Source organism: Chroicocephalus ridibundus, chromosome 4, assembly GCF_963924245.1.
Source record: "Chroicocephalus ridibundus chromosome 4, bChrRid1.1, whole genome shotgun sequence".
Classification (NCBI taxonomy): Eukaryota; Metazoa; Chordata; class Aves; order Charadriiformes; family Laridae; genus Chroicocephalus; species Chroicocephalus ridibundus.
The window spans coordinates 13,916,305-13,988,393 of NC_086287.1; positions in this window are offsets into that span (position 1 = coordinate 13,916,305).

Genomic DNA, 72,089 nt, shown 5'->3' on the forward strand with positions numbered 1-72,089 from the left:
TAGCATGGATTCACCAAGGGCAAAACATGCTTGACAAACCTGATCACCTTCTATGACCAAGTAACCTGCTTGATTGATGTGGGCCGAGCAGTGGACATTGTCTACCTGGATTTCTCCAAGGCTTTTGATACAGTTCCCCACAGCCTTCTCCAGGAGACCGTTGTGTTAACAGTCTAAAGAAGTGGTCTGTGCGGTGGGTGGGGAACTGGTAGACAGGCTGCACCCAGAGGGTGGTAGTAAATAGCATTTTTCAAACTGGCAACCTGTCACAAGGGGGTCTCCCAGGAATCAATATTGGGCCCAGTGCTGTCTAATATCTTTGTAAGTGATCTGGATGATGGAATCAAGTGTAGCCTCATGAAGTTTGCTGATGATACAAAACTGGGTGGGGAAGTGGACACTTTGGAAGGGAAAGCCACCCTGCAGGAAGACCTGGATAGGCTGGAAGAGTGGGCTAACAAGAACCTTATGAAGTTCAACAAGGACAAGTGTAAGGTCTTGGACCAGGGAAAACATAATCCAGGAGTGGAGCACAGACAGGGACCTATCTATCTGGGGAGTAGCTCTCTGGAAAGGGACCTGAGGGTCCTGATGGACAACAAGCTCAATATATGCAAACAGCGTGCTGCAGTGGCAAAGCAAGCCAACAGGATGCTGGATTGCATCAACAAGGGCATCACCAGCGGAGATAAAGAAGTCATTATCCCACTCTACTCGGCACCTGTCAGTCCACACGCGGAATACTGTGTTCAGTTTTGTTCCACACTATACCTAAAAATATGTGGATAGGCTGGAGAGGGTCCAGAGAAGGGCCACAAAGATGATCAAAGGACCAGGAAGCCTGTGATATGAGGAAAGGCTGAGAGAATTGGGTTTGTTCAGCCTTGAGAAAAGAAGGCTTAGGGGAGACCTTATCACCACGTTCCGGTATTTAAAGGGTGGCTCCAAAGAAGGTGAAGACTCTCTTTTTACAAGGAGACACATGGAAAAGATGAGAGGTAATGGGTAGAAGCTACTCCTGGGGAGATTTTACACAGGAGGAAATTTTTTCACAATGAGAACAATCAGCCATTGGAAGAATCATAGAATGTGTTGGGTTGGAAGGGACCTTTAAAGGTCATCTAGTCCAACCCCCCTGCAGTAAGCAGGGACATCTTTAACTACATCAGATTGCTCAGAGCCTCATCAAGCCTGGCTTTGAATGTCTCCAGGGATGGGGCCTCCACCACCTCTCTGGGCAACCTGGGCCAGTGTCTCACCACCCTCATTGTAATGAACTTCTTAATGTCTAATCTAAACCTACCCTGCTCTAGTTTAAAGCCATTACCCCTCGTCCTATCGCTACATGCCCTTGCAAACAGCCCCTCCCCAGCTTTCTTGTAGGCCCCCGTCAGGTACTGAAAGGCCTCTATAAGGTCTCCCTGGAGCCTTCTCTTGTCCAAGCCGAACAACTCCAGCTCTCTCAGCCTGTCTTCATAGGAGAGGTGCTCCAGCACCCTGATCATCTTCGTGGCCCTCCTCTGGGCCCATCCTCCTTCCCCCCAGTGAAATGGTGGATTCCCCATATTTGGACACTTTTAAGATTCAGCTGGACAGGGTGCTGGGCCATCTTGTCTAGACCGTGCTTTTGCCAAGAAAGGTTGGACCATGTGATCCTTGAGGTCCCTTCCAACTTGGTATTCAATGATTCTATGAAATACATTTCCTCTTTGCTGTGTTTTAAGTGCTTCTAAATGCAAATGTAAGTAGAAATTATTTTGGAAACTTGGAACAGAATGCCATGAACAAGAGTTTCTTAAAGGGATAAAAAGCATATAATTTAATCTGTGTTTATGGCATTTAATCTTAAAAACCTGCAATCTTATGTACTTTATGTATTTATGTCCCTTGAGAAAAGCAGATAAGGGCATCCAGTGCTTCAGCAGCTCATGCCAGTTAAAATGAACCTGAAATGGAAAACGTGTTTGTAAATAAAATACAAATGGCCAGGACCCACTCTCATTGGCTAAGATGTGCCAGTGGCACTGTGAATATTTTAAGGAAGCCTTGCTGGAACTGGGATCAGCAAGGGTTTCCAGTCTCTCTGGTAACATTTCCTGGATGCCAGGACAACTTGGACCTTACCGACAGCTGGTGCATTCGAAAGTGTGATTTTTCTACCCTTGCACTGGTTCTGTGATTATAGGAAGAAGAGAAAAAGGCTTCTGGAATAGCTTTCCTGAACACATGGCCAGTCAGAGCCAGGTCCTCTGCCACTAACATAGTGTAAAAGATTGCTCAAGAGATTAACTGATGGTTGTCACACTGAAGAGACCGGCTTTGTGTTTTCCCTTGAAATAGTCCTCTGAGGCATTGTTGTGTGTAAAGGCTGATGAGGACAGGTTCCAGGCTCATGCATGTCCCGTTAAAGACACCCCACTGTCCAAGCAGGAAAAGAAAGCAAGAACAACTGTTAGTTCTGAATTACCACATAAGATTTATAAGGAGAGATGATAGCTCTTAAGTAACTGGGTCCCAGACCATTTAGGGCACTACAGACTTCAGTCAGTGCCTTGAAATGTACTTATAAGCAAATAGAGACAGCAATGTTTTGTGCTATTAGGCCAGTTCAGCAAATCACTTAAGATTTACTTAATACATGCCAAGTCCACTGCACCCAAGGCAAACTCTGGATATGATAAACTTTTTGTCCATAAAATGGCCCCCTCTGGATAATGTAGCACCACTTTATTGCTAAGGGTCATTTTGCTTCTGTCTGTCTCAACAGCAAAGAAACTGGCATTAGAACCACCATGCTCTACCTGTATGGTTTGTGTGATTGGTTTTCTAAGTACATAAATCTTAAGTGATAGAATTTTGTAATATACAGTATAACAATTGGCAAGTGTTGTACATTTATTTTCACAAGTGAGGGAGTGACCCATAACTCACATCCATCACAGTATATGAAAGCACAGCTCACTGTAGTATAGCAAGCAAGGGAATCATTCATACACGGGATGTTATTCACTTCAACCTTTCCCCTTTCCTGAACACAGTCAGGCTCTATATGTCTATTGCTGCATGCTCTGTGTGCTGGCATAGATGTATGATGGCATCACAAAAACTGGAAGGGGAATAAATGAGATAGGAACAGAAAGGGGTGTTGGTAAACGTTGTCTGAGCTGATAGAAATTTAAGTGGTCAGGCTTGTCAAGGAGAAGGAAAACTGCAAGGGCTGGAGAGTGACTGAGATTAGAACTGACTTTTGGAGAAATGGCAGTTGAGATAATACCTCTCAGTTCAAAAAACATGGGTGATGGCACAGGGTGAGCATGGGAGAACTGGAAATTAAAACGGTAAATAAAATGGAAATGTCTTTGGTGTAGGGAGCAACAAAGTACATTTCATCCTTTTAATTCTGCTCTGGTTCCTCTGTCATTGTTCCCAAATTTAATGCTGTACTTTTCAACAAGACCTCCATTCTGTAGCAATTTCTGTGAAAAATCTCCTTCACAAAATGGCCAAAGCAGCTGAGGAGAAACATTAGTTTGGGAACTTCATCAGTGCTTGGTACCTAGTTGCTTTCACCAGGCTTGCAGACCCCCTGTGTAGTCTGCGGAAAGTCTCTACGTTTTCCTCTGTACTGTGTGAATTGTGAAATCACCTTTAATTGGCTGTATACTGAACCACCAAGCTACCTAGAGAGATTGTGAGCAAGCACTTTGCTAGAAACTGTGCACAGCGAGAAGAACCCTGTCCCAAATTTCTGAACAAGCAGGAGAGACAAAGGAGGAGCTATGGTTATTTCCCACGTGGAGTGATTTCAGATTTGCCAAGGGACATACAGGAATAATGCGTTGAAAGGAAGAAATTAGTCTGGATCTCCCAAAACCTGGTTTAGCAGCATAACTATAAGATACACTTTCTTCATACTTGCATCTAGTTGTAGCAGGGTTGCCACTCCATGGGTTACACTTAGATAGAAGGTTTGGGAGATCCCCTGGGAGATGGAGGAGGAGGCTACAAGGATAGGCAACTCCAATAGGAAAGAAAAAGTTTCTTGGTAGACAAGGTGAGAAGTGCTGGCTTGCTTTTAAGAGTGTAATCAGTTTGAAACTTCTGACAGAGTTTAGTAGTAGGTTTTACTCTCCACTCAGGTCCTAGCCTGTAGCACACGTTACAGATAATAACCCAGCACAGCTCAGACAGGAGGGATCTCATGTGTGCCACGGGGAAGGAGAAGGTAGTGCGCAGGCATCTCTGACCTTGATGCTGAGGCAATCTCTTTCCTTCAGGAGCGATTTCCTTTGCGGTGACCATAACCCTTTTGTCATCTGCACCATGCTCCCCTTTGTCATTGCACTGCTGGACTCACATCCTTGAACTTAGAGCACAAAAAAACCCTCTGGTTTTTGAACTGATGCTTTGTTTGTTTTTCCTCTTTGGTCGATGCTGGGATCAGTGATGTCAACTTGTTCTATTTGCTTTGACAGGAAAATGTTTTCAGAGTTCATTAGGATGGCATCAATTCTAACATTTGGCACACAAACATTTGATGACCTTCATGTGTGGGAAGAAATATGTAGGCAAAACTTCCATTAGTTTGAAAAAATGCTTCCACTCAGCACCGTTCCGATTCCTGAACCGCGGCTTCAACCTGAAGTTTTGAGCAGTCCCTGTTTGTGATCCGTGAGAGAGCTCCAGGCATGGAGCTGCTACTGCAACTATTGGGTACTGCTGCATGCCAAGTCTGGGATGAGGTTACAGGTGGAGCCAACTCTCCACTTACCTGTAAGGAAGGTGTTGCCAGCAGCCAGTCTCCTCTTGAACACTGACCGTGCAGCTCCTTGTCCTGGTCAGCTGAGCTGGTAGAGTTGGTCCAGTGTAAACGCAATGGTAACTGCGTCCTATGCCTCCAAGTGCAGAAAATTCCTAATGTTTTCCTGGTAGCTCCCCTCGGTGAGACGATTTAATTTGGCAACTTTGGGCTCATTTTCATCAATTACAGGGCTCATTAAAAGAGCTGGACTGACGAGTTGCTAGCAGCTGAACCTCTGGGCTTATCCACAGAAAAGGAATAGCAGGTGTTGGCTTTTCCCTCATCAGAGCATCTGCCCTATGACAATAGAGTCACTGTCTCTCAAAGCCGGGGGGGAGCGAATGTTTGTGGCTTTCTATGGCCTCTAACAGTGAGGGGCCAAGTACGAGTGAGAGCTTTTGCAGTGAGCAAACCTCTTCAATTGTAGCTGGACTGAGCTCACCAAATCACTCTCACAGTGACCACCACATGAGTTGCTGACAGCCTCTGGTTACTGCTAGCCCATAGGATCAGCAAGGATAAGGTGAAAGTGAGAGTCCAGGTATTTGCCACCATTTGTCATTTGAGCCTTCCAGCTCCCTTTGCCCTAGAGCTGTGGAAGTACTGCCAAACCAGCCTGTTTTTCCTACTGCCTGTCTCCAGCCCTTTCTTCTGACCTACCTTAGCTCTTACTTTTCTTAGGATTCACCGTGTTTTTATGTTTTTCTCTCATGTCCTGTAATCAAGTGAAAGGTGTCTCTGTGGATAGAGGGGATTTGTACTCAGCCTTTGTTTGATGTTTGCTTTTTCCTATCGGTGCTGCCCGCTGTAAGAAAAGCCAAATGCTGCCCATATGTTGCCGTGCTCCCTTAAATTACGGAGGGTGAACATTTATGGCTGCTCTCGCTGTTGCTCTTTCTCCATGCTCTTCTAAATGATACGTTTTCGCAAGCAATTACTGAGATAGGGAGTCAGGACTGGTTTTTGAGGTGTGCCACTTAGTGGCCTACACATAAAAATGGGAGACAGAAGGAGGAGGATGGCAGAGGCTTAATACCATGCTTTGCTTAAGAGAATGTCCTTCAAGTGAGCGGAATTCGCCACCTTGTAAAAGTATGACTTTAATTTTGCCTTTCAAATACGAACTAAGCAGGGCTGTCAACACATACTGTGTTCTTCCTTGTCAAACCATTTCACTTATTCTGTCAGCTGTAAACAGCTTAAGAGGCATGTCATTCCGGCATTATTATAGCACTTTTAGATTTGTTTTTAGATTGGCTCTGTATCTGTTCCTGCAAAAGGTGTAGATACAGAGATGACATGGGTTATTTATTGTGTTACTGCAAAATGCTACTTGCTGTTTTGTGGTAAGCACAGAGTAACTCCATTTCAAATAATGGGCACTGCGGAGTAATAATCCTGTAGTACCATGGTAATACCATTGCCGTACTTTGTCAAATCAGTTGTGTCAGTAGAGCAGCGCACTTACTTCACTGTGGGTTTACATGGCCTCGCACTTCATGTGAAGTTTTCTTTCCCAGGAGATCAGGGAAGCAGAATTAAGATGTCTGGAGAAAGAACTCTGATCAACAGACTCTGTACTTCTGTTTTTTTCAATAAGTTGCTTTACATATTCAAATAAACAGTGTTTAAGCTGTTGATGACAGCTTAACTACTTCATCCCAGAACGTTTTGACAAGTGATTTTCAACGTTTTGGTTTCCCAGGATTTTGACAACCCCCAAAAAACATGAACTGATTTTATATGTCACATGTTTAATTTATTTGAGATGCATGTATTATGTTGCAGAAGCAACAAGGAGGGATTTAAAGGACAGGGTGATACACTCCATATTTATGATATCAGCTTTTTCATCGTGTCATTACAAGAGAAAAAAATGTTCAGAGATACGGAGTATGAAAAGCAGTCAAACTTTGGTTGCTGACTCGCTTGGACTGTGATTTATACCAATTGTTGGTGCGATTTCTCTAAGACTGCACTGAAATCCACAGAACTGAACCCATTCTCAGTGCAGGGAGCCCTAGCTGCCACCCTTGTACTTGGCTTCTGCTGTGCGTGTGTTGTCCCCACGTTGCTGGCTGCGTGGCTGTGCAGGGTGGCACAAAGGGGGTTTAATGTCGCGTGGGTTCTGAGCAAGGGTGAAGGAGAAAGGTAGATGTTTTCTCACTAGAAATGGGTGAATTTCTGTCTGTATATATTCCATAGAATTGTCATCAGAAATAACACAAATATGTAAACTGATCTTCACTTTAATCCCAAACTGAAATGGAGCCCGAAGTTTTTAAGGACAATTTTTCTATCTCAGTTTTGGGACTTTTCTTAGGTGTTCTCCAATTTTGAATTGCTTCTTTTTCTCTGTCTGCATTAAAGCAGAAAAAAGATGGGGTACACTCTGTACCTTTCCCGGGACCTTGAGCAAGAAGTGGGGAAAAATACAGGGAGAGAATTGCTTTTGCAAAGCTCCTAGGCTACGTTAGATATTGAGAAATGTGAATAATTTCACTCAAAAAAAAGTTCATATTTCTACATCATACCTTGAAACCTTCTGAATATTACTCAGTGTCTGTTTGTTGATACTTCTGTCATGAGTGCTTGATATGCCGGTGTATTAGAATAATTGAAAAGTTCTCATTTGTCCTCTTCAAAACTCAGGGTATCGCTATCCATTCTCTACACAGGAATGCCGCTTTATTGTGGAATAGAGTTGTTTCCGTCAGTACTAAGCAGCACGTGCTGTCCATGATTTTTAAAGTAGGAGGACCTATTTTATTTTAACTAATTATTGACATCAAGTTAAAACGTGTCAGTGTAAATTATTATTTTATAAAAATGCTGTGTGTGCACAAAGGAAAATTCATTCATTCTAAATAAAATTTGAAACTTTAACTTTCCCAAAGCTGATTTTTTTACCCTAAACAAGCACTATTTGGAGTTCTTTCACAAAACTTCTTTCAGCTTTGATCTAACTATTAATTTGTGCTTTTTAAATATCACCACAGTTTACCATAAATTGAAAAATCTAATTTCAGTTAATCGAAGTGCTAATGATTGACATCACAGGTGGCTTTTCAGACATCTTAGGGCCAAGGTACTGGGGCTGTTCAAGGTAGAAGTCTGGATATTTGAAGATAAAGCTCAGATAAATAACCTTCCCCAGAGACCCTGTGGGCAGTGCAGAGGACAGGTGTGATTTGCTTACTCTAGGGTTAGTTGCTGCAACTTTCTTCTGATACCTAGTAAGTAATGTCTTTCTGATAATTTGAGAGTTTTAGCAGCTATTTAGTATCCGACTAAATTGGCTGTGAATTAATTGCCTTGGCAGCCCACAGTGTTACCTGCAGTCTGCTCCTTTCGGGAGGTGGAAGAAGTGTGGATTTACAAGGGGAGGCAGTGCAGCCGTTTCAGGGGTACCAAGGCTTCATGGAGAAGGCAAAGGGAGAAGGAATCAGCCAGTGACCTCCGTTCATTCTTTAAGAAGTGGTCTTCTTTGTCAGATATCAGCGGTTAATATTTTCATTATCAGAGAGAAGCAGGGAGTTAGTGAGGAGCAAAATGAAGTTACATGCATAGCATAGCATGCTGGCTGTGTGAGAAGCTGTCACGGTGTCTGTTAGTGTGCATGTTGCCAACACCCCACTCCGGTAAGTGTAACCTTAATCGCAGTGTGGGACTGCCTGAGTAACCACTCCCCACAGGTCCCCGACACTGCAGCGTGGCATGACCTGCTATGCCTTCCAGGAATACAGGTGTCCGTGGTGTCTTGCTGGCAAGCCAAGAGCAGGCACGTTTTCTTTGGTTTTCCCTTAAGGGAGAGGGGAAAATGGAAGGCGACATGACAGCTCTTGACAGTGAGAGGGAGATAGAGTTGCCTGCATCAGGAAAAAATTTGCCTCTTTTGCAAGACTGAGTGGTTAGAAAAACAAAAAAAATAAGCATTTTCAATATATTACAAACAACATTATCTGCCAAAAGGGCAAGATAATTATCTTAATGTGATTTTTGACCAAGATAAATTTATCTTATTTTATAAACTGGGTAACAATTTGAATCTTATGCAAAACCTAGAAATAAATCTAAAAAATATGATAATGTAATAAAATCGAAATTATTAGCAGTCCAAGTGCCATACTTGAGGCAGTAAAACCTTTTAAATTCCAATGGAAAATAGGCTAGTAAAACTGGAGTAAGTTACTCTACTTTAATCACTTGATAAATAGCTACAATGTTTGGAAGAATTGATAGTGTCATTATAGCAACATCCCTTTTTATAAACAGCCTGGTGCTGATTTGATTCTAATTGCTGCCAGAGGAACAGTATCAAAGTAGTGTTGCTCCAGCAGTGTAACCTGCGGGGTGAGCGGGAGGGGGATTAGCTGCCTGAAATGAAGAAAGCGCTTTTTCTTTTTTTTTTTTTGAATGCATGGATTCTAATTCCAGGGGTGATGGAGGAGGCTGAGGGAAATTCAGTGGTGGGAGAAACTACAGGGAAAATGGGTAAGGAAGAGAAAGCACGAAGCAGAAAAAACAGGCTCCTCTGAGTGCACGAAATAGTGGAAAAACAGTGAGAGAAGTCGAGAGATTTGAGCATGAATGCGTGTTTGCTTTCTCACCAGAAAGAATTCTCCTGCTGGGCTGCTGTGGCCCTGTCACCAAACCGCAGCTCCAACCTTGCTGGCTCTCAGCTGTGCTCTGCCACAGACACGATGGCCTCATTTGCAGCCCCCGTTTCATAAATGGCTTTCCAATATGGATTTTTTGCAAGTCCAGTATCAGACGCCAAAGGCCTAAATTTTAAGACATTCTTACTTATTAATTACAGCTTCTTTGTATACTTGTGGGCACTGTGTCCACCTTCTGCTGCCTGTGAATGCACCTAAAAATGAGGACTACTTTTGCAAATTTGATACTTAGCAGTGCTGTACTTCAGTTCTTACTCTGCAAATCCTGGATTTGACCCTTCTTGGGCTACAGAGCTATTGAGAAGGTATCAGCATCATACTGATGACTGCTATGACATTTGAGGGCAATGAATTTACATTTGTCTGGAAAAAAAAATGCCTAGAACACATGCTTCTAGGCTGGGTCTTCTTCCAAAAACTACTAAGAAATTGTCTTATTTTGTGAATGGTAGCAAGAAAAGCAGGGTTGCATAAGGAGAGAAGAAAAGGAACATATTTAATAGTTTTGTCATGTTAGCAACAAACCCAAGAATAAACAGAAATGCAAAAGGAAGAAGTACTTATCTCTTTACAAAAATCATGCGATAAGCTTCTCCCATGAAGATTGTGGGCTAAGTGAAATATGTAAAATAGCTTGTTGAAGAAAAAATTGGTTCAAGTGGGACTGAATGGCTCAAGAGATTAGTGATGGGATAATAGCTTTTCTCCATTTAAGTGGTAGACCAGTTCAAATCAATTCTAGGTCTCTAGAGACTGAAAGGTGTTGCTATCCTGTGACTCTTTCGTAGTTATTTGAAATGATTTTTTTGGTCTCAATTCCATCCTGAGTTGTCAGAAAATTATCCCCAACCCAATCAGCACTGAATTACTTTGAACTAACCGTTGTCTCCTCCCCCTAAAGATGTACAACCTTCAAGGCTCTGTGTGTGAATGGTAGTTGTTTTATTTAGTGCTATATTGCTGATTAGAAAGATTTTGTTTTCTATGGAATGGACAGATGATTTCACAAAAGAGAGATCCTGGAATATGATGCAATGTAAAATTGTTCTTCAAAAAAAAATGAGATGATTTGTTCTTTTAATGTGGATTTCTTGGGAGAACAGGGCTACTTTTGGACACCCAGAGACACTTGCACCCAGAGCCGCACCTCTCCCTCAGTGCGCGAGCATGCCTGCCTGCCTCCCTGCAGGCTTTCCCCTACATAAACGTAAATCATGACGCAGGGCCACAACTTAGGAAACAGCTATTGGTCATAAGTGACAACTCAAAAATTCAAACTGGCGGCTTGCCCTCCAGGTTTGTTTTGGAGCCTCTGTTTAACGAAGCTCTAATGAAGCTGTACCAGTGAAGTGATGCTAGGCACATGCCAACTTACAGCAGCTCAGAATCTTGCCTATCAGTTTTATTCCGAAAGTTTATAACAAGTAAAATAGCAGACATTGATTATTGTGCCAAATGCAAAGATTAAGCCAGCAGTAAGAAGCAATGCTTACCAAGCCGAGGTGGATTTGGATCTTTTAGTGGCTACAACAGTATGTCTAGAGCTAGTGAACCACAGCACAGTTCATATTATTCAGTGTACCAAAGAAAAAAGAGACCTGAGGTTATTAGAGAAAAATCCCAGCAGTTCTGTGTGTATGACTGCTTGGAAAAAACCAAATAGGATCTTATGACAATGTAAAGGTGTCAGAGAATTGAAATCATATGTCTATAGTTACATTTTCTGTAGAATTGATGCAATATGGATTCAGTTGCAGTCGCCTTGCAGGAGAAATTTTATTTTTGCCTTAGCCAAGACAGCTTCAGGTTTAAGAGCACTCATCGTAGGGGAAGGCTAAAGGGGTTAAGGAAATAAGGCGCAATAGAGGTGACCTATGGGAACTTTCATTTTTATATGGAGTCTTGATGAGTGAAATGAGAGGAATTGCTCTCCATCATGAAAGGCTGAAATGTCGAGGGAGCAATCGCAAATTAATCTATTAAGAATAAGTAGGAGGTTGAACAGTGTGACTCAAAAGGATGGAAATATATGGAATAAACTGCAGTGTAAAGTCACAATGATTTCTAAACACAATCTTAAAGACACCCACCAAGATTTTTACAATGAAACAGGGATTTTCATATATGCATGTATATATGTAAGATGCAGTATAAGTGGACGAAATGGGTCTCTTTCTATTCAGCTAATCCCAATATTTGTAATGATTGGCCTGAGTGAGTTCTCTTCTGATTTGTATGGCTTCAACCAGAACAATGTACCAGGAATTTTTCTTTTTCAAAAGACACACCAATAAAATGCCTCACAGGCAGTTTTCTCTGTGGTGATTTTCCTATTTTGCTGTGACATTTTTAACTTGAATTTAGTGTTTGTAAAAGGTGCTATTTGACAGCATTGTGTAACTGAAAGCCTCTTTTTATTGACAGATCATGCCCACTCAAGGCTGGGGAAATTTCTCTATGTCAGCCTGGTGAGGGACACCCCCACAGCCTGAAAGAACCAACTTCCTGGAGGAAGAATGGTGAGTCCATGTCAGTCAGTCCAATCTTATGTTAAATGTTGCTGCGTGATTATTTTTAAAGAGCTTACATCCAAAGGATTTGGAGAGAGGCATGAAAGTTACCCAACTGACAGGACTGCACGGGTTATTTTTTCTGTTCCCCAGCAGCGTTTGTAGCTTTCTGGAGTGTTAACACTTTGTCCACTAGTGGCTGGAGTGAGACTTGACACAGATTACCAAGTACATTTTGGTGGAGCTGATCCTGTAGGATGTAGCTACCCCTCACTGTGGTACTTGGGAAGCGAGGGTCTGTTGTTTGCTCAGTGCCCGTCCCTGATGCCAGTCTTTAGGCTTCAATGTTAACAATTTCATGAAGCTCACATAGTTTCAGACTTTTACCTTTGCCAGCTTATTATAGCCTAGGAAGATGAGACGTGACTATGCTGAGATACAACCCCCAGTGATGGCACTTTATAATACTGTATAACTGGAGGATTGCTATTGTAGGCAGAGAAAAAGGCAATAAAGCAGCATTGATATCCTGCCTGCCCTCTTATAGGAGTTATTGAATCAAACCTACCAGAACTGCCAGACAAACAATTTGCAGCTGCAGTCTGAAGCCTGACAATGACACAGAATCAAAAAGAAATAGTTGGAGTGCATGGGCTTGTGAACTCCTCTGTGACCCACCACAGCAGGCTCCCTAGGATTGTTCTCCTCTTTCTGGTCCTTCCCCTGTACAATTCCTTCTCTTTACCTCCCTTTTCCTCTCTCCCCCATTTTCTCTCCTACGTCTTGCCATTTTCAGGTCCTCACACCTTTCCCCCCTGCTTTTCTTTCTCTCTCTCATTGACTCACTATTTCCTTCTGTTGCCTCCAATATAGCTCTTGCCTCACGTTTGGTTTTCCTTTGTGAGTTCTAGTGCCCTCCTCTGTTTCTTATTGTTTCTGTTTCCTTAATTATTGATTAATTTAATTTCTCCCTACTGTTTCCCATACTCTCCTATTCTCCCTTCCCTGCTGTACCTTTTTTCTGTTTCATTTCCCTCTCCATTTTATTGCTTATTGTTTCTCCTTTTTCTGTCAATTCTACTACCTTCATTTTTCTCGAGCCATTTTTAGCCAGTAGCTGAGCTCTGTGTTGCTCTCACTCTTCAAATGTGAGGATTTAAACCTTTCCTGTGCACTAGGATTTCCAAAGTGCCAATCCAGCTCAACTAAGGGGAACTGATGTGGTTTGGCTCTAATGTCTATGAAGAGAGATATTGCAAAAGCCAGCATAACAGTAGCACTTGCAAATACTGTGGCTCATGAACAGGCCTACACTCATAGTTGCATTCAAAGCTTATGGAGTTAATGGGATCTGTATCAGGCCTGCAAGTACCATCTTCCTTCTTCTTATCAGACTTCTGTCCTTTATTTCAATAGAAATCTCAACACTCTCAGTTTCTTACGGTATAATTTTGCTTTGGCTCAGGGCATTCTGGTTTTTTTTTTAGTAATTATTATTCTAAAGCACATACAATGAAAGTAGGGTTCAATGGAAAGGGGCCATATTGTGAAATATGTTCAGGCTCATATATATATAAAAAACCCCCACTTCCTAGTTTTTGCACGCTCCTAACAATTATCTACTATTTTTGGGAAGATTTTTCCATTCCCTTTCTTGTCTCATTACCAGTGTCTATCCATTACCCTTCTAAACTTTAGATGTGCAGTCTTCTAAATGGCTGGCAGAAAGTTAGGCAGTACACGAGTCCCCTCTTTTTTTTTTTTTTTTTTATTTAGGTTTTGTTCCAGGACTGCTTTTTTTTTTTTCCAGTTTCTTTCTTTTTTTTTTTTTAAAAAAAAAAGTTCCTTGGTTTACTTATTTTGTCTATTCCCTTTCCCCACCCACTTCCACTTTAGGAGCATTTTGGTTTGTTGTTCTTCATGACAATATTTCCCCACTTCCCTTTAAAAAGTGGGGATTTTGTTACTTGGCATATTACTTGGCAGTCATATGTTCTATGAGAGCCCCACCACAACGTGACCTCTCGCAAGGAGGCTGCTACCAAGGCCAAGTCCCACTGCTCTCCTCTAGGCACACCAGGGTAGTCCCATCCCTGGAGTGCTCTGGAGCTGTAGAAGCTGCCTGAAAAAGGAAGCAGAGTGCTCAGTGTCCCATAGTTGACCATTAGGAGGCCCAGGAACCAAGTCAAGCCCAGATCTTGTTGACAGGATTCCACCTCTCCTTGTGTAAAATTATGTATAATATGAGCATGAAAGAAACTCTTCCTTCCTGTCCCATTTTGTCTGCTTCCTTCTGTATCTCCAGCTACCGCTTCTGTGGAGTTTGGTGCTGGTGAAAATGGAAAGAAAATCAGTTCCTGTGTAAGCCAACCCTTTCTGCTCTGATTGGATTTTTCTCCTTTTGTCTGCTTCTTTATTTGATTTAAAACCTTAAACCCCTTGAAGGTTTTCCATTAAGATTTTGAGCACAATTTGGAATGGGGGTAGCAATCAGAGCATTACCTAAAAAATCCTAGTTTATTTTTAGCTAATGGAAGAGGAGGGCTGATTGGATTAGCCAGCAATGTGAGTACCTAATGCAGACTATCAACACATCAACAGAGGAAGGGTTAAGTACAGTTTCCTTCGCTTTCTCTCAGTCACCCCTTTTACCCTCTCCGGCTTTGCCTTTCTTCACCCAGTAACTGACACTTGCAACAGCAGTGCAAATTCCTGGGCATGTTCTAGTACTGGTCAATAGAGGAGTAAATCTCACAGACCCTCCTGCTGTTCCACATTTGCCACCTGACCGCAGTGGATGCTCAGGAAGACTGAGGGGTAAGGTTTTAAAGCTTTAGACTGGGCTTTAGCCGTGTGACATCTATTAAAGCAATTGGGATCCAGGTGGCTAAAACCCAGTGCAATTCTTTGTAATGGTACCCCTGAGAGTGCGCATCTCCTTTTAGCACTACTATTGATTAGGCAATTCTTGACTTTGAGGAACAAAATTGGTGTGTGCATCAAAGTTCTTTTCCTCAATTTGGCCTGGTTTGAAATTAATCGTTCACCTTGAGCCATTTTCGTAAGCAGCTTTAAGCTTCGATAAATTTCAGTGTGATTTGATTTTTCTATCACCTTTCTTATGGAGGCCTGTTGTTTACTAGTCTTCTCTAGGACATCTCCAGAGCTGTTTGGTCTTTATCTTCATCTCTGGCATTGATCTTGACACATTGTACAGCGTGATTGTCCAAGCTCGGTAAAATGCTAGGGGCTTTATTTAATGGCTGCACACAGTGTATGGTCAGCAACATTGAGGCCAATGAGTACTTGGTTTTCGATAGAAGCAATGAATTTGATGAGGTAGACCATATTACATCTTAGAATAGTGTCCAGACCCTGTCTCTGTCTTGACTGAAATGATGTGGTGTTCTTAGAGGGAGCACATAAACCACTTACAAGTTCCTCCTAATTTCAGAAACACTTCCTGAGTGTTTGATATTTACTGGGGAGTGAAATGCTACACAAAGGTACATGAATGTATACTTATGTTTGTGAGAAGGTGAAAATAAATATGTAAGAATAAGGAAGACAGTTCCCCAATCCTCTTACCTTTTGCACTTCCCTTCCAAAATATTCCCTGTTCCTCTTTATTTCTCTAAATTGTAGGAAAATTCTTTATCACGTCATGTCATCATTTGTGGAGGGTCAGAACAGGCTCTCCATGAGGATGTGCCTTTACTTTGAGAGTTTAGTGCATTGTAGTTATTTGTACAGGTTTTCCCGTCTGTTTCTTTTGGGTGTTCTAGAGTACCCTTGTGAACTGTTAGGCAATGCTAAGTACTGCCAGCCACAAGTGACTGGCATTGAATAGCTTTTTCCCGCTATAAAACACAAAGTGAAAGCTGGGCTGGACCTATATGGAAAAAACCATCAAGCCAGTCCCGTTCTTCAGCAGCTAGGGAAATCTCTGTGAAGATTCTAGAGCCTGCTGCAGTATCATTTCTCTCAGTGCTGCTCCTTGTCTCCTTGGAGCCCTCTTGCTCCTCTGAGTAACCAGGCAGGAGAAGGTGGTATTTAATATCTCTGTGTTGCTGGAAGACCTTTTTTGGGATGTTTGGGTGTGGGATGAAATGCAAACAAGAGAATTAGAGATGGAAAGGAAATTCAGAAACATTGACTTCAGAAAAATGAGTGGGTTTTATTCCTATTTCTTTTCAAAATGGCATAAAGCCGTTCCTGAGGTGTCACAGGCAACCTAGGAAGTCCATCACCTCCTTGCAAAGAATGTTGATTTAGGAGCCCCACAAGCAGTTTTACAAGACATCCCTGTCTGTATTGAGCTGGGAGCTTGTCAAAGCCCCAAACATTCTGTTTGAACAAGCTGGTGTATTCCAATGAGAACTTGTTTCATCTGAAAATTCACAGTCAGTTCTACTGAAAATTCAGCTCATCACGAGCCGAGTGTGAAATGTGATGCCAAGATTACAAGGACAGCATTACTGTAGGACTTTGATGGAGCTCCAAGAGAAAGAAAAGTATGCACCACCTCTCCCATTCCAGTCAAGTTCAATGGAAGATATTCTGGAAGGATATTTTTAGAAATCTCAGCAAAATGACAAATTCCAAGTTTAGTTATTTTCTTTAAAATTTTTTTTGGTGAAATGACACAGAGCACAATTAGTGCGGAAACACGAATAGTGAAAAATCTGAGCTGGATTGCCCAAGCCTGTGTAAAAATACGTGCAACTTTGGTATTGAAGGCCTTGCTAAACTAGTTAATGAAACATATGCAAACATTGTACTTTGCAAACATCCTTTGTATTTCATTAGATTCTCAGAAATCAGTATGAGGGATCTGGTAGAAAGAGTTATTTGATCTTTAAATTGTTGCTGTTGCAACAAAATACATCTATATGCTGTTTTACATTCACAGATGATGTCATGTCACAAAGTCTGAGATTTGTAAAGAGCTTTATATTTGCATGAAAACCTCCTCTATTTTAATTGAGGTTTGTCAGTCACGCAGCTGACACTGGTGTTTTTCCACAAATATTTTAAGCGAAAATAGCTTCTGCGCATAGAACTAAAACAGATATTCCCTATGTAGGTAGCACTTGCCATATGGGAGGTACTGCAGACATGAAAATGCTGAAGGCCAGAAGGGGAGCTCCTTCTTCCAGAGTTGACTGAGTGGGCTCACGATCTGTGACTCTCACTCTCTTCTGCAATGTTATTTCCATTTTACAGAACGAAACAGAGAGGGCCAAGAGGTTGGGAGAACAGAGCCGTGCTTTGATGGTGAGAGAGGAGAATGTGCGTGTAGCTCTCTTCAGCTGGCTTTTGATTCTTTTGCATTGTGCTCTCCTCCTGAGCCAAATTGCTAGTTGGTTTTCCAGATTGGGAGGCAGCAGCAGAGATCAGTAGTGGAAGGAGGAATTAGGAGGAAATTTGGTTCTACCTGTAGTAAAATCCTGTTTATTTGCAAAGAACCTACAAGGTCCTGTTGCCTTTCCTGAGCACAGGAAAGATTCTACAATGGTTAATGTATTTGCTATCAGGTCTAAAGCATCCCTGAGCCAACACTTGTCTGCTCCTGTCTGTCATCTTGGGGTTTGTTTTTTCCCCAGCTCATGTTTAAATGTGTCTGAAATCCTTTGTCCTGCCTGTTTCAGCATAGCAGTACCAGTTTTGAAGGCAACCATTTGCTTCAACTGCTGCTTAAAACGCCTTGCTCTCTCTCTGTTTTGGATAATGGCTCCTGTTGCTTCATGTAGCTGATTCCTTAAGGGACCTTATTTTTCCCTATATCCTAATTTAAGTGCTGTAAATGTGTCCACAGATCTAACTGCGGTTTCATTAACTCCTTCAAAGGAAAATGTTTAAGTATGTTAAAGTATTCATTATAATATGAAGGTGAGAAACGGTTTTGTTTAGATATTCTTAGCTAAGGTAAAACATTGCTGCTTCCCCTGACCTCAATGGAGCAGCACCATTTTATGTCAGCAGAAGCTGTTGTCTATTAGCAATTTTATTCCAGTCAGAGATGTTGGCTCTCGATCATTGTTTTCTTCCCCATGTTCTCTGTCGAGGTGGTTTTGGTCCACACATTCAAACACAGGCTCAGGAGGTTGTTATTTTTTTAATTTTCTATATGAAAAAATTAACAAGCGGGCATCACCTGCTTAAAGAACTGAAGTAATTTTCTGTGACCAAAGGGCTGGTCTCCTCAGTGCTACAGTTATTCTACTTAAGCACCAAAGTCCATTCGTGATCTCTTCAGTGTGCTACATTTCGTAGTATCAAGAAAACAAGTGAGTCGCAACCGCTCTACTCAGATTTGTTTCCTATCCTCTAATCTGGGCTCTATCTCACAATAAAATAGGCAGGGGATGTTTCTTGATGGTTCTGTCAGCAGTCCTCCCCAGAAACCACAAAAGAGATCCCAGATTGAGCTGTAAAACTGAAGGGCTGTCCCAGAAATGCTGAGGGTGAACACCTGGGACTTCTCTCCCACCTTTACCATGGAGATAAGGAGCAGATGTACCAAGCTGCTCCAAAAAGCACTCATGGCTTGGTTTTGCCAGGAGATAGTAGAGGTGGTTTGTGGTGCCTTCCAGTGTATCAGTGTCTCAAATCCTGGGAAGAGGAGCGCAGAAACAAGGTGACAAGGCCATTATACAAGACTAGTCCTGAGGCATCCAGCTAAAATGACGGCTGGCAGTGCCCAAGGAAGGAATGTATTTGAGAGAACTGTAAGATGTCACAGTCTTTGTGCCATGCTGTTTGTACCTTGCCCCTCGGGGGGCCTAGGAGCTTCAGCTTAGTGTAGCAGGGTGCTCTGGGAGGCATCCATGAACACGTCATCCCCGAGGCAGAGTGCCTTGCTGAGGGATGTGTTTGAATGACACATTGCAGTTCTCAGTGGGGAAGTTTAAGTTTGGTTTCCTGTGGAATAGAATACCCAAGAACAGAATAAAATCAGCATTTGGAAAACATTCTGTCCCTCTCTACGCTGATTTTCTAAAGCTGCTTTTCACTGCATGCCTAGAAGGTCCCATTCAATTAGGAAATGTAGAAGTGCCTGTAATGGTTTAAAGCAGTGCACGGGAGGCTATTCTATTTTCCAGGCTCTTAAAGAATGCGACCACAGAGGATATCAACACAGATTTGTGGGATCATCTTAGAAAAGGTGGAATATAAAGTTGTGTTTGCAAATACATATGCCATCAAAACTTGATTTACCAATGCTGTTTACCATTTGATCAGATAAAAGAATATTAGCTCTTAAAAATGAGACACAAACTGAATTCCCTTTTCAATGCAGTATATAATAATACCATATTTGTCTGGGCTTGTATAGATCCTTTTGTCATCCAGACAGACACATGCAGAAGTAGCCTTTGAGCCCCTTCCCACTGTTTCAATACAGCAGTTGTTTAAAACAGCAGACGGCCAGGTATAAAGAGGGTTACGAAGCTTTGAGATGTCCTCTGGTGATCTTTGCTTCTGTGGTTTGAATGCTCCTGCCTGCAGCTATTCCTCTGCTCCACTGCTGGAATTAACTACCAGAAAGCGACCCGTGCAACGTTTCCCTATTACGTGTGTCCTGACATGGGGGTAAGGAGGCACGTGTTGCTCTGCGTGGGCTGGTAGCGAGTAGCTGGTAGTGGTAGCGGCAGTGCCTGGGACCACCACAACATTCTCAGGAGACTGTAATCATCAGTATTATGCCTCCATTTTCATACGGAGGCTCGGTGCAAATCAGAATAAATCCCTCAGTTCTGACTGAATAGCATATTACAATGGAATAACATCAAGCCTGATCCAAAGTTCACTCCACTGGTGTTTTTCTTTTAGCTGCAGTGGGCTCTGAAAGAAACCCAATAAATGGCCTATGAGCAAAATTGTATAGAATGATCAACACGCAACTGTCATGCTGCATTTGTCTCCTGTCGTCAGTCATTATGAAAGCCTGCATAATTCTGGAGCAGAACAACCATTTCCACACAGCAAATTGCAGATTGTGTTCGCCAACCCACAAAACATCACAATATTTATTTTGAAACTTTATAATGCTATCAAGGGCAAATTCACTTTACCCGTACAAATAGCCCCGTCGAGACGACTTAGATTACGCATGCGAGCAAAAGCGGGCAGAACTTGGCTCTGGGCACAAGAGAAGCAAAGCTGGCTTCCTCCTGTGGCGGAAATAGGGAATGTGTAAGCACAGACCTGGGGAGGTATGTTACTGGCAAGCGTACCACCAGGGATCCGGGGGAAACATCAGGATACAATTGAGATAATGGTACTCTGGCTCCCCAAATTCGTACCTTGTTCACCTTCCCACCTCAGTCATTTGGAAAGAGTGCCTTTCTGCAGGTTTCACGCAAAGCACAGCATCCCCCAGTGCACCTCCCTACTTCCGAGGATCAAATTTATCTGTGGTGTGAATGAGTTTACCACTATCAGAAAAAACAGCCCCATTTTTTGGAGTTAGACCCACTGAAAAACTAGTTTGTATGTCTGATTTTTTAATTTGGGTTATCAAAAGATTTTTAAAGTTAATTTTATTATTTAGCACTGCAGACCTCACTAGGTTTAGGCTCAGTTTTAGGTGGAAAAGGGTTTTTTTTAACGTTCCATCACCTATCTTGACAGATTCTGTGCGTGCCAGAGGCAGTCGTCTTAACCCTGGATCAAAACCTAATCTCTCCTGCTTTCATAAAACCTTTTTCCTCTAATTCTCTCTCTAGTAAATTATATTCTGTTCTTTGCCCTTGAATAATTTAAAAATGTATAGAATAAAGTGTGTGTGTGTTGCGGGGGGGGGGGGGGGGGGGGGGGGGGTGTTCTGTTCCATTGAGCGATACCTGGTAATCAAAATACTGCATTCGTATCTTGCTGCAATGATCTCATTTCTATTGGGACAGCACTCCTGTGAGCACAGGCCCGTGTTGTGTTCATCCTGTTACAACCAGATAAACTCATAATGTAGACAGATAAGAGCTATGCTCATTAATCTATTAATTGCCTATTGTCAGTTGTCAATATGTTTCGCTTGATGGGAAGCCGGAAGATTAGTTTGTATTGTGAGGATGTAGATTTTTATTCTGTATTACTATTATTTTATTTTGATGTGTGGAATACTGCGAAATGACATTCAAGCTGGTAGCGTCTCACCCGAACAGAGTAGAGCTGGCTGCTTTTTAAGTTTCTGAAACCAGAAAAATGCAATGCCCCAAATGGCTGTGAAATAAAAAGTGTATTTTCAACCAGAGGACCCCACAAGGGCTGTGACTGTGTTGAGTAACACATTTTTTACGATGGGCATTCAGGACATCCTTAAAGTCAACACAGCCTGAGATACCCTGATTTCCCGGGGAAGCTGAAACTCTGTGGGGACTTCATTGTTCACTGGAAATTTGAGACTGATTTTGTCTGTGACTGGAGCTGCTGGAGCAAGATTTTATTATAATTGTGTGACCTTTAATACACCATGAAGAGATTTCAAGTTCTCTATTTTTCTAGCCTATAACAAATCAAATGTTTAACTATAATGTACAGTCACCAAGTTTACACCTTAAGAAGGGTGATTTTCAAGGGCTTATCTCTACAAAGAACAGTGGAGCAGAGACAGTTTCAAAAAAAGGAAAAAAGAAGGGAGAGGAACATCATAGAAGCACTTTATAGACCTATTTGAATCACAGCTTTAAGTCATTTATATCACGGCCAAAAAGCCCATCCATGTGTGCATTTAATAATGATGGCCAATTCTGAACGGAGACTGGAAATTTTCCTCTCCGTGGCAGGAAGCAAAAAAACCCCTCACTGTTTCTGAGTTGGTAACTTGACCTGTTTGAATTATTTTATTACTTGCGAGACTATCAGCCAGGTGGCCAGCATTTAAACTCTGAGGACAGATCTGGGAATTGATTTCTGTGGAACTAGCATATTTAAGAGCAGCTGATGATTAGGCAGCTCAGGCATTTTCTAGGCATACTTAGGCAGCTCTGTCTGACAAATAGCAGCTCATCCGTGGGGCAGTGATCTTCATGCCATCTAGGCACAGGTTTGAAGGATACAGGCAGACCTTCCGTACTGTCCAGGACATGTAACATTGCTACGTGCCTGGGCATAAGAACCTGCGTTCCTTATTTTCTGCTGAGACAGAGGAAAGCAGTTTATTACCTCAAGGTAGACAAGGTGTGTTCCCCTGCGGCTGCAGTCACTCCAATGACCGGTGTAGGAGTCTATATGCAAGATACAGAAGCCTCTGTTATTATTATTAAGGATGGTCACACAGAACAGAGTTTAAACAGATGCATTTTCTCATGATGTGTGTGTGGAGCCAGGGTTCTATTTCAAATTTTCAAGGAAAAAGATGTTCTTGAAATGTGGGGGGGGTCTTTTAATATCCGGAGAAATTCTGTTTTCTCTAGCTGTTTTACTCTTCTGGGCCTCTTTCTTTTTGCAAAAACTTAAGGTGGGAAATATATTTGAATTAAATGAAATTAGATGAAAGAAGAAAGGTTGAAAAAAGATCTCCCTTTCCACTGAAAATGTGCCAAACCCCTTTAAAGTGAGGAAATTACTTTTCTCAAATATCATTAATGTTTTAGCTTATTTTTCCCCAAGTTTTGGAAAGTCACAGGCATTATGATTTCACTCTTTCTCATCTCCTCTAACCTCTCCAGAAGAGGAGAGGTTTTGGAACGTGACACGAACAAAAGGTAAAATAGGAAACACAGAAAAAGAGAGAAGGGGAAAAATCTCTGGCTAACATTCACCTATCTGTATTCACTGGACACCAGTCAGATATTTGTATTCAGTGCCTCAAAGGTAGAAAATGATAGAAAGGTGTGATTGGAAGTTTAATGCTTTGAAAACTTATTTAAGAATAAACGTGATCCATTTAAATGCCTGCAAAATAGAAAAAACCAAAATTTGGAATTTTTCACATGTGCCTTGTTCAACAACCTTTTTCTTTTACGTGAGTGAAGGATGGTTGAGCTTAGGGGACCCCAGTGTGCTAGGCACTGTGCACGCACAAAGTACATGTCATATCCTCTCCCTGTGTATTTATTCACTGATGAGGACTGAATTGCAGGGAGATTAAATGCCTCGCTTCTGAACCCACAGGAAATATATGGCAGAGCCTTGAAACGGACCCAGTGCTCCCAAATCCCAGATGAACGCCTTAACCAAAATCTCACTCTTCCTTATCATACTTTGTTTCGTTTTCTTTCCAATATCTTCTCTAAACATTTCTTTTGTTTAGTTCATGGATGTCAGCAGTCTCAGCTTGTTGCAAGCACCACAGAATTTCACCCTTTATGTCTTTTTTTTTCCCTTTGTACATTGCCTATATATTGAGTTGCTAGCTTTGCATTTCTTCTTGCTCCCAGATCCCTCCCTACTGTGCAGAAGGTGACAGCTTCAGGAGCACAATGTTTTTGTCATTTTTGACCTGTGGGATAGTGCACACCCCTTTTTAGCCCATGTCCCATTGTAAGTCAGCCCCTTTTGATCCAGTCTCCATCCCCTTTTATTGACCAGCTCCCCTATTTCCACTAAATGTTTCAACCCTGCTGCCTGCTCCCTTTGTGCTTTCTTTAATTCTCAATATTTCTGCAGCAGGACCGAGTCTGCCATCAGTTTGTTTAGTGGAGCAGAAGACAAAGCCAGGCTGGTGCTGCTGCTGTTGAATAGGTCACTGGTGACAACAACCTGTGCTGCAGAAGTTAGCCCCCACTGACACTGTTTTCACTCCACTTGAATGGAAACTCCTGGGAGTCTTTCTTTAAAGAGCCCAGGGGTGGGGAAGGCAGGAAAAATGGAAAGAAAAGGAATAAAACAATTATAGCGATAACACTCCAACTTTCTCAGTTGTGCGTGGACTTGGCTAATCGAAGTGAGAAGTACCTTGGGTACCTGTAGATGGGGTAGGTTAAGAGGTTGTTCTTTTGTCCCACCGTGGCCTCTGCAGTGGGGGGCAGTGACTTTTTGTATCTCTAGATTTTTTGTCTGTTGTTAGGTTAGGTGCTGTCACCTTTAGAAACAAAGATCTTTTTCGTAAGCACTTGCCCTTATTAAATGAGGTATAGCCATGGCCAGGAAGGGAAATGATCCTTGTCTGGGCCACCAAAGGAAGATCGCACCCAGTACTGCAGCGTTGACTTCTCCTGACTGAGCTAAAACTGTCCCTCTGTGGTGACTAACTGCAGAGCCATGCCTACCAGGATAAGAGGGAGAGGTGCCGGGCATGTGTGTAACAAACCCCGTCTTCCAGTGCTTCTAGAATATACATCCCTCATCTAGAAAAATTTTCTAATTAAACAAGTAGGTTTTTTTTTTTTTTATTTATACTGCAAGGCACAAAAATATATTCTACATTTTGATCTAAATTCAGTCCATTTTATTTAGATACAATGGGAAACAACAACCACCTTTGTTAGAGGGTGCTGAGGCTAAAACCGCACTAGTCTTATAGGTTAAAACAATTTGAATTGTAGATACAGGAAGTGACACGTGTAAGGAAGGAAAGCATTAGTTGTAATGGACAAGACTAGGGAAACAGTTCTTTCTTTATTAATCAGAAAGCCAGTTTCTTAAAAGGTAGTAGGCAAGTAGTTTTAACAGGTTCACAACAGATATACATCCAGAAATTAAAACATGATTTCAGTCGATGCTGAAAAATTTCTAATCTAATTTTTTAATGTACTTTTGGGCCATGTAATGTATTTTCTTGAAAACCTCCAGATAATTAAATCTTTGTTCACAGATTACATAACATAAATACTTGGGGGACATGGACTTTCTCCATACAAAGGAGAAATGCATTTTATGAGAAAAATTGGATGTAACTTTAATACGGAAGAAGAGGAGGAGAGGTACCAATGTAAGAGTTCATGGGCCAGCGTAAATTTGTTTCTCTTTCTGTATTGCAATAAAGAACATGCAATTAAAACTGGTCACAAGTGGTAGAAAATACCACTGAATATCTGTTTTTTCCCCTGAATATCTCCCATTGAGTGTAAGGAAAAAACCTAATCACACGGTATATACAAGTGTATGTGTACATATATCGTACATGCTGCTGAAGTTTTATACAGGATATTTACCCGAGGGAGATAATTCTTATAGAGTTTTTTTCTGGTTCTGCAAAAACTTCAAGGTCTCATTATTAATTTAATGTAGCCAACCTGTATGGCAAGAGGCTTATTACTTAGTCTCACCATTTGTATTTATGCAGAATAGTGTCTGTTTTATTCAGTAGAAGGCTGTTTCCGTTAGCAAATCACTTAGAGATTGCGATGGTGGGGATGCCAATAATCAGAAGAGAGAAAGTGCTAAGCATTGGAATATATCATAGCTTCCAAATCAGGTAGTTTTTAAAAATTGTTAATGTTTTGATACTCTGTCTTTGCTGCAAATAGAGTTTAAACATGATCATCACCAGGATGGATTGATCTTACTTGGAGAGAAGATAAAGTTGCGTCATATTGCATTGGTTTTCTTTGTGGTTGATTGTGGTGTTGCTGTAGCGTGGCGTCCTCACCTCTCTGAATGCATTTACATAGTGTTCCGGCATAACTGGAGAATTATTGAAAAGCTGTATTTACTTTGTTGGTCCTTTCTCCATATTATAGAGACTCGCCAGTGGTGACAAGGCCCTGGGGTGTCTATCTGTTGCCCAGCACCGTTGCGGCAGGCATCAGGGCTCTCAGAGAGGCGGGTTCAAGATCACTTTCTTGGTAGCCTGCTGTACGTTCAGGGAGCTCCAGGTCTCCCAGGCCCCTGCAGAAATCCTTCCTATGGGAGTGCTGGAGAGAGAATAGTGCTGCATGAAGCCCTGTGATGCATGGGCAGCTCCCAGCCACCTTCTCAGGACTTCTCGTGCCAGTAATCAGAGCTGTGGTTGTAGCTCCATGATGCAGCTTTGCTGGGACAAACACATGAAGAGAAGGCAGAGAGCTCCCGGTCCCCCAGCAGAGGTGCCCGGGGAGGGCCAGGCTGGCATATCTAGGGCTAGAGAGCAGTGGGCAATGGTAAGAGTGCACAAGGCTGGAAGTCTGCATGCCACTGGACAAAGCAGCATGGGCAGCAGGCTGGCTTAAGATATGGTCCTGGCAGGTTTTTTTCTGTAGTTCATCAAATTGATGTTTCTTTCCAAATTGTTTCATGGATGGAATCTAACCTGAGTCTTGATCACTCTTCCTGATTGCTTACTGTTGTATGTGACCTGGCATGCTTTCCCAGCTCTTGTGGTGTGTCCAAGCTGGCTTTCTGTTGGGTGGAATCATTTTTGACAAATTATTCTACTTAAATGGTTTTGAGCTCTTGAAAATGTCAAACATATGTTTACATATTTTGGCAGAAAATCTTCTGCTTTTAAGTTCAGAAACGAATTAGAAAACATTTAAAATCAAGTGGTCAAGTGGAAGTGAAATGTAAGGTCGTTGAAACAATATATTTGATGACAATTACCAAACAGTGTAGTCTTCTAATTTTTATTTACAAACACTTTCAAGATTTTGAAAGTGCTTTTTATCCGAATTTGGGGCTGGAAAAATATATGACCTCAAAAAATTTGTGAAGGAGAGAAAAACTGTTTCTGTTTGAGGTCTTATTATTTACACCACTACAAAGTGCTTATAAAATATTACCGTTCTAATTTGTAGTATTTTACACCTACTTTGCATAGCAATAAGGCAAACACAGCCTTATAAATAAAGATAAGGATGTGGAACCTGTTTTGTTGAATTGGGACCCAAATGATTTCAGAAGGCATAAGGAAAGAGAAAACCAATGCTTTTATGTATTTTTCAATATTTGATAGTCTTCTGATTTTATCAGATTGAGTAGGAGTCATACGATCATCAATTTTCACATAAGAAATACTTTTTCTTATGTCTGAATCCTTAAAATTCTTGTTTTAAAACAAGGAGTAATTCTGGATTGCTTTCAAGAACTGGCAACTAACCCAGAATTTTTACAACAGATCAAAAATAAGCACTATTGAACATTTTAAAGAAAAAAATGTTTATTTACATGTGAAATATGGAGGCACATTGAAAGTCTGTCTTCTAGGAGCCCTTTTTGCTACTGGTGTATCACTTATGCAGTGAAAATTACTGTTCTGCTATCGGCAGTGATTAACATTCGCTCCTTCCACTTTGAAATATGCTGTTTGAAGTATCTTACCAAATGCTGATACCTTACAAGAAAACTTGGAGAAATATTCTATTGCAGATGGTGATTTTGAATTCCAGGCACTTTATCTTAAAATTCTTGATTTTTATTTCATAGCGTAATGATTATGATCTTTTTCAGCATCTCTGTGGTAGCTCATTGTGCTAGTAATCGCATTACCACCAGTATGAGTTCAGAGGAATATACGCGTAGCAAAGTTTGGAGCTTCAGGACCTTCATAAGGCTCCACTCTCCACAAATGTCACAAAGAAATCATTGCCTAAAAGATCTGATATCTTCAGATGTTGCCTGTTTGAAACATAGTGCTTTCAAATAAGATAGTTTGTTTGCCTCACCAGAAAGAGTTCCCATAATGGTGTCGGGGCAGTGAGTACTTCTTCCCTTCAAGGACGTTCTTTTCTCTTTCAGGTTCTCGGCAGGGGTGATAGGTAACATTCATTTAGAGTCTTAAACTCATTTGGTTTAGCAATGGGCTAAACACAGCGCTAAGAGAGGACAGGTACCAAACAGCTTTGTCTGCATATTGATTATCAGAGATGGTTTAACAGACAAGATCGACTGGATCTTAATTGGAAGGACAATATTACCCCATCCTTGCTTTCATGCGACTTGCCCATCCTTCCCTCCTTATTCGTAGTCATAGCCCCCTTTCTCATATTACAGTGGTGTAAGAACTCGGAGACAGCAGTAAAACAGCTGAAGTCATTGCATCTGTGTTTAGAAATAGCTTGTCAGCCAGAAGTGAAGAGAAACCACTATCAGTGGTGTTCTGCACTACTAGGTACAGACCTCCCCTAAATCAGGGGATGATTTAAGGGGCAGATCATCAGGTGTGGCTAAAAGCAAGAAAATCCCATAAGGAAGCTATCAGTAGCATGATGGGCAAAGCAGTCTGCTCTAGTGGTACCTGCTGACTGAAAGGAGCAAAGATGAGATTCTACTGAAATTTAAAACAACGAAGTAAGGTGAGAATTCCTCTGCAAAACCACATCTGCATTTAACACTGAGGGTATGCGGTTACACAGCTCCACTGTTGTAAAATCACCCAGATACTAAAAGCATTCAGTAAACCTCCTTTACTACACCAAAGCTACATTTACAGACATACAGCAAAACCTAAACATTAAAACCGTCCTATGAAGTTGCTTCACAGAGCTCCAGAAATGAGATATCCTTACAGAATTCCTCCACCCATGGCAGTGAGCTTCTTCCACTGGAGCTAATTTATAAACGTTGGCAATCCTGGTTGTATAGGAGCAGAGTTTCATGGGCTTTCAGATGACTGTAGCATTCTTTGTAGCTGAAAATAAAATTGGTAGGAGCTCATTTTCTTAAATGCATACCCAATGTGAGTTTGTGTCTCATAGCAGAAAGGCATTCAAGTACAACGCAGCAAGAGAATTAATCACTTCTGCTGACCTCTTGATTTTTCACTAAGTGAAGTACAACTGTGCTGAATGTGACAGGTAGCATCTGATACTTAGAACTGGACATGTAGGGACTGCCAGTTATGCACAATTTTTGCTGAAGTATAATAAAAGTAGTATGACAGCTTATGGTATGTATCACACAACCAGCACTATTTTGTTAAAGACAAGTTGTTGATCCCATTTATCACGTAGTTCAGGTGCATCTCGGTCTTCCTCCATCCTTGTCATCCTCTCTATTTGCTGACTCCATTTAGTTTCATCGTAAAACTTGAAGAGACTTGTGCTTTTGTGTCACTCTTGGGTACTTCTGAAGACTGTAGGAGTTTTCTTTCTGAATTTTCAGTTCATTGAGCTGCAGATAGATGTTCTTTCTCATCTAAAACTCATCACTTCCTTACCATTGGAGAAAAAAACACATTTAGGAAATTAGTTTCTGCCTTTCTTCAATTTGTTCCACATACATCTGTTCATCAACAGTACAACAGCAAGGGATCGGCACACAGCTACAAGTATGTGTTCAAATTAAAAGTGTATTCTGCACTTTTATTCTTGTGTTGAGCGGTGATTATGGCAGGAAAATATTTTTATCAAGCAACCAAAAGCACGTTAACACCAAGGAAAGCTGTTGCCACCTCCTACCTTCTTTATAAGGCAGAAAACAAGGAGAGAAGCCACAGCAGGGTCAGTGTACGGAGCACAAGCCGTGCTTGGTGTGACTCCCCCTCTCTTCTTTAACAGCCAGTCCTGAACCCTTGGCTGATGTAAATGGCCACAGCTCTGGTGTCTCTGCTCACCTTCCCTGCTTTCATAGGAGCAGTTAAGTGTATGCAGTAGCCTCACAAAATACATATCGGACAGTGTTTAAAGAAAAACTCCTTGATTTTAAATTATTATAATGCTGAGGATGAAGATGCAAACTAAACGCCAGAAATTTCCCACCCAGACCCTGCACTGGTGATGGCTGGCTGTGGATCAGGCCTGAGTTCTGGAGCAGACGGGTTGATTTGTGGTTACCTAATGACAGATAGAAAGTAAAGGGCATCTCTGGGCTTTTGTAAACAGGTTGCAAGTGTAAATGCTTTAAGTTTTTTTCATTTTGGGGTGTGTGTGTGAGGAGGTTACTTTCTCATTAAATTTGTACCCTGGGAAAGAGAAAGAGAGAAGAAAAGTTGAATCTAAGGAAATTATTTCACTTCATTTATTTCTATGATTTTTTTTGCATTTTGACTCTGTGTTTCGCCTCAATCTCTGAAATTTGAAAGGCAATTTTCACTTTTTTCTTTTTTTAAAAATATGATGTGCTATACTTTCAAAAATGGCCATGCTAGGCTTTTGTGCCAGACAGGTCCAGAGTCTCTCAGAGAAGTGTGTCCTTTATAGAATAAGACAAGTGTATTTTTTTTTTTTTTAAGAATGCCATATAAATCACAAAATGAATCTCCTCCTGCCTTTCTTCCACCCCCAAAAGTGGCGAGCTGGGAGTTCCAGTATGGAGCAGCCTATTGCGGCTCCATCACTTATGCAAAGAGGTCACGGATGATGGAGTCTGGAATACAAAAGGTGTAGGGCACTCTGCATCTACGAGGAGGGGATCAAAACAAATCTCCTTTATCTAATGCAGAACCTATTACTGAATCAAACGTGGGGACATGAAGGGTCCAAGTGTGCTTTTAATAATCTGTGTTACAAACAGACCGTAATCTGCACAATTAAGCTTCTTGGAGTTGGCAGGATTTTGTGCAGTTGGCAGTTTTCCCCTTGAATAAAGGTCAGAAAGAGGGGAGTGAATTAACCGATGAATACCTTTTTAAAGGTATTCTATAATTCCATTGAACGTTAGAAATATTTTCTTCATTGCGCTAGTGGCTCTAGGGAAGAGTGAGTTCTGTGTCCTAATTTAAAAGCCTGCCTATTTCAAGAGTAGAGACAGGCTACACAATAAACGAAGGAATAAAGGGGAATAGGAAACCTCCCTCTGTCGCCGCGTAGGTGGGAGCCGGGTTGTCAGCATGTGTCTGATTGTAGCACGCTGTGGATCGGGCCCTGGGGAGCTCTGCTCATGTGAGTGTTACCTTAGAGTTGCCCTTAATAGCTATCCCTGACTGTTTTCTAGGTTATCATGAGTGTTTCTGGACCCTATGGAGAAATGGTGGGGACCTTGCGTACTCCTTCCTGGGTGGAAATCTTGCTATTCAGAATTTTATTTCTTCAATACGAATGCATATTCTCTTTCTTGCAGGGAGATAGAGCATGTGGAGTTCTACCCAAATGGGTGCTGTAGGATTGCTGTCCCAGTAGGACAGCCTCTTTTCTTGATTACGATGATGAGAAAGTGTTTTCATTTAAAGAGGAAAATGCTTGAATGGTTTTCTCATCCCTCGCCCCTCCTCTTGGCAAGCAAATGCATTGTTGGGGCACTGGGTTTATCACAGGCCAAAGGGGGAATTCTCTTAGGAGCCTCTTGTTGAAATGTTGGCAACACATCACTGAGCAGTTCTAAAGACCTCAGGAAGCCCCAAATTTCTCTGAATTTTCCCACCACCAGCCTTGAATATAGTTGCCTCTTTGGCCTTGCAAACTTTGGGAGAGCATCAAGGAATGTGCTTGCGGCCACCATAGTGTGCTCGTCAGCATAGGGGCAGCCCCTCGGGATGGGAAGGAAAGTTGATTGGAGAAAGAAACCACCCACGTACTAATCTTTTTGTTTCCCTTAGTTATTTTTTTCTTCACTTTTTTTTTCTCCTCACAAAATACACTTAAGGGGAAGGCATTATTTGCCAGAATCTTTTCTGGGAGAGTGAGCTGGAGAAGCTGTGCTGCCTTTGCTGTACACGGATTCTCAGATCTTTCAAAAGCCTCTGTCCAGCTGTCTCGCTCTCGCTGCCGCTGCGTGGTGCGGTCTCACTTCCTTCATCTTTTGTGTGTTGCCGCTACAGTGTAAAATCAGGGGGAAATAATTTCCCTCCATTTACGCTTGACCATTTTGGGGCAAATTAATTCTACTCCCATTTACTTGAAGAGAGGCTTGCAGAATCATGGAGAGAGGTGGGGGAGAAGAGATGGATTTTTCTGTGTGTCTGGAAATCAAGCATGGTCTGACCAAAGTCTCCTTTTCGCTATTTCCCCACCACCACCACCACCACCCCCCCCGCCTTTTTTATCTTTCTATTTTTCCTTAGGTTCTAAAGTTAAGTGTTTACTGAATATAATTTCAAATGACAGTTTAACTTACTATTTTAACCAAAACTGTAGTAGAAAAATATTTCCCCTGCATTGTTAAAATGCAACTCGATTCCTGCTCAGCTACCCACACTCTGTAAACAAGAATGCGTATTTGCTGTTGATGTGCGGAATATATATTTTTTTTTTAAAATCACAGAATGGATTAAGAATTAAACTAGAAACAAGATGAGGAAAAAACCCTCAGAGCTGTAATCAAACATCCATTCCAACAGCTGAAACATGTTATTACATCTTTCAGCTGATTTATCGTACCCAAAGAGATTTCATAATCATTCTCAGTATTAAAACAAGGGGAATAGAGGCACATTTCAATAACAATGATTGTTGTTTGGAGAATGCCAATCATGTCTAGGAGTGTTATTTACATCAGACAATATGTAGATATTGTGCCTCCAAGCCTGTTCCTGTTCGGTTTTGTTCTGTGACTTACACAAATGAATGTTAAAAAATGTTGACAACGAGGTTCAATAGCTAAATACAATAACCGGGGTCCTGCTGACTTCCTTTTGGGAGGAGAGAAATCTTTACCACGTAAGTAATGCAATCTGATGTAGAGATAAATGCAGCTATAAATGACTGAGCTATCTTTGGTATGAAAGGTGGGGAGAAATTGAATCTGTGTACTAATTTTAATTTGTATTCACACATTAGCTATAGCTAATTTGAAAACAATTAAAAGAGAGCAATGAGAAAACCAGATGTGGAGCAGTGGAATGTATTACAGAGAAGCAGGCTTCACTTTGTGTTATTTTCTAACACACAGTTTTATTTTTGCCGGTGTCTGTCACAAATCCTAAAATACCATTACAGAGTTAGCAGATGGTTCCCAAGTATTCATACCTGATAAAGCCTCCTGGGTGATCAAGCACTGAAAAATCAATATATTTTTCAACTTTCAATGGCTAGCTATTCAGTTTCATTACATCTCGCTATTCCTCCATGGCTACTGTGATATGGACACTTACTTCACCATTGCATTAAGCTCTAATCTCCGGGCCGGCTGATACAGGCAGTTAATGAATAGCTAGAGTACCACCTCGGTATGCTTCACAATTCTTCTGATCTCAGTAGGATGTTTCGAGTACTGTGATCTTGTGTTTAGTAACACCCCACTTCTTCCCCCTCTTTTTTTTTCCACACATGCACAGACACCCCTCTCCAGCTGTCACCTTGCTGAGCTCTGAAAGGAAAATTCAGTAAATACACATTTTAGCAGAAATATTTTGCTGTGACATTTGACTCTTTTAAATAAATAATATCAGCAAGTCGCAGTAAGTCAGATCCATGCCCCCTGGGTGACCATATGAATCACATTCTTAAATCTATCATTTTCAATAAAGCCACAACTAGAGACAGGTCTTTAAAATGTCCTGCTTTTGTTTCCAGATTATCTACATCCCCCACAAAATAGCTATGCTCTCTGACTGACTGTTAATGCTTTCTTTAAATCATTTTTCTTTCCCCTTCTCCTACCTTAAACTCGTAGTATGGGAAAGTTAACTTGCAGTAAATGACAAAGCGTGCACCAGCTTTGTAATTATTGCAAGCACCTGATTACCGGTCTTTGCCATGCATTTGGGCCTTGATCAGGGGCTAGGTTTCTACCATGAGACATCTCTTCATACTCCAATTTGCATGAAAAAATAAGTGCAAGGAAAATGCTAGTGAATGTATAAAGTATGTGCATGTGCGTGGGCACCCTCAGAAACTGCAGTATCCTATATATTTTAATTTTCTATTAGTATTAAAGGTTTCGCTGGATTTTGCTATTACAGTTTATTTGAGGTTGTGGTGGGGGTTTATTGTCATTGTTTTCACACATCAGGCAAAGTCCAATGACACAGACCAGGCTTATTTTACATGCACCCAGGCACCATGACATTGGTAAGCCTGGGGCATCCAGAAAACCTATTGAGTCTGATTAAGGCATATCTTAAATTTCAGATGTAGGTCTTGATTCAGTCAAAAGTGCAGGAGATGAAAACGTATTTGTTGAAAATGGAAGCATAGATATAAACTATGTGAATATTTCCTCTTTCTTAGCTGCATGAACAGCAAGAGAGAGTTTTTGCATGTGCCATGGCTGTGTATGGAGAAGGGTGATACTAATTAAGAAGAGCCGTTTCTATCATCAGTGCTTGCACCTGGCAGCTCAGGTAGTCGGTACCGTCACTGCTGCCTCCCCCAGAGACCCCTTCCTCGCAGAGCAGTTACGCGGCAGCAGGAGGAGGCCAGGGCTCCACGCTGTCAAATGATATACATGCCTGGACAGCCATGGCTCCGCTCTTGTCAACAGCAGCGCTGTCCTTTGATGGTGTCCTCCGTGATGTCTTGAAATAGGTACTTGTTGCACGATGGCCCATGCGGTGATTCCTGTTCAGCGAAATGCCGTGTGTCCAAACTCAGCAAGCTGTCCTCCGTCTTGATTCCATGCTTTCGTTCTTGAAAAAGTGGCTTTAAAATTTGATAGGTTGGTGGGAATTTGTCTCTAAAGCAATTACAAATTTTTTGTCCACTGGAATCCTTCCTTGACTTGGGCTGCAGGTATTCAGCCTGTGCTGCCTGACCACAGGAACCAAATAACTTTGGAGAAAAAGACCTGTGTCATCTGCAGGCAATTTTATTAACATCTGAAGCACACAATTGTGCCATGTAGGACCCGAGTCTGCGCTAGAGCCCTTTCATTACCCTGCTACACGGCTGGATTTATGCTGGTGGAAGTCCTAGCTAAAAAAGCTTTTGTACAATGATTAATTGACCTTAACAAGTTTAAGGATGCTTATTTGCACACAGTTATGAAGTGTTGCAATATGTCACAAATGAGAGCGGCTTCTATTATAAACATAATGGCATAAACAGTGAAAGCTGGTTATATTTCCTTAAAAGTTCATTGCAGGGAAATGGGGAAGCTTGAGAAGCTAAACAAATCCAGGCAATAATGGAAATGTAGCATGAAATTACTTCTGTAAACAACAGCCATTCATTATTTGAACATTTTTCATAAGAGAGTAAGCAGACGAGTGTTGATGTTAAAGGGTGTGTGTGTGGAGGGGGAGGAGGAAGGGGGGAGATTATGAATTTTGAAAAAAATCTTCCAGGGTTATACAGACAGACGTACATCTGTTTAAAAAAAAGGTATGTAAAGCACTGATTGATCCCTGAATATTAACAATCGATGCCATTTTCTTCATTAACTTTTGAGTGGAGCACAAAGAAAGGTATATTTGATTTAAGGGGAAGAGAAGGGAGCACTATTTAATGTTGATTTGGTGTAGTGAATAACCCCAGAGAGAAATGTAAATACCAGGCTGCAATAACATGACAGCACACTAATCATATTTACAAACGATATTAAATCTGTCCATTGTGCTTGCCTGGCTGCGGATTGGCCCGACTGTAATTGTCACTGTAACCAGCGCTGGCTTGTGGGAGAATTTAACTGCAGTGATATAAGGTGAGTGCTAGGCTTATTATTACTTTATTATTACCCGGTTTATGTTTATTAAAACAATTTGTCATGCAGAACAGGAATGGGAGAATGGGAACATTAAATCGTGCTGTACTCAACCTGAAGAAATGAGTTACAATAAAATTAATGGCAGGCAGGCCACAGCTGACACTTGTAGCCGTGTGGAGCAGCTACACACTGGTTCGTTTCATTTGCTGATCGTTTCTTGTTAGGGTCACGCCATTAAACTTACATATTGAGAACTACTGAAAATCTGAGGCAATGAAGGTAAAGTTTATGAAGCAAAAGTGGGGGTTTTTTTCTGCTGCTAATGCATTCCTTTCAATTATTACAGAAATCAGGAATGCAGATTGAAAGTTTAAATCATACTGAGTTATTAAAGACGTGTATTGGAGTGAATGTCCTTCAATTTTACAGAGGCTTAGAGAGCTGAGAAAGAGCTGAGTTTAGGCTAAAGTGAGACCATTCTCTAAAGGCTTTGAGCAAAGAGAACAGCGAGAATAGTGGTCATGAAAGGTCTCATAACAAGTTTAATAAAAGCTGCTTTATTTTCTTTCCCTGAAACTCAAGGGGTCCTTATTTGATATCTTCAAATTTATTTCAGCCCAAATCTTCATTATTTTAAAGTAGAGGCAGGAGGCGATGACCATGGGAATAGCATTGAGCCTCTTGGAATTCAGCAAAGAGGCACAGTGACATAACCCCCTCTCGTGACACAATTACGGAAGAAATTAAAAGTGTCAGGCTCTATGTACTTTAGCTGCATAGAAGAAATCTGGCCTCCTGATGAAACATCTTTGTACATGAAAAAGTAATACCCTGCCCTTGTTTCCCATTATACAACAATGTTAAGGAGTCTTCTGGGGTGATTATTAGGGATTTGGTGAAGCACAATAAATGTTGAAGATTAAATCTGAGCACTAGCAATTAGTATTGGGGGAGGGAGAGTGCTTTTATTTCTTTCTTTTTAAAAAGTATTTATTAATGAAGCTATTTAAAGAAATCCAAGCCAACTGCTGAAGTTAGGAAATGTGAACCTTTCATTTCTAGCAGTTTTATACTTGCGTAAGTCCTACAAAGTCCACGGGGTTATTCTTGATTTATACCAGTGTGAACAAGTATAAGATCAGGCTGTCTCTGTGGGATTTTTTTCCCTCATTTTCTTTTTTTAAACTAAGATAGTTTTTTAAGTCTTAGAGAAAGCCTTCAAAGGCGGGGATTTAGCCACATGTTCTCTACCTGTGTCCCCAGTCTCAAGGGCTGGACCAAGCATCCAAGAGCTCAGCATCCAACCACCGCATCAGAATACCGGAATGGGAGCTGAACTCTCTGGAAAATCTAGTTTGGTGAAGTGAATGAAGATACTTAAAAGATCTTGATTTAGAAAACTGTTTTTTCCTTCTGGTTTTCCAGTAAGGTGAATGGCAGATGTTTCTCTCAGAGAAGTAACTTCACATTCAGTCTCAGTGGTGAAGCCACTGCGATTGCAAAGGCTGCTCCAAACCTGAGAAAAATACATGGGAAAAAAAATCCCTATCCTTACTTAGCACTTCCTTACAAGTTGATCACCCCCTTGAAATAACCGCCGCTTTTTTGAGAGCACCAGATTTCTTTGTGAATATAAAAGGAGAGGCCGAAGGCCTTGGCTCACAGATTATTTTCCCTGGTGAGGTCTAATGCAGTAAAGCGTAATCCACTGCAATGGCAAGCACACACAGTGGACCCGCGTCTTGGAGCCTCAGTGACTTGTGGGGTGGTTCCTACCTGCCTTTTTGACTTGGTGCTACAGTTGCAAATAGAAGTGAAATGGTTTAGAGAAATGGGAAAATCCCTGAGGGGATAATTCTTTCTGTGAGGGCGGGCTCCGTGGTTGGTAGGCCTCCTCTGAAGGATGAGGTGAAGATGTGAGGAGGGACAGCTCTGGCGGCTTGGATGCTCTGAGTATGGACAGCCGGCTGCTGTAGTGGTGGCTGCAGCGGAAACATAGCAGACAGCAGATACCCATATATTGCTGGCTCTGAATCCTTTTCTGTGCCCTCTTTTACATTTGTTTAAAAGAAAACACATTTTATTAATACATGTTGACCTGCATGGCTTGCTAAATAGGCTTTTAAATGTTACAGCAGAGCTCTGACCCAGCATTTTTAAAAGCAGGATTTTAACGTAATCTTCCATCTTCATTTGTATTTTTGTAACACTCAGTAGACTTGGAGAGAAACCAGTTAGTCCTTTACTCCCTTATGTGTAAAACTCATGAACTCTAAGTAACGCATACACTGTAAGTGTCTTGCTGAATTGCAGTCCTTATTATATGTGCAAATATCCCTTTGACATGAAGGACAAGGATAGAGTATAGAATTTTGAGTCATATTTATCACTTGGATTATTAATAATAATAACATTTGGCATCTTTATAGCACTTTACATTTTCAAAATGCTGCATAAACATTAACTAAATGGTAGTTAAGTGTGCATAAATGATATTCAGAGCCATTACCCTCTACCATGCTAACACAGTCACTGTGGGTCTGCACTGAAACGTGTGTACTGCTGCTTGTTGGAAAATCTTTACTGTTCACGTGAAGTATCAGCTTTCCTGGAAGAACCAGACTGACCATTTTTCATTTTGTTTCACATGCACCCGAAGGCTTTTGTCCATATTATGGATTAATGGTCTGCAAAATTTCAGTTTATTGGGGAAAAAGAAGTTGTTGATTTTAGTTACAGGAGCATAAAAGCAAATAAAAATAAAGCAAAGGGCTCAGAAACCAAAACACTACTCTATTTCAAAATCACATTTTAGTTTGATTCTTACCACAGCCATGCATTTTATGCTTTGTTTCCTGGCTGTGGGCCCCACTTCTGCTGCACCACAAACATTCGGAGGCTAGATGCTCCGAGGGCTGCATGCCCAAGGACCAGCCTGACCCTTCAGAGCCACCTGATGCACTCGTTGTGGTGGTGCAACTCTCCCCACCTCCTTTTGTCCGCTTGATGCTTGGGGTGATTTCCCCCCCAACCTGGGCCATGTAACAATGCAAACCAACCCCTTAGCACTTGTCTAAGTTGGGCCGGAGTGGAAAAGTACCTGGCAGAAGTCAATTATCTCAGACTCTATAAGTAGCGATTCTAGTGAGAGCCTTTGAGCTCTTCTGGATCGCAGTGGGCTGTGACCAGCATCTCCCCTATATTGGGACGTGGGTCAGGCAGACACCTCGAGGATTAAAAGGGCAGGGCAAGTCAACCCCCCTTGAGTCTCAGTTATTGCCCGCTGAGGAATGCCGATGCATTGTGAGTATTTACCGCAAACTCGAGAAGAGAGAAATTTTAACTATAGGCTAGGCTCTTTCATCCACCTCTCTATCCATGTGTCTCTAATATACACATTAGCTCTTATGAGTGTGGGTGATCTTACACTTTACTGAATCCAAATACTTTTTGTTGATTTGTCTGTGCACGTGTAAGGCGTTAAAAGGGGCACCCATCTGATTACTGGACTTGCATGCTGCCAAGGGCTCTTTGGTGCTGGCAGTTAAAAACTCAGGTGTGGGGGTGTGTGCGACCCCTCGAGTGGTGTGTGTCTGTGCTCATACGCATATGTATTGGTTTGGGATACCTTTTAGTAAGTTAGTGTGAATCTTGTCATTTCAATAATTTTTTAAAATAATCTTGTAAATCCTTAAAGTGGTTAATGATTAAGTGCTGCTAAAATTCAACCTCTTGATCTGCCTCAAATCATTAATAAATTTTGAATTGTCGCTGAAACATAAGCATGTCAAATATTTCCATCCGCGACACTTGTGCATGCATCAGTATTGCCAAACAAGGTCCTACTCAACGTCCACTGAACAGGGACTGCACGGGGGCCTTTTATGATCCATTGTTTTCCAGTGACGTGAGACTTCTCATGCATGACTCTCAAAGAAAATATCTGTACTAGCCTTATGTTTATCCCCTGCCCCCAGTTTGCAGCATACTTTTCTGTAGCCACATTAGCTTCTATTGCAGTAACGCTTCTTTTTTCTTGCTTTAGTGCCTTTCTTCCATTTCAGTAAAACAGGGAGCGGGGGAGATTTTAGAAGCGTCTTGCATCCCTGTCAGTAGCTATGGCAAGTTTGTACCTGAAAGCAATTTATTGTGTACCCTCACCAAAGAGCAGGAGAAATCAAGGGAAATGTCAAATAGCAGTTTTCATGCTAGATTCCATCAATGTAATCCAGGAGCAAGCAAATAATTCCACTGTCACTTAATTAAAAGTTTTAAGACCTTATGTCTTTGACCTTGTTCTTTAGCTGAACACATAAAAGCAAAATGGCTTGCTACCTTAATCTCACTTCGTGCCATTGCCCTCTGATGAGAGAATCCTCTTGGTACCTCTGATTTGTCATTGAAGCGAAGGGAAGGGCTACGCGCACTACTTGCTCCTATCTTCCACGGTGAGTCTACCTTGACAAAGTTTCTCTTGCTATCTTTAGTCTTCTCCCTGGAGCATCTTGCACATCAAGACAAGAGGGATCTCAGCCCCACAGCTTCATTTGGACCTGTTAACTGTAACTACTGATGTCGTTTACAAGGATAAACCCTTAAAGCCAGGCCAAGGTAGACAAAGAAAGAACACTGGAGTAATTCCCTTTGGACAGCTGAGATTGGTGTTCAAGTTATTGAAAATCTGTGTAACTCATTTTCTCTTTTGTCATACTTAAAAAATCCATGAAGTTTGGCTGAGTGCAAACAATAAGCTTTTATTGTTGCTGCCCTTCTTCATAAATGTGTAATCTTCTGGGACCATCAGAAAAGCTTTGGTACAACAAATTAAAAGTCTCTAAACTTTCCTGTGTCTCCTTGGACATTTTGTAGACCTGCAAATATCAAGCAGTAATCAATATAATGCTGCTCTAATACTTTAAGGCAAACTGGCAGCTCCCGAGCCAGAGAGCACGGTGCAGCTATCTCATGGCTAGACACAATTCCTCCTGGGGTCACAGAGGAATAGTGCCCGTTGGCTGGCACGGGGAAAGCCACGCACAAGAGAACCTGAATTGCAAACTGCGGGGCCAGCTGGATGCAGCTACGTGCACTAGTTATCAAGGCTCTCAAAGACACTTTCTGTCCCATCGTCAGCTCCTGCGTTTAGGCAGCAGTGTCTGTAAGCCGTGCAGGAACTCTGTGCTGTTTGGCAGGTCGCCGTGTTTTTTGATCTCCTGTTTCCCTCACGCGTGTGCCCGTTTCCCTAACAAGCCAATTATATTATAGCCAACAGGGTGCCTTGAATATTCCCTCCCTACTCATTGTTTAAGCTAGTTTAACGATACTCTTTTAGTATTTATCTTTTATTTTATCTCTGAGAGAATTGTGTTATTTTTCTTTGTGGCGAGGTGCATGGTATTCGGTTACAGAATATTTGCTCTTTCATAACTTGTCAATAGAACAACCTTGTCTGTTTAACAGCTTCAGCGAGGAATATTCAGCATGGGACAGAGAGGGTGAGAATTAACGGTGTTATTTTTTGTCTCATCATTAGGGAGTAAACATTTGCGTTCTCTCCCCAACTTCGTGACCCTTATAACTGAGTCAAAAAATGCCTTTGCACCCATTGGCAAACAGCAGCTCGAGGTGGGGTGGGTGAGGGTTTAGCATTCACTACCACCACCCAGCTCCCCTCCCGTTACTTGAACCATCGCTGCTGCCTGGTGAGCTGGGAATGGATTCTCGCAGTCGCTCATGCGAAATGGATGTATGCAGTAATTCAGGCGGGCAGCGTTGCTGACTGGGTGCCCAGCTATGCTAATGAAGCACCTAAAGGTGCAGCAAACACAGCTGGACCAGAGAGTCTGACCATGTTTTAGCTGCGGAAACAGCTTGTGCAAACTGCACCCATGAGCTACTGTGAACTCCAGCTCCTGGTGCAGGAATCCGAGTCTTCTGTCCTCTGGGTGCCCACTCGGGATGAGGTGACAACCTGGTGCCTGTTCATTTACGGGGCCAAATGGCCCAATCTTTTGCTGAGACGTTGGAAAAAATGGAAGGAAGTTTTGCCTGCAAAAATTCCCTTAACTTCTAGTCCGTTTCTAATGGCTGCTTATTTTTATAATAAGGGGTGCTCTTTTCTCTAGCATGGCCTGTTTCAAAGCCCATTTACATCAACATTAAAGCTTGCCACTGACCTAGTGGCCTTTGGATCAAGCCCATAGTCTCCTTATCTTCTTCCGTGTTACCGACACACCTTTACCTTAGGTCTTGATTTCTGTGGAGCTCTTTAGGTCAAGTTCTGTCTCATTGATGTGCTCGGGCTTAAATTGATTCAGAGAGAAACTGACTGTTCTTTGAAAGAAGTGGTCATTTTTCTTAAGCGGCTTCTATTTTTAGATAAAACTCCTTGAGGCAGCAGGCAGCATTGGTGCCTGGCTGGCAGGAGTTACAGTGTGCTTTGTGACAAACCCCTCTGGGCAACTGGAACGGTACCCAAGGATACCCCACCACTTCCATCAGCAGGTTGATAACAGGAAAAACTTTTTTCATTCCACTAAAACAGAAATAACAGGGTTCAAACTTGATTTAAGTTTTCAGCTGGGTAGATGATAAATAATGTTACCTGTCTTCCTAAAAAGCTTTTAAGTGCGTGCCTTTTTTTCCAGTGGAGATTTTGTTGCTTGAATGCCAGATTTAGGATGGTTGTCTTAGGTGTTCTGTGTGTAATTACAAGATTGGTTTAACTGTTTGGGCGAACTTCTTCAGCATCTTTTGAGGAGCTGGCATGCCCAGTTTCTGGAATCCATAGCAGGCCCTCTGCCAGGTGTGAACTCAACAGGAAACCCACTGCAATTCACTTTTTCTCTTCCACTCTTTTCCAGCTTCTCACTTTTTTACCGTAAGCGTTACTGGCTGTGGAAGCACAGCATTATATCCATCAATTGAATGCAATACAGATACACGTGTTGGGGAAGGGAGGAATCTCAGTTGCAAAAAAAAAAAAAGTGTTTATAGTGCAACACATAGACCTAATTCTCCTTGCACATGCCCTGAGCGATGAAGCAGTGGTGGAGGCAGCGGCAGGCACAGAGCCCTGACATGCACACACTGCTAGAGTTACTGTGTGCACACAGGAGCACAAGGATTTGGGGAAGCACCAGCTCATGAAGCAGCAGCCTCCAGGTGAGGCTGCTGGTGAGAGGTGTCTCATGACCTGGGCATTCCTGTCAGCTGCCCTGGCACCCACGGTAGGAGAGGAGAGTGACATTTGATTCTCACAGGCTGATGATGCCTTTAAAATGGAGAAACTGTGGAACTCTTTGTTTATGGCAAAGTTATGCTTTTTCTGAAAGCCAGCGGTTTTTCTGAGGTCAGGGAGGATTAAATACCTGTGTTCACAATTATGTTTAAGAAATGCAAGACCTTGTTCGTTGGTCAAAACCCAGTGGGGGCTAAGGAGTAACATCCACTCCAAGCCAATTCTTCCATAACTGTCCACAGTAACTTTTCATGTAAGTTCCTCCAAAACATTTCCTACTGGCCATTGGCAGAGAAAAGATACCTACCCATACTCTGAGCAGCAGCTCCTTTCTTTTTTAATTCTTATTAAATTAGTGTATATGAAGAAGCATCAAAGATAAAACAGTAGACTGAACAGTAACAGTGGTGACAGATTTATGCCAGTAGCTGACCTTCTTGTGAGATGGAGTCATAGCTCAAAGAGCCGGTATGATACCAATGCGATTAGGCTGTTTTGTTGGGCACTGCCATCACTTGATTATTCTGTGAGAAACTTCAGAAATACAGTTGCTTTATGAGCCCGACTTCTATGATGATAAATTTCCAAAAGCAAAAATGTGAATTTAAATTATTCGTATTCATGTGAGCGTGGTAGAGATTTTTGGAATCGCTGCGGCAAGTTATGGATGATGCATGAAATGAAAAAATCCCTGCCCAGTGCACAAGGAATACAAAAAGGGTTCTGCAGCCAGCGCTGCGCTATACTGTGCTACATGGGATGTGTGCTCTCTGGGGAGAGGTGTTTGTATTTTTGAAAAGCACCCAGCCATCAGCCTATGCACAAAAGTGAACAAAGGACAGAATGAGAGAAAACAAATAGAAATACCCCCTGCCACCCAGGAGCACCTAGAGCATAAGGCCAGTGCACTGTTTCCTGCGGCTGGCTTTCCAGCACCCCAGAGCTGTGTGAATCCTGCACGCCTGGGCCAGATTCGCTTCCACTGCAGGGGACCTGGAGCCGATTTTCAGCTGATGTAAGGATCCTCTGAAGCCAGTTTCAGCGGCTCATATATATCTTTGTGGTGCAAAAAGGAATGGGGGCAACTAAGTCTCAGTCTTCTGTATCCTTCCCTGGCTCGAGAATGACATGAGACAAATAGAAAAAAAGTCTATCTGGGGTAGCAAGATCACATGCACAGCGCCCCATGTATGATAGTGTCTCATTTGCTTCTAGTCTGAAGCTGAAACAGTGGATGTCCAGGAAAAAAACAGTCTGAAAAAATTTGTGCAGATATTTTTTTCTAAAGATAAGTCTAGCATTAGGATATGCCCAGTCTTCTAGTCTGCAGGAAAACAGAGTGGGTGTTTTTCTGGGACTGTACTCAGCATTCCCGTCTTCCAGATCTGAATCTTTTACTTCTTCAGTCACTTATTTAAGTGATTGCACTTGTAACTTAAATAGATGGTATCTGCAAACACTGAATATGATCTGGCTTTATCTTCCAGGGAACTTCAGTTTTAACATCTTTTCTAATTGTCTAATGAAATCTTATGCACATGCATGTATTTTTTGCTGAATACTAGTATGTATGATATATCCTTAAATAATTCCAATCTGTTGACCATCTTGTGAAGTTCTTTAATATCTACCGTATTGTGTTTTTTTGATAAATTTTATACCATTTTAAGACATCTGCATTTTCTATTTCAGACAGACCCTCTATGGGCCTTCCATCCCACAACTTCATGTGTTACTGTGTTGTATTGGGACAGCTGGACTAGATGATCATTGTAAGTCTCTTCCAACTGGAACTATTCTATTCTATTCTGTTCTGTTCTGTTCTGTATTACTGTGTGACCACCATATCAAATAACACTTAGGTTTTGCTTTTAGTGCTGGGTACTTGGTAGAAATGATGTCTATGTTTGACCTGCGTTCCTGGACTTCAGTGTCTGTTTTCAGAACTTGCTAATTTGTTTCTGATCTTGCAATGCAATTTGTTGAAAACCTCCCGCTGTGTAAATAGATTAAGACATCTGACCAAAATCTCTGTTTTATCATAAACTTTGCCTTCACTATACCTTTGCTTTCCGGTATTCTGTTTATTAGGATATTTGGGTTTATTCCTATCCCTCATATGTTGTGTCTAGGATGACTCATTTAGTAAAGGGTCACTGCCTTCTTATCGCTTGTACCCAGCTGAACATGGGAGTGTGAGTGTTCCCATACTTACTGCGATCAAACCTGATCATCTCTCATGGAAGAACAACAAGGTTAAACAGACCTCATTTGTGTTTTGATGAGCATTAATGGAGATACTACCCTAGTCTTCCAAACACAAAATCCAGGTTTCTCCATATCTTGAGCTAGAGGACTACCATTAAGATTTTAATGAATATTAAAAACATGGTAAGAGTTAAAAGCCTGAGGGCATAGAGTTGGGCTGAAGTCTATGAGCAGTGCACAGTAGCAAGCAGCTACCCATATATTACATTTATAATAAGCTGCGCCTTGTTCTCTTACTGCTTGCTAATGTTTTCTTTTAGGAAAAACAGATTTTACTAATTCTAAAAATATCCATTCCCACAACTTTGTTTTGACCTGTCTTGTATATCACAAAGTGTTCTGTCTGCTGTAGCCCATCTGCTCAAATTTCCAATCTCTGTGGATCAAGTGCATTTCTCTTGTTAATAGTGTCATTTGACAATTGGTTTTACAGCATGTTCTGGCATAGCATCTAGTTGTGTGGTCATATTGGCCCATATAGGTGGTTTCTGAAGCTGTTGCAACAAAGGAGACAGAGCTTTGGGTCAAAAGCAACATCTCATCCCTGTTGCACAGGGTTCTACCAAGTCTGCCAGGTTTAGACGACTTTTGTCATTTAACTGAAGACCCATAACTTACGCTTTTTCTGTTGGCATTTCAGGATGATGTTTTCTAGCAGTCTGTTGCTTTAGGAAGCAGCCTGTTGGCTGTGGGCGTATCATGGACAGAGAGACCTGCTTGTGACCATTAGGGCTGGAAGTACTGGAGAAGGTGTTGCACTCACCTGAGCTTGTCTTTGGTAGTTGGTGGTGCTGAACACGTGTCTCTGGTGTCTGCAGAACGGGCTCATGCAGAGCTATGCAACACCTGTGGGCTGATCAGTTCAGCTTGGCTCCAGTGCAGAGATTTTTGAGATTTTTGCAGTTGCTCTGTGTGTGGAGAGGTGGGCCCCAACTCTGATGACACCTTCCACACTTCCCCTGTTGTGGCCAGGTCCTACCAGCTGCGTCCAGATGCAAAGTGTTCAACTGGGTTCATTTGCTTCGCATTTGCTGATGGTCTGACATGCTAGTACTGGTTGTGTGACGTCAGGCAGGGCTTTATCATGTGGCGCAGGCAGCGTGTGTTGGCTCTGTGGCTGCTACAGCTTGTCACACAGGACCATCCCTGTAAAAGCTGTCTTTCCTCTCCTTAGCACCTTATACAGTGTGGGCCCAGCACTGATGCTGGCAAAGCAGCCAAACTAGAGCCACATCGGGCATCTCCTGCCACAGCACATGTAGATGGTGCTGGTGGAGTGCTACAGTTACATTGGTCCCTCCAATAAATGTGTCCCTATAATCACTAGCATCTGTGCCCTGTCACTGCTTCCTTAAAAAGGGGACAATTATCCCCTGGACCTGTTTGCACCCACTTTGTGCAGGAGTAAATTGCCTAGACCTCTGCCCACCGCATGTGTCTCCACACGGTTTGCACTGGGAGCGTTCTTAGAGCGCTCGGAGCTCTTTAGGATTAGTGAGGAGAGCAGTCGTCCCATAGCAATTCATTTTTATAGACCTATGAAATAGTATAGACCTATGAAATCTATGAAATAGTTAATTAGAAAGTCTCCAATTACCAACTGAATTTATTTTGCAAAAAGTTACATTTGTTCTTCTCGGCGAGAGGAAAAAAAAATAAGCAATTCAAATAATTTTGAAATTCTATTCCTTCATTCATTAGGAGACTTAGCTTGCAAAATCGTAATTAAAAAGAACATTTTGTGTTAATGAAAATGTTCTAATTTTTTACCTTATTAAGTTAGTTAAATCTTTTTCCAGAGCATTCGGCAAGAAGAGGACTCCTTAACTGCTTTGTTCATGTTTATATTCTTTGATTGCAAAATTTGTGAGACAAAAGAGAGCTAAACTCATTCTGTGGTGCCCTCCAGTTAACTGTTCAGTTGAAAAATGACCTTCATAACCAAGTCCCTTGCCTTTTCATCGATATCAAGGAGTTACAACTCTAACCTGCAGTTGAGGAGGTGGCTTCAGCCTGGTAAACCATCAGAAATTGCATGAGCACCCCGTGGAGTGTAGATATTTATAGATATCTAAGAGGAGTACAGATAACTGAATAATTTGAATCTGAATTCTGAAACAGCCTAGGGCTTTTCTGCTGGCTTTCAAGTCCAGCATCCTCTTGCATGACATTTGGTCATTAAAAGCTGAAGTTTATTTCAGTACCTAATAATTCTGCATCAGACACAATAATATTGCAAGCCGGAGATCACAGGAGGTGCACCAGGTTCCTGCTCTGGTACAACACTGAGAAAGACAGCACTTTTTGGATGCCTTAAAAATAGCTGTACTATATATGAGGTTATGTTAACTGTGAAACACATTCATTTATGCAGTCTTAAGATTCAATGCAGAACTCTGCTGGTATAAATCAGGGTGGCCGTACGTTGGCTGCACTGAGCTGAGATATGCTTATGGAGAACCCGTCTCTTAACGAATTTTGCACCTTTGGTTTTTTTTACCTTCATTTTGCCACAAATCTAGCTCTGGTGGGGTGGATTTAAAATCTCTCCATAGGCAGAACTTACTATAAAAATCTTGAAGATCTTATAGAAATACACATCAGGGATGTAAAAATATTTTGGTCTTGCTCCAAGCACTGGAAAAATATTTATTAAAGTATCAGGGAATCATAGAAGCGAGTAAGTTGCAAGGGACCTCCAAAGGTCATACAGTCCTACCTCCTACTCTGAGCATGTCTGGTGAGAGCAGGTTGCTCAGACCCCTGTCAAGTTGGGTCTTCACTGTCTCCAAGAGTGGACACTCCACAGCCTCTCTCTGCAACCTGCTCCTCAATTTTCCACCCTTACAGTGAAAAAGCTTTTCCTAATATCCCATCAGATTTTCCCAAGTTGTAACTTGCATCCATTGCCTCTTGTCTCATCACTGTGCACATCCCAGAAGAGTCTTACTCCCTTTCTTTGTACCTTCTTACTAGGTTGCAGTAGACAGCAGTAACATCTCTCTTTTACTTTCTTTTCTTTAGACTGAACAAACCCAATTGCTTCAGCTGCTCCTCGTGTTACTTTTCCCCAGCTCTCTAGCCATATCGGTGGCCTCTGCTTTACCTGCTTCAGTATGTCAGTGTCTTTATTTTTCGTCCAGGGGAACCCAGGACTGGACACCACACTTGAGATCCAGTCTTATCAGTGCTGAAGGAGGGAGGAATCATCCCCTCCCTTGCCCTCCTGGCCACCCCCCTGCAAATGCAGCCCAGCGTGCAGCTGGCTGCCCTGGCGGCAAATGCAGCCCTGCCTGCAGCTGGCCGCCTTGGCTGCAGGGGACACTGCTCGCTCCTGTTCGGCGTGTTGTCCACCAGGCCCTCGGCTGCTTTTTCTGCAAAGCTGCTTTCTGTCGCGTTGGCCCTCAGCCTGTACCAGTATGTGGGCTTACTCCATCCCAGCTGCAGAAATACTTGGGGTTTTGGTATTGGTTCCAGTAACGCTGTATCCTCTACTTTGAACTAATTAAGAGCTGTTGTTGGAGGTGCTTGTGCTAAGGAGAGGTGAAAAGCCGTCTTTGGCCCTTTGTGTTGTTGTTGAGGATGTGCTAATATTTAAAAGTGAGCATCTTTCTGCAGTACTATCTGCTTATTATTTGCTTTTTCCTGACACTTCAGCGGTCAGCTTTGACCCGCACAAGAGCTTGTAAAAACTAAGTGCTGAGCTGGCACGCTCAGATTTTCAAACAGGACGTGCACAGCCAACTGTGGGTCGGAGCAGTACCGTGTTACACGTGCAGCTGCTCGCAGCTAACGTTCGCAGATCAAACTTCAGACACAAAGTGTCAGGGAAGCACTGGAGACTCCTCACCATCAACCTATACAGGGAAAGAATTACACTATAAAATTGAGACTCATTTAAAGTAATGATCAAATCTGAGGAAATGGCAATCTGTATGCAGACACTCCACAAGCTGAAAAAGAAGCTAAATTCATCGAGTGAATTATTTGCCGCCAATTATTCTCTCAGCTCTAATATTCAATTTTAAATATTTAGTTAGATCCACTTTCAACCTAGAATTTCAGTTTTTATTTAACATCATGAGTGACTATATATATGTATATATACCCAACACACGTTATTTTCATTACATCTCCTGTGAATGCACTTGAATAGTAACGTGAATTGCCTGCCTTCATTTTGGTAGATTTTTGGACAAGGTGTAAGCCTTTTCCCAGTGGATTTTGGTAGTTGTCTGAGTACCTCTTTGATCTGAAAGTGACCCTGCCGTGTTGAAATGTGGACTTGGCTAACTTCATGGCAGGACTCTTGGAGAATTACAAGATGGCTGTAAAGATGCACTAACCCTTTTCAGGACCTAAATTAAGCTTTAAATCAAAGCTAACTAGAATGCCACCAAAGCTTTTCCATTAAGACTGGCTTACACACCCTTGCACTGTGATGCACAGAAAACATCATAAATTTTGGACCTGGACTGAAACCCTGAAGCTCTGTCTTTACTTTCAAAGTTCATGAAATGCTTCTTCACTACCAGTGAGCAATCCAGTATTTGTGTGAATTGGTTTTTGAGTGTGAAGGCAGATACTGACCTAGAAGGCAGTAGGCACTAGACAATTATCACCAGAAACTGAATCTCAGCTCTAGTCCATCATTTTAGTTATCAGCGTGCAGGAAGTGCCATGCCACCATTTTAAGGCAAAAAAAGATACAAGCATTGAAGGGGTCACTTTCTATTAGAATAAACCCTTCTTTGTAATTGATGCATACAGAGTACTGCAGCTTGAGGACAGGGCATCGCTGCCTGCTTCTTTATATAACGAGTTGTACTTAAAAGCAAGGATTTTTGTGGTTTGTAAACTGAATGTGTGGAAAAAATAGATATTTTTTTTCTTTAGTCTGTTGTATTCCTCACTGAAGGTAGTGGTAGGGAGCTACACAAGCAATGAAGTAAGACATACCTCCCGTAAGATTTGCTTAGTCATAAACGGGCACTTGAAAAGGGTGTGAGAAGAGAGGAACTTTACAGCTATTAGCAGCCTGGGGCAGTATCTGCATGTGAACTTTGGCACCACATTGCATTGGCTGTCCAGAATAAAACTGGACAAGGAGTCAAGAAAAGAGTCTGAGCTGGTATTTGTAGGGGAAGGGAGAAGGACTCGGGAGGCCCCATAGCGAGACAGGGGTGCATGGGGTAGCTTACCTCTCAGAGGACAGGAGGGCCTGACTCATTAGGAAAGATGCTTATCAATAACTGCTCAGGATGAGTTTTGATGCAGAATTTCCTGGAGCTTTATGTGCTCCCGTTAAGAAATGCGGGTATTATAACATCATTGTGAAATACCATGATGAAATAGCCCATCAAGCTGCCAATGTTTGGCTTTAAAGCTAGGGCAGGAGAGGAAAGAATTGCTAACGCTCCAAGGAACAGCTTGTCAGCTTGAGGGCCTCATGAGTGCCAGCTGGATACAAGTTCAAGTCTGGATTTGATCCACTAATGAAACATCATCCTCCAAAAACTACTGGCTGAAGGTGGCAGACCTCTGGAGACCTAGAGGGTTGATTGGAAAGTTGACTCTCTCTTAACCATATGCTCATGTGTATGTCAGTTATGAAAATGAGTCAGATTTTCAAGTTTTCAATTAAAAAAAATCCTTAGGAAAAGCATTGGAAAAATAGCTGCAATTTCCCCTCCCCATTGCCATTGCCTTAGTGAAATGGAAACAGTTCCGTTGATTTGAACAGGCTCTAGGGGTTTAATCCTGTCTTGGCTTTGCCGAGGCTAACATTTTGCCTCCTGTGGCTCTTGCATTTAGTGAAATGTTTAAGAGTGGAAGAATGTGACATTTTAATAAAAAAGCTGATGGAATCTATGAATTTTCTGAAAAGTCTGGGGTCAGTTCCTATGTGATGACAGTTCTGGGCTGAAGCAGACATACTACTTCTGCTTTCCAGCCGGGGGGGAAAGAAGGTTTTCTGTTGAAGAGCCATAGTGCAAAATGCATTACTCTGTCCCAACGTGACACAGAAGAGTGTCTCAGCAGCAAGCTGGTTTTTGAGCTAGGGAATAGAGGAAGAGTTTTCCCCTGGAACCCACATGGCAGTGACAGCACACATTAGGTAGCCTCAAGAAGATCCTTTATACAGCAGACTTGCAAATGGATCCCCCCTTTCCACCCCTAGTTCTTCACTCCTTGCTCATATAAATATTGAAATAATTATTTTTTAGAGCTCTGGGAAAGCTCTGCCAATTGCCTCTATCAGAACCTGTTCTATTAGCTGAGCAACTTTCTACCATTATAGAAGCTTTTCACCACTTTCTATTTCATTAGCATTCATTTTCTTTAGACATATGACACACTACCCACTGGAAATGCAGGCATCTGGGAACATAAAGTTAAAAGCTGAGGTTTGCTTCAGTGGTTGCCAGCCCACAGAATTTTATTACCTAACCTACCTTTACCTAAATCACAGCAAAATGACAAACCTTTTGATGCATGTAAAAAAACCCCTGAAACAGAGTTAAACTGCAAGCTTGACTGATGCAAACTGACATAAAGCATCACAATGGCGCACATCAGAGACAGATGTTTTCTCCAACTCCAGTTTAGTTGCATTTTTGCAGAGTGCGCTACTGATTCGTTAAACGTACTGCTTGTAAAAAGATTTGGGTCTGGAGTTCAAACTCAAATATCCATGAGTAATTGGCGAGCTGATGGTATTATTCTCACAGGTGGAAATGGGTAATGCAAATTTTAGAAGCAGCACATCTGTTCTTTCAGCTAATCGGATATGAGTTCTACAGGAATGACCGCATTAGCAACCTCAGTGTCATAACTGGAGGGACACAAATCAACAGCACTGTGGATGCTAATGTCAAAGAATTTAAAAATCTGAGCTGCAAATTCGCACGTACCTGGCTGATGCTGGCTTCTTCTCACAGAAAGTCTGTTACAAGATCCCAGCACCAAAACGGTCACCAGCTGAAGAACTATGATGGAAGGCAGTCCTGGTCTCACTTACAGAGAACTGTAAAAAGAAAAGAGCTTGGAGTGTTTTCAGTAGGAAGTGGTCCTAGCAAGAATGAGATACATTCATACAGCTAAGTATCTCAAGTAGCTGTTGTTTTCCACGCAAGAAGTCCCTGAAAGGAAGTGATGTCACTGACTAAGTCATTAGTTGATTTTGGGGGGTGAATCGCATGGATTACTTTTGCTCATACTGTTCACCAAAAAAATCCGCGGTTTGAGGTCTCATTGTGCTAATGTGTCTTGTTGCTTAAGTAGACAAGGGATGAGAAGAAACACAGCATAGTGTTTGACTCCCAGAACACTGTTAGTATGGTTGGGATCCCAAGTCTGCTGGCTAGATGGGCGAAATGGCCTGTCCCTGAAACCATGCTGTTCCCTTAGGAGAGATCTATGGACATCCCTTATATGACCTTATATGGTCAGCTGTCAGCTCCTGTGTTTTTCTTTCTCTTGCATAAAGCCAGATGGGAAACAAAAGTAGAAGTTAAACAGTTTCATGTTCACCTTAAATCTTTTGTTTTGTGACATGTTACAGGCTGTTGAGAGGGTTATGTTTGTCAACTGCGTACACTGGACATTCCCTCTCATTCATAGGTGGAAACTGTGTAGCCTGAACATAAACACGGCAGAAATCCTCTGAAATGTTAGTCTTAGGGTGTGCTTTGTTTTTCACATCTTGCCCTGATGAAGTATAGGGAAATTCAAAATATATTGCCTGGTGTCAGCTTCTTAGAACAACAATCCAACCATCCCACCCTGTACTGAAAACAAGCCTATGCAAAGTTATTAACTCAAAAGCTGGCACTTTGGGCAGTTTGTCAACAGTTTTGGACACCTGGAGTGATCTCCCAGGCATTTCTGTAGCACATGCTATTTTTGATAGTACAGAGCTCTTTTAATTATAACCTGGTTTTATTTAGCTAACAAATTTTATATCTGTTCCTTGGAACTTCATACATGACATATTCAAAAACACACACAGAGAACTCTATGACAGTACATTGTGTAGAGTGTTTCATTTTTCCATTTGTTTGCCTATTCTTTTGTCCATAGTTCCTTATATATACTTACTGCAAAGTATATCTATAGATAAAAGTTATGAAAGTAGTTCTTCCTGAGTAGTTCATATGCTCCATCATTTGGAAAACAGTATTTTTCTCCCTAAATAAATGGTGCGGTGATATGAATTTTGGGAAGAGTTCCTTCAAACTGATGATAAAAGTTTCTCTTATGTATTCAGAAATCTATCCCATATCAGTTCTAGAAAAGCTGACCTAATAACTAAGCGTGGTACTTCTGGTTGGACCCAAATTTTTATTGTAATAAAGCTGAGAAAGGATCTTGAGTTTTAGTACACAGGTACTGAGAAGCATCAGGTAGTCACCAAAAAAAGCCCCACAAAGTTTCATTTTTAGCTTTTAAAAATATTGTTTTCCGCTTGTTGTACTACATGACCCGTTTGGGTGATTTATTCCAGTTCACAAAGGGAATGGTGGATCCTGTGAGCAACTCTTCAGTGCTCCATAGGAGGACACTATGTCTTTTATCCAGCTCCACTTATAGCTGCCCAGTGCAGAGAGCTCTAAGCTTGCTAAAACCCCGTGAATACTAATGGATATATTAGCTGGTGCTATACTTAGCTTTCTGGTGGAAATATGAGCCCATTTCCTGTTTAGCTTTGCATGGTCTGTGAAAGGAAAATGTATCCCCAAGATCTTTTTGTCTTAATTACATCCTATCAGCAGGCCAGCATCTTACTCTGCAGATGCTCAAACTGTCATTTATTGTATGCAAATGTATTGGTATCTTGTTTCAGGTAAGTTCAATGAATTGAACTTAATTGGCATTAGAACTTCTCGTTCAGGAGACTACATCAGACACTTAACTCTATTGCTATTCAGAAAAGCAGAGATGCTTTAGCAAGTGATAAAATGAAGCATGCACTCCTATAACAAGAAACTCTTTCCTGAACTGGGCCTGACAAATTATCTTCTCATGTGTCGTCGTACTCTTGTGTCAAACCTTGAATTTGCACACGGTGTTACATCATTTTCAGGATAAGAAGATGACTTTTTAATCTCTTTTTAATTCTGTATCTGGAAAATGGCTTTATTAACCTCAAGTTACTAAGCAATAATATATCTGATGTGCTCTGTGGTCCTGCTTACTTTCTGTTGCTCTCCTGCAAAAGCGTGATAACCTCTGAAGAAACTCAGTGTGCTAGACAGACTGATAGAAGACTGGTTTTAACTATTAATCTAATAGTTTCCAGACACCTGTATTTAAATCACTGTTTATGCTGCGTTCCTCATAAGGTAGTTCAGCCATGACATGTGATACTAAGAAAACGCGTACATCTTTTATCAACATTTACACCTACAAAGAATACCCCCCATCCACAGAGCTGTCTTTCTCCCGAGTCCTAAGCAATGCAGTGAAATCTGAACACCATGGCCATTCGAATCTACAGAACATGATCATATAGTATAGTTGGTAACTATTATTCAGGAGAGGCAAATATGAATTAACCTGCAAGAAGATGTGGAAGGATTTCCCATTGCCTAATAACTGTGGCATTCCCATTACTGGATAACTAAAATGGCAGAGAAATTCAATGGTGTATGGTCAAAGTAATGCCCACTGGAAAATAAGAGCCCTGACAACACCTACACATCAACTGGGTAAGACTAAGCAAGAGCAAATGAGTTTTTACAACTCAGAAGAAATATTGTGGAGTCACAGTGGTTAGCTCTCTAAAAATAGCTACTTATTGCTCATCAGCAGCTGGGAAAGCAAGCAGAATTTTACGAATTATTAAACAAAGAGTAGAAAACAGAAGAGAAAATATTTATTCCACTGTGTAAATTGGTGGCATGCCCATGTTTCAGGAGCTCTCTGTAGTTCTCATCACCCATCTCAAAGGGATGCAAGATGAAGTCAGTGGAGCACATGCTGCCTCTTCCTTATTTCAGACAAGCCCATATGGACACATCATTGGCAAATGGCTGCCCGACAGTGTCTACAAATAGCAGGGAGGACAGACTGAGGGAGTTGGGGTTGTTCAGTCTGGAGAAAAGAAGGCTTCGAGGAGACCTTAGAGTGGCCTAACAGTATCTTAAGGGGGCCTACAAGAAAGCTGGTGAGGGACTTCTTAGGATGTCAGGTAATGGTAGGACTAGAGGGAAGGGATTAAAACTAGAGATGGGGTGATTCAGGCTAGGTGTTAGGAAGAAGTTCTTCACCATGAGGGTGGTGAGACACTGGAAGAGGTTGCCCAGAGAGGTGGTGGAAGCCCCCATCCCTGGAAGTTTTTAAGGCCAGGCTGGACGGGGCTGTGAGCAACCTGATCTAGTGGGAGGTGTCCCTGCCCGTGGCAGGGGGGTTAGAACTAGATGATCTTTAAGGTCCCTTCCAACCCTAACAATTCTATGATTCTATGATTTGAAGTCATGTGAGATACCTCCAATCGGCAGCTCAATAGGAACCTGCTTCAGGAACCTGCCTGCAAGAATTCAGTGGGAAATGGAGAAGCACAGCCTCACATGGAAGCACAATACCTTCCACCGGTTTCTCCTGGAGACACAGTGTCAGTCTCTACGGACGCTATAGAGCCAGCAGGTGACCTCCAGTCAGCTGATGAACAGTACTCACTTCTGTGTAGGGCCAAGGTCTATATCAGTCAGGGAGCCGTACCCTCATTTAATTTCCTAGCCCTCCATTTTCAACAGTAACATAGATGACCAGAAAAGGCTGCAGGGTTGTTTAAAGGTACTTGGTCTGGATACAAGGTCTGGCTCAGGAAGGTGTTTAAATCTCTGGTTTTGAGAAGCCAAGAGGGTGTAACATAATTCTTATATTCATTTCTAAGAGCTGGCCACTATGAGAGAGGAGATACTGTGTTACTTGGATTTGCTGTTTGATCTAGCATGGCAGTTCTCCTGCCTTTAGCAACAAAGGAGGAATCAGCTTCTTAGATTTCCAGTGCGTGTTTATACAGCCCGTTGACATTTTCTTCATCATCCGCTGTCTCATGATTTTGTTTCAAAAGAAGGGTAGGGCTGTGGTTACAGATACGCAGGAATCTGCACATCTGGGACATCTCAGAAGGTTTACGATGCCGTGCGGTGGTGTGTGGCTTTGGTTCAGTCACCTGTGTCTCAACCCAGTTCCCTTGTAAATTGATGGGAGTCTTTTCCCTGATATGAAAAAGCTGAATTCTTTGGCCTGCTTCAGAACAGTGGGAGGTATTCCATCCATCTCAAATGGATTAGGCCTACGATCCCAAACTGGGGAATGGTAGCTCTTAAACTCTTTGCGGTGATGTTGTAAGGCTTAATTAATTGAAAGGAATTAATGGAAAGCAATTTAAATAGAAGGGTAGATGTAAGTGAATTATATGATTGTGTGGGAGAATCTTTCAGTTCAAGGTTGAACTAAAAGGGTCTGAAATGTATTCATGCTCCTGAAAAAAGCTGAAGGGTTAAAATGACCTGATTCAACATCAACTAATACACTCCAATATGCATTAAAGCAGGTAGATTATTTTTTAAACAGTGCTATCCTGCTAAGTGATGCACTTGTGCTCTATGATAGACTGGTTAAAGCTGTAAATGTCATTGTTAAAATGAGTATCTTTAACAGCTAATATCTATTAAAATGAAGCACTTAGGCACCAGAAAAGACAGTTTTAAACGGCTAGGTCCCTAAATTATTTTTGTACAATCAAAACGAGACTCTTAGGGATTAGGTGCCACAGTGGGCTAACACATTACTCTTCTGGATGGAAGATTTACCATCGTATCTTGCTTAAAAATACAAGTGAGCTGAGACTGCTGTTCTTCAGGTGATCCAGCATATGTGTTTCTAAAACATATTTTAATACAATTGACCGTGATTTGCAAGGGAAATAGATGGGGACATTGCCTGCTGCTACCATGCTTTGAGCAAGGGTACGTTAGGACTTGGGTTCACAGTTTGGATTGTTCCCTTGATGAGCTGACAAAGGGATAAACCATGCCTTTTTATAGCTCCATTTTCTTCCTACAACATCTTGTGACACGGGTACAGCAGGAGCTGTGAGAATAAGGCTTTTCAAGGTGAGCATGATCATGTAGTCAAAAATGAAGAGTAGGTAGGTGTCTACCCGCACAGGTAGGTGCAGAAGGAAAGTGAGTTATAAAGAAGCATGTTACAGTATATTTGAATTGAAACTAGCCAACTGGCTTTTCAGGATGTGTTTGCTGTAATTCACCTGAAATAGTTGGTCTAGCTGGATGTAATGGAATATTTCTTTTGTTTGGTGAAGACCCAAAATCTCTTGGTGCCCAAAATATAATATTCTGAGTCAGCCGTACTCCTCAGTTCTGCTGGAGTTGCTGAAGAAGACGGTCCTTTTCTCAGGCCATTCTTATCCCAAATTCCTCTTTTCATGTCCCTGCTTGGATCCAGCATGTCACCAATAAGTGCGCACCAGCTGCTTGCTTCTGCTTATTGTGTTTTATCCAGCATCTGAGAAGTTGCAGTCCAAGGCAAGAGCCCCTGCCTTGGCCTGAACTTCTGAGTCTGTGGATGGAAGGCAGAGCATAACACATGGCGACGGGATGTGTGGGTTGATGTCTTCCTGAAAGGGCCTGAAGAATGATGTGTCTTTTGAAGCTCAGTCTGTCCCTAAGCTCTCCTTGGGATAAGATGTCATCATGCAGTTACTAGATCAGATCATAGCGCTACATGTCATCTTCTTGCTCTTGAAAAACTGTCCATTTATCTTCAAAAACAATGTTACTTCTTCTTTCTCCTTCCTTCTGTAGTATCAAACATCCATAGGTGAGGTACACAGTCCCCAACGTTTGTTCTCCCACATCAATATGAGGGAATACTTTGTATATTGGATTGAGTAATTTCTTAAATCTTCTGGAGTGATTTCTTAAATCATGAGGCCCAAAAAGTATACCCTGGGAAACACCATTAACAACTTTAGTGAAAGTTTCACTGTCCTGTTTATGTATGGATTGATAATAAATCCTTAAACTATTCCGTGGATGTGATGCCATACATTGCAGGATTGCAGGATCAATCCTTCAGTGCCCCCATTTTTTGTGTTGTAACCTTCCCCTTTTGGAGCTTATGTCAGGCTACTGCCATTTTGTCTTTTCCTACAGAAGGAGGTTGTTACAAAAACAAATTTGCTCTGCTTCATTTCCATAAAGAGCTTTTTGTTTTTGTGAAGTTAAGTTAAAAGTAAGGCAAGCAAAAGAGTGTTCATTTTGTTAAGCAGAACCTTAGCAAAGGGTGAAGCGGCAGAAGGCAACTGGTGTCCTGCTTTTTCCAACAGGCAGCTCTCTCTTTGTCTCTCAGTGCCGCATGCATGTGTGTATACACATGCTGAGAGAGGTTATTCCCATTTTGGCATGAAGCGATCAAGAAGGTTCTTTTGTGCAGCCTCCTCCCAGGATTGTGTGTCAGTGCCAGCAATGTGGTAAGTAACATCTTGACATGCAGCGTGGGATTTTAGAGACTAATAGCAGCAAATTCCCAAGCAACAGCAAGATTAGATTGGCTGAAGTTTGCTCTAACTCTTGTTTTCCGTAAAAATCTCATTCATAACTTTTTTGAGCAATTGCGTGTGAGATGGCGGGTAACTGTCTGCTTTGCTGCATTCTGCCAAAGACCAGCACTAAGTGTCTGTGCTGTTCCTTGAACATAACTCTGCAGAACCAAGGAGTTCAACCGTCTGTGGTGACTTTCCATTGGAAAAAGCTACACAACCATACGTAAACCAGGAAATTCCTGCCATAGAGCCATTAAATATATTCTTAATTCTCAAAGATTAATTGTAAGATTAAATACCTGTTAAATGGTCACTATTTCCCAGTAAAAATGAATGATTTCAGGAAAATGTGGCAAAGCAAAAGTGCTGTTGCCCTTTTTCCTGGCGCAGGAAAGCTAGAGTGTACAGTATGTCAGGTTGTGTCTTTTCCACGCACATAAAAAGACAGGTTTGTTTGCAAAATTAAGTTTAACTGTCAGCATAGCAGTGGCGTTTCTGGGCATCTTATACAAATGAACACAGTGACATTGTATTACGCTAATTTAAATTGGAAGAATAAATTATTTGTCTATAAATACTGCATCAAGTGATACATTTAGACACCACTTGGCAGTATTTTAGAGCCCTGAAGAAGTGGCAGCCCACATCTCAGTTTCTTTAAAGTACCCATTTTAGCATGTCAGAATAAGCTTTCTGGCTAATATAAAATTATTTGTATTTCACATTCTTAATTGATGCTTTTAATTACTCTTCATATACTTTAATAGTTTTCGTCTAGAAAACTGCTTTCTGTGCAGTAAGCCGAATCTCCAATCTGCAGCAAAACTTGCTTGAGTCAGGTTTTTGCCAGTTTCTGTGTACTGGTCCCAAATACTAAATTATGTTGGCACTCTTACAGTAACCAAGGGAATAATTGTGAAGGCAAAGTTTGTTGTAAGGAAACCAAATTAGGAGGGGAAAACAACATCACTTAAGAGAAATATTTAGTATGAACTAATCTTTTTGGTCTTTGTCCTCCTACAGTAATGACTGTTTAACCATGCAGTATAATTATTTAAAACATACTGTAGTTCATCCTGTGTAGATTAAAATCCTGCTTTATTAGAATACTAAAAGGCTAGTCTTCAAAGAATAAGCAAATTAAAGCTCTGTCTTGCTGTTTACAATGCTGGGGTCAGATCACTGATATCTACCAGCTTTAATGCGAAACAGCCATAAACCCCATTTAGTTAGTTAAACAGTTAATGGCTATTTAAATCGACAGGGGTCTTTTCACTGCCTCTACTAGTCACTCATAAGGCTATTGCAGAGTCAGGTATCCCCTCCTGTTCCAGCTCACATTAGTCACTAACAAACTCCCCTTGCTCTTCAGCAGGACCAGGGCTGGTTCTCCCGAAGCATCGCAGTACCGGGTGGGTATTTTTTCTGAAATTGCACTTCCAGAGGGAGTTCAGGTTGCTTTATACTTTCTGCATGGAGATGAGGCTAAAACTACTCTCCAGAAACAGCAAAATAGGAAGCTGATTGTGTGCCGTGGAGGGGCTTGACCAGCTAGTACCCACAGGTATTTGTATGAGTAACTTATCCTTTGTTTCTGCTTTCTCCACAAAGGTTCCCCACACCTCCTTTTCTCTGGCGTACCACAGGTCTTCCTCTCTTTCCCTCCTGTTACCTCTCTGCTCCATAACAAACAGATTCAACACACCTGTTCGAGGGAGAACAAGGTTTTTTAAAGTGTGTTCTTCCAACACAGCTAGGACTAACCTTAGCTCCTGCTGATACCAGTGAGTCTAAAAATCCCACCCCAGACTACCAAGGCTGTGAGGCCCTCTGGGCCGTCTCTGATGGCATTTCTGCCAACGGCAGGAGTCGATCCTAGCTGGGAGTCGTCAGTGCACTTTGCAGTGGTCAACCTTTTGTGATTTTATCCCAGGCCCTATGATGGAAGTTGGGGAAGGTCCTACGGCTTCAGGTCTTGGAAACAAGAGATTTCATGAAAGCCTTTGCTTGAACGTGTAAGTAAATAAATGTGCCCAAGGAGCTCAGAAGACAGAAAATAAAGGAAGAAAACTGTTGTGTTATTGTTATTTTTAAATAGAATAATATTAAAGGCAATTTCATGTTTTTTGTGGAATCTTGAGTGGCTATATTGGAAGAGGCTGCTCAGGGAAGCGGTTGAGTCATCATCCCTGGAGGTATTTAAAAGACGGGTAGACATAGTGCTTAGAGATACGATTTAGTGATGGTTTTTGTCAGAGTTAGGTTGATGGTTGGACTAGATCTGAAAGGTCCTTTCCAACCTAAGCAATTCTATGATTCTGTGATTCTATTTTGCACCATGTGGGGTTGAAAATGCTCCGTTTTGGAACATCCACAAGTATTCAGATGACTGTGTGGATTCATTTAAGCTATTTTGGGAAAAAAACCTGCCTGCTCAGGCATTTTCACAATATTGGTATTACCTCTTAGTCTTGGCCAGGCCAAATATACAATGAAAATGGCCTATGTTTCTGTATTGCAATGCTTAAGCTTCCTGTCCAATCCAAAGAAGTACAGGAGAATAAACAAACAAAAAAGGGATCAAATTTAAATGCACAGCATGCTTACAGCTTTGGGTCTGTTTTCTCTGTGTCGCAGTTTTAAATGTAAAAAGCATGCTTCCCGCCCAGATGGGGGGTATAGCCGAGAGGGGAACCAAAACGGGGATACTCTGCTTTCTATCTCTTGCACAGATTTTATTGCATGTTTGTTCTTTCATTGTTGTTTTCTTTAGTCTAAAATAAAGATAAACTAGACAGAAAGCAAAGTGGCCAGGCGCCACTGCACAATTATAATTAATTCACTGTTAATGTTTCAGACATTGTTACAGTGTACATTGGAATTGCTGGGGCAGGCTGAGATTAGTTGGAGCTATTCATGTACGTACTACAGGAGAGTCACATTAAATACCCACTCTAATTAATGTTTTCAAAATGAGCACCAAAGGGAATAGTGTGACTTACCACTTACAACAAAGTTGGTTTGTACTTCTGCTTCCCAAGTTCATGCTGTGTTCTCACCTCGAAAGGTGGGGATTTGAGCACATATCGTGCCATGTCCTCAGAGTACAAATGTGAGCAGCCCGTTCTTAAACACTGCTTCACCAGGTTGTATTAGTAGCTTGGAAAGAAGGATGCGACTAAGCTGAGACTCAAATCTGAATATCTGCAGATTCATAGAAAAATTCACGATCCGATCTGGTCCGCAGAAGCTGTGGGAGTCGAAAGCTTCATTTTGTCATGAGCAAAAGGATTCAAGAAACCAGAAGTCCAAGTTCTGCAGTGTTTTAAGCATAACTGTAGAAAGGAAAGCTGATCTCTGCCCAAAGCTTGGAAATAGTCAGGATATATTAAATCCAAGAGCACTTAATGTAAAGAAGAGGTCTCGGCCTATAGAATATTTTAACAGCTAGAGAAGTGAAGTAGTTTTTGTACCTCCAAAAATATCTCTATTCATCATTTTTCTGCTGCCAGTATTTCCTGTGGGAGAGGAAAGCCATGAAAATTGTGATCTGATATGTAATGATATGTGCTATTTATTACAAATCTTCTTAATTTTAACTAAGTCTTCCTGTGAGCATTGAGTCAGATTTTTCAGTCTGAGCCTCCAGTACTATATATTTGGGCTGTGTGTCTCTCCAATGCTATATATTTCAGCTGTGTGTCTGAGGTGTAAAATAGCCCTTTGTATTTTCAATCTGAAGCCAGCCGAAAGTGTGCCTCTGCTGGATAGGTTTTATCAGCCAGATACTGAGCTTCTTAGTGAGAAAGAAGTGATCAATGTGTAATTGAAACTCCTTTAAGCTGAGTTTTTAGGAGAATTTATAACCTGCAAAAATGTTCTCATTACAAATCCTTTTTTGTCTTTTCTTATAATCGTCTTTAAGGAATGACCTGACCACCATCAGAAAAAGGAAGAAGATTTGGGTCTTAAAGGCAAGCAGAGGTTTGTGCGTTTTGGCAATTTTTGGGGTGGGATGAGGAGGACTGCCATTAAATGTATTTCATGCTATATCATCATTTATGCGAGGTGACAAAATCCACGTTAAATTCCTGGTGAAACCTGGTCGGCTGTAGAACCCTATTAGAGTACTTATTAGTGCTACATTTTTCATCATGGATGTAACCTGAATATCCTAATTTATGACCATCTGGTCTCCAGACAAGAACAGCCCATATAATCAAACTGCAGCTTCCCTAGATCAGCTAATACACCCATGCTGTGACTTAAAGAAGATGACATAGAAGTACTCTGTAAAAAGCCTTGACCACCTCTAAGGGAACTTTCAGAAGAGGGGGGTACCCTCACACCACTCCTTGCACGATGCACCCAGCAGGGCTAGTCATTGTATCTGTTTATTCATTGGTGTTTGTTAATGGTAACTTTCATTTCATTTAGGATTTGATTTGTTTACGAACTAATAAATATGATTTATAAAAAGTGCCTGTGGTTCACTAATTACTGCACATATGGCGTTTTCATTTTGTAAAACTGGCATTTGCTTTCTATTATGATTATGTCTCCGTTCACCAGTGCTAATTAGTTTGATTAGACAGATAACTTTAACCATTATTAGGACTAGATTAGGGGAACTTTGCATGCAGGGGAAAGCAGGGAAGAAGGGTACACCACCAGTGAAGATAGGTCAGCAGCACAGAGTTTGTTCCTCATTAAATATTTTAAAATTACTTTTTGGTTTGTTTTCCACATAGAAGAACTGAGAAGCATTCACATTTAGCTACTTACAAAAATCCAATTAAACACAGTTGTTTAGCATGAATTTGTTAATCAGAGTTAATCTTTCCAATGAATGCATAATTTGGAATCTGTGTCTAAAATGTTCATTTAAGGATAAGCATATTACAGACAAATAAAATAAAAAATAAAATGAGATTCTCTTCCTTGGAATTGACTCTCAATATGGAGAAATATTGACTGTTTTGTGTTGATTGTCCTGCATGCTGAGGGACAGAAGTAAAATTGGATAAAGACTAAGAAATGCCACATGAAAACCAATGCCACCTGGGGTGAGCTGTGTTTTCCCAAGAGTCCCTGAAAATTGTTGAATAGTGTCATCTGAAACTCTTCAGAAAGAAAATAAAAAGAAAGAAAAACTATTTATTATCCATTTCAGGATAAAAATAGTTATCTGGGGTAGCAGAAGTTTGCTATTATTTTATTTCTTCAAATGGATTCTCTATCCTAAAAAAAGAGAAGCGCATTTTCTTTACTAATATCTTAGAAATTACCTTAGTGCACTAAGAAAGTAGGATGTGAAATACCTGGGTTCAGGCAGGAAGGCACACAGTTTGTGATCCTTTGGAAATAGTCACTGGACGGTGTCAGACTTGATTTCATCCTTTCCTTCAGAAAGGAGATTAATGGATACTCATATTAAGTAACTGTGGATACTTGTTTCATTAAGATGGACGCTCATTTGACTTTGGGTGATCGCCTTATATTCATCTAGTTTCTATGTAATTAATTGGTTAGGTACGAGAGCCAAAACGGTGCCCTGTTATGGACGCAGAGTCCTGTTGCAGCCTACTGGGTCTCTCCTTGCTGTGCTAATGTGGCACCGTCATTTGTGAGTGGCCCTTTTATTTTTTGTCTTTCTCCATTTTCAAAGCAATTTATAAGGGAACAGAAAAGTTCTTTCCCATCTAAAAAGAATTGTGGGAATATTGAAAAAGACATAAAACTGCTATTGAAGGGTGCGCACACAGAGAAGCAGTAAACTAGATTGTTGCAGTATTTACTCTCTCCTTGGCTCTTCTGGAGGATACCTCCTGCCATGCCTTTCAAAGAAAACCCGAGTCAATTTAAATGTCAAAGTCTCAAATTTCAACATGCATCATTATTGTTGGAAGCATTTGCTCCAGGAAAAGTTTCAAAATTGCCATTTCTGTATCTTAGAAGAATGTGAACAGGATGGCCAGATTCTGAGATGGTATAAGTTGGCAGGGGTTCCTTATTTCAGTGCAGTTATCCTGTTTTACACCAACTGAAAATCTGGCCTTGGAGAATGAATATTTATGCCATGCCAGGGAGGTTTGAAAACCCTTTTTTTTTAATGAGAATGAATAAAGAAAGGGCTGGGATATGCTCTGTGCTGATGAACTCAAAGACAAATATGACCTCCCCTTGACCTTTTATGCATTTAAGTTGAAAAAGGCCATTCTGATACATTCCACTGGAGCTTAAAATGCCTATATTTCAATTCCAAAGGTCAAGCTCTCTTCTCAGTATACTGTATGACCTAGCCTTTGTCTGTTGCCCATTGATGTTGCCTGACTATACTTCTTATATCCCATTGACTGTTTACTGTTTTTCTGGCTAATGTAAGTGAAAGATAATTGAAATGATTTTGAGCTATGTGTCAGTTCTGATTCTGATTATGTCTCCTGTGCTTAGTGCAGCTTTAGTGGCTCCAAACTCATTAAGTCTCCAGGAAATTTTAGATTACTGTGTTAACTATATCTTAATTAATGTATTTATCTTAAATTCCACTCAAGCCTTTTTGAAGTTTTCTTTTACCACTATGTCTATCTCTAATATCACTGAATTAAGTAATTTTTCTTCAACCTTTCTGTTTTCTTTTACCTTTTGAGGGTTTTGGATACTTTTTTTTGAAAGGCTCAAAGTTAAAGGGAACTATTTCCAGGAAGTAATGCTCCGTGCATGTTTAAAAGCAAATCATCACATCTTCAGTGGATGCAAGCACAGCCCCACTGGAATGAAGGGACAGGAACTGGCACTTTTTCAAATCTGCCTGAAACTTTGCATCAGTGGAACTATGTCAGTTTACACCATTGAGAGTCTGGTCAGATTGTTTTTGTGGGTAGTGGGGCACATGTCTGCCTACCTTCCACTGGACTTGAAACAGCCATTATACTGTGTGGTTCCCCAAAAAGGGAAGAAATGCAGTCCCGTCAAACAGGCTAACAGGCCTTGAGTATAATTTCTCTAGATAGAATCACAAAGCAATCACTGTCTCTAATAATCTCTCCCATTACTTTATAGAATAATAATTTGTAATAAGATCTGTTTTAGCAGACTGTCTATTTTTACCCTTGCCTCTTGAAGACGAAGTCAAACGTATAGGAACTGTAGAATATTTTTGCAAAGCTGGGGGAATGCTCCTATATAATAACATAACCACTCACAAGGATCTTTTTACAGATATATTGTCATTTCTGTTGATTAACGCAGCTTAGTGAATCCTTAGTGATGAATAATTTACTAAGAGCCAGAACCTGACCCCCTGTTCCTGTTGAGATGTGCCTTACTGCACAATCCTCAACAAACCTGGACCAGATGTTCTTGTCCCACCCCTTGGCCACGTTTAGGTTTCCCTTCAATGATCAAATGAGAGGGAACCCAGCCCAACTGGAAAGATAAGACACAGGATCCTTCCAGTGTGAGGAGAATTGATAAGGAGCAGATCGATACATGATCCTCTTCAGTGGGCACAAGGCCCACAGTCTTAACAGTGGGACATCCCCTCCTGTTCTTCTGCTAAATTGCAAAATTTCTGTAGTGGAAAGAGTGTAACGCTGCAGTTAGGTGGTAGAAACCAAACAGAAACATATAGTGAAAAAAAAGAGTATATATATGTATTAAACAAAGGCAAAGCAGTGTATTTTTCTCTGATTTCATCCTTGGAAGGGGCACCTCGTTTTGGTGACAATTTCAACAAAGTGGCCTGTCCTGGATACCAATTCCAGCCTGAATTAGTAATATCTGGCAAAATTAAGAGCAACTGGAATCACTGGAAAGTGTCAGGCAGCATTAAGAGTCGGCAATGCTACCAACTGCAATTACTGTGAATGCCTAACAGGATCCTGACCATGGAAAACCACTTGGACAAGCACAGCTACACAAAACAGCTCACGTAAATACATGGAATTCTGTTAAAACCAGTATAGCTGTAATTACATACACCATCAGGGCACTTTGACCTATGTCTTTAGTACTTTTCTCTGTTTTGGCTATTTGTTCAGCTATGAGATAAAAACTGACTTGCCTTACATTTTTACCTGCTGAGTAGCATTGAAAAGACTATTTATAATCACAATTCATCCCCAGAACTCAGAGAGTAAGTATCGCTCAATCAATTGTATGACCGGCTCGTGATGTCTCCATGACTATACTTTCTCTTGAAGGACGCACCTGTTGGTTACTCACTCTCTGCCCAGCCTCTGGAGTTCCAGAGTCCCTGGTGGCAGCAAGCATCCTGAACTGCCTTCCTGAGAACTTTCCATCTATTTATTTCAGGTACTTCCCAGATACCTTGGACTATCCTGCTAGACCATGACTCGACCTGTGTCAGCTTTCCTGAAAGGGATAGAATGCAATGTAAGTGCTGATTATCTCTTCTCTTTGTAACTATGAGGCAAATTTTACTTTGTGTTGTGGTAGAAACATCATCATAAGCACAACTGAAAGCCTGGTGGAAAACAGGATAACCCTTTCTCTTACAGTGGTTGCTCCCAGTGCAGGGATCTGGTATAGAAATGAGGTTAAACAATACAAAGGTTTATTTTCCACAACCGTTCCCAGACTCCTGTTCATTGTGAAAGAAAGAGGTTTGATGACCGGGCTGATGGCATGAGTCAGGGAGTGAGTATTTCTCATCCCTTGGATGAACCAAGCTACTTTTCTGAGCTTTGCCTTGGACTTGTCTGAAGGAAGCTACTATGCGTTTTAGTCATTGTTTAATTGAAGGGAGTTGTTTAACTTTTGTTATATTTTGCCCTTAAAAAGGCAAAAGACTCCTTGGATTAACTTGTTATTACTTTATAGCAGCAGCAATAGTGTGTGAGATGTTTCCTAATCAGAAAGTAAATTTATGAAAGCCATTATGTGATGTTAAGCCTGCAATACTCAGGATTGACTCAGAGATCCAAGGCTGGTCTTGAACGTCAAAGGCCAGCCCTCACTCCTACATTTTGAGAAGGAGGAGCCGCGTGACAGGCAGTTGGCTCTGATAATGCAAAGGGAGAAAAAAATACTTTATAGTTTCTCTACAGGCAGCATGGCAAAAGTGGGGCAAACAAATTTGCATAAAAAGGTAAAAATACAGATAGGCATGTAGTTAAATCTGAATGTGAGGATGCAGCACACTTCTTTCCTCTGAATGACCTGTAGCAGAAAAGTAAATGATATTTGGGGTTTTAGCAACTTTTCTGCCTGTTACACTCTTATCCTGTGTATTATTTTTCCTCTTCTACTTTGAAGTTAATTTCTAGGCAGTTTTCATTTTGCCCATCACAAATTGTGTTGTGTGCGCTGAGTCATGGGCTTGTGTTTTTAGAAAGGTTGTCAGTCACAGCTATTCTCATGCAGCAATATGATTAGCTCTGTTTTTTACTGTAAAGTATTAATTTAACCAAAGTTTGAACACAGTGAAAAAAGAAGCATCGGTGGATGCACATGCCAACTAAAAAGCAAACATACTGTGTTGTATGATTGGTTGCCTTCCTTTGGAGTTGTGGGAAAGGATGGAAAAGAAAAAAAACCCCATGGGAGAGAGCCTTAGGCACTGAGGTGTATGGGAATATGTTAATAGCCCTTAGAGTAACCAGTGCTGGGGAGGCTGGGAGCTGATGGGAGCTGGGAGCACAGGGCCCTCCGCTGCCCAGCCGTCTCAGACACCTGCTCCTGGGATTCCCAGTCACACATGATCTGCCTGGGGTCTCCTCTGCAGGCTCATGCTTACATCTGGTTTGGGGGGTCAGTAAGATGCCTAGTTTGGGGGTGTCTCCAGGGGCTTCTCCCGCAAGCTATTGCACACATGCCTGCAGTGGTGAGGGCTGACGAAAAACAGAGCAGAAGAGATGGTACTGCCTGGGTCCCCAAGTGAGCCCTGATTGCCATATTGGCCTCTTGATGTGTCTCAGTGCTGCCTTTTTCTTCCACTGTCTCTCCTGTACCTGAAATTTGACTGGTAATTGACCAATATGAGCTGAAAAAGTGGTGTCAGCCTGAGCTGTGAATTGACCTGCTTTTGTCAGTTTGTCACAGTTTTACTGCTGCTTTAGCACAATGCGTGCAAGTTAAAGCCCAGCACTTCTGTCACCCAAAGAAAAGCCTGGCAGGCTGATGTCCTCAGGAGCAGTCTCCAAATGCAGAGAGGCCGGGGGTTCCCTTTCTCCTCACCACCTCGTTCAAACTTCACATTTTCTTTCTAGCCAAAGAAAAACCTAAAGGCAAAACAACCTGCAGGTGTATCGACTCGGTGTTTTCCCACATCTCCAATACTGCCTGGAATTCATTTGCAATGGTGCTCAATAAGACTTCCTGAGAATAAGAGCAAAATTGTGTCCTTTTCTAAGGGTGACCATATTATGCTCATCTCTTCGTAAATGTTAAGTTTATTAAAGGAACAATAGACTGGACTCTTTAAATCAAAACATTTCAAATATAGGAGATGAAGAACAAGAGAGAATTCAAGGCCTTTTATGAAAGACTCATTTTAAAAGCTAATTTAGCTTTCTGCACAGCAGAAAATGCATCAGACAGTTCACCCAAAAACTAGCTGAAAGAACGTGTGTTTATACCTCTTATTTATACTGAGATTTCAAAATAAGCTTTTTGAACAAGCTGTGATATTTTATTTGGTTTCCTTAAGCTAAGAGTATTGCAATGTCAGACTCTGTTTTCTTAATTGATTATAACTTTGCCATCCTCATATTGCAAAGCTTATGATGAATGAATAATATGTTGCCCAGCGCCTCTGCAGCTTGGCCCAAAATTTGGCTTAGAGTAACTTTTTTCATATCTTTGTTTCTCACACAAATATCTTTGCTGTTGCTTCTGATAAATGAATAATTTCCAGCAGCTCAGGATGCGTGAAAATAGTCATGATCCAGCCAGCATGTCTGAGTGACCCTACAAATAGCAAACATGGGAATGCAGCTCAGCATGCATAAGCAACCCTACAATAATAACTTAGTGTGTGCAGTCCAGCAGGTGGGAGCAATTCTAGAACTAGATTACTAAATAAGCTGTTGAAGGTGTGATGGAAGTAACAGATCCGAGTGACTTCAGCGTTTTCTTAGGTTTACACGTTCAGATTCTTTTTTTTTTTAATTTTTATTGAGTAGATAGTATTCCCTAGATTTGCAGACCTGTGTTATTTGTCATCAACAGCATCCAATCTGTTGCTAAACTTGTTTTTCTGGAAGCTGTCCCTATCTCTTCAGCTCAGCTCCTAACTCTTACCCGTGCCTAAGTCATCTTGCACCTCACTGCTTCTCCAGCTGCTCGGCTCAAATCATGAGATCTATTTGCAAGCAATAGCCTCAACCCCTGAGTATCCTGAACGAGCCCTAGACATTATCAGTTTTATTCTTGGAAAAGAGGTAAAGCAAAGCTCAGAGTGTGAGAGACTCTAAAAATGATTAAAATGTTATTGTTATTTCAAAATGTTATTCCCATATGTTCAGGAAAGAGAATGATGATCAGGTTATGTAATCGAGTTTGCAAAAACACCTGCTTGAGTAGGTAGAGTAGGGTGGAAACAGGGGAAAAAAAAGGATTTAGGTTCAAAAAATAGTGCGACGTTAATTTGATGGAAGGACCGACAAAAGAAATGCGAACTTGTGAAGGGAGGTGTTTGGCCGGGGCGGTGCAGGCCATCGGGGCGAGGGGTAGACACCTAGCGGTGGGCAGTGCTGGTTACAGGGCTTGAGGACTAGCGGGGGAAAGCTCTTCCTTCCAGACAAAGGTCAGGTGCTCAGCAAGGTAAATGTGCACAGCCTCATCCGCATCCTGATTTCCAGCCCTGGGACCCGGTGGCAGCACCCCCCCCGCCCCGCCTGGTGCAGCCTGCCTTCAGGAAGGAGGGCAGAGGCTCATTCCAAGCGAGCTCAGGAAAGCGGCAAGGAAATAGTCCAATTTAAACTGGTTTTATTCTCCTAACCTGGCCCTCAGTTATTCCCCATCGTTATTTCCTTCATGTTCACTGCACTGTCATCTCTCCTGTAGTGTTTGAATTTTTTTAACAATCTTACGCAGACATTTAATTGTGCAACAGCTCATTTCCTAAAGTATTACATTTGGCCAGAGGGCCGCTGTCACTGGGCGTGTCACCTTCCTGAGATATCATGCCTCTAACCACCCTCCCTGAAGGACTCCTTGATGAGCCACAGTCCCTTGAAGGATGTATGTAAAAAGGTTGCCAAGAATTAATATAAAATACTTAGTAATATAAAATACTTAGTATCCCTGTAAGCCTCAACTGAATGAACGTACTAGTCCGGGCCAGAAAGGAGACTGAGCAATGATTGCATGCAGTGGGGCAGTTGTGTTTTAGATTGTCCCCTGCTCATAACAAATTTTTAATTTTAGTTGCAGGGAAAATACCCCACAAATCACTAGATTCCTCTCCCTCTCCCCCTGCCCAGCCCTTGCACCAAACTGAGTATTTAAGCCACCCTTCCTTGCACTTCTTTTTGTCTGTCTGTCTGCTTCTGTCTCTCTCTCGAAATAAAAGGCAGGACCCATCCAGTCAAATGCAGTGAAACAAGAAAATGCTCAGATATTTTAATACCCTGGAGCTACCCCTTGGCAGATAAAATGACTAAAATGAAATTTAAAGCACATCTGATTTACCTGTTGTTTGTGTGACTCAAATACCTATGTTTAATTTTGTCTATGGATTGGAAAAAGTTAATTTCAAGCCTTGTTTCTCTTGCTAGCAGCAACAACCTTTTAAACTGAGTATTACTGGTGAACCATATAGAGCTGGTTAAAAAAAATGCTTTTCAGTTCCACCATGCAGTTGTTCGGACGACAATTATGGCAGCTGAAGTTTAATCATAGTGTTTGATAGCTCATTTTCTCAATGTCAACACAAGGCACTGTTAAAAAAAATGAATTCTTTCATTTGATAAGCTGGCTCCAGAGCACTGGGCTCATTCAATAGGAAAACTCTTTCACAGGGCTGCAGCATGCATGGTTTTTCTCTTTCCTTTTTTTTTCCCCTTTCCTTTTTTTTTTTCTTTCTTTTTTTTTTCTATTTTTTTTTTTTCTGAAAGCCACCCAAGAAGAGATTAATCACGAGGGGGAAACTCAGCTTCACCCTCTAGCTGCAGGTCGCAATTTTTATTTGTATGGAATTGGCTTTTGGAAAGCTGAAGGCTGCCTGAGGGCAGGGACCTGATATAAGAAGAACCTGAGAATGAAGCAGCAGGGATTGATTAGCCTACTTCATATCCCACACTCCATAAGCACACTCCAACCGCAATCTAACACACCGCTGAGCTGAATAGACAAGAGAAATTGGATTCCTTCCTAATATTTAACCTTCAAGTCAGCTCTAACAGTTGTTGATATGTTGTTCTACCAGCAAGTAACAGTAGCTTTTTTTATTCCAGCACCCACCCACACACATATATATACAATTTTATAAGTTATATGCTATATATTTACATATTTCCCATTTTCAATCTGTTTCAGAGCATGGTTTACCTAATCCATTTCAGTAAAAGTTTCAGGGAAGAACAAACTGACCAAACAATTATGCATAAAACTGTAGTGAGGGAAGGGAGGGAAAGAGAAATAAAAAGCAGAAAAAACTCAGTGTCTGTTTCATGCCTTTCAAGGTCTTTTTCACACAGTCGTTTTTCTTTTACCTGTAATTTTCCCA